The following is a 72,089-nucleotide window of genomic DNA, read 5'->3' as shown; positions in this document are numbered from 1 at the left end:
TGGTTTTCTCAAATAAGAAGTCTAAATCATGCATATCAGGTCAAAGTAAAATAATTGCTTTAGTAATTTTGAAGTATTTTGTTTTGACTTCAACTCTTAACTCTCAGTATCAGCTAAGTTATATTTTTTAAAATGTTATTTCTCATGAAAAAATGGACTCCCCATTTTGAGAGATCAAGATATGCTACTCTAAACTTTTCTCAAATCTTTGTTTTAAAAGTTAGAATTGACATAAATTGACCCTTTTCTGCAACAACCTTTTGGTTGTTTTATGAAGAAAGCATTTCTTCTGTGGACAAAAAGTCTGAATCTCTATCTGTAGGAACATCAGATCAAATGCTGGGACATCCAACACCTGCAAAACCAGCCCATGCATAGTGAATCTGAATGACAATCAAGTGAATTTTAAGCACCTTCTGTCTAAGATCTCAGATCTTGAAGGACAGAGCAACAGGAGGGCACTGATGGAGTGGGGAGCTACCCAGAAAACAGTTCTTGTGTTTCCAGGACTATTACACAAACATACCTGGAACAAAGCTCTTTTTTTTTTTCTTTTTTTTTTTCTTTCCTTCCCAATTTCCCTGCCTCTTCTTGAAGGTTTCTTCATCAGTGTAGTATGAATGATGACAATTTATCTTGCCACTCTTGACCAAAAGGCCCTCTTGGCTACACCTGTTATCTTCCTAAAGGAGTCCTAGAGGCCGGGATGTTGGACAGTCATTAGTGATAGATGACTTGATGATTAATGATTGTCCCTGTTGACATTAAAGAGGACAGCTGAAGGTGGATTTATCATTGATCAGCTTTTACATATAGGGTTGGAATTGAGGCAATAAGTAGTCCATAACTGGGATTGAGATGGAGGAATTAATTGCATTTCACACAGATTCCAGGTCCGGAGGGATTCCAGTATTTTTTTATTGGGCTCCCCCCTCCATGTAGATACATATAAATACAGGTGATCTGCTAGCTCAGTCTTGGCCCATCATAAGTCACAACGGTGAAATGTATAAGCCCACACAGACCTTGGTTTATAATATGAATGTCCACTGAACCCTAACCGCAGTCACATAAGAAAATCCCATAGAAATTTATTTTCTCAAATAATGATGAATCATGTTAAAGCTATTTGTCTTGGTTATGAAAGACTTACTATTGAACTAAATTAATATACTCTTTTGGCATCAAATTTTTAAATGCAGATACATGACAGTGACACTGATACATTCTTATTTTAATAACCATGAAAAGAATTGTTGACAGAAACTAAAAATATCAAGAAGCCAGTAAAAGCAAAACTAACATTCCTAATTTTCTAGTGTTGAACTTTAAGCCAAGAAATTAACCATGTCTCTGAAACAGTTTGTTGTACACATCAGAAGTGATACATCTCCTGTTCTAACCGGAGTCTCAAAAATTTGAGAGCGCTGGTGTATTTACAGAACTAATTGATAGGAGATGAATTGCTACCATTAACAACATGACTGACTAAAACATACTAGACTGCCTGACAAAAATATTTCTTCCTTTTCAATCTAAACCATATTCTTTTCTTTTGACTAGAGTTGGATTCACTATATTTGACCAAATATTTAATAAGTGACAGAAATTTAGCTGTTTATTCCCTTTAGACCTCATATTTATTCAAAGTAAATAATGAAAAGTATGTATTCTTTACAGTGAAGACATTCTTCTGTCAATTCTAGGCTTCTCATAAACAAAAAGTATCTGGTATCTAAAAACATTGGAATAAGTTGTGTTCTGAATATATGACACTCACCAACATTAGTATACATGAAATCATGTGGTGTATGGATGTCTGAAATATATAAAATATTTTTTCAGCATACCTGTGGAAAAAGTGTCTGATATAACCAACTCGTAGGTGAAAATTACTTGACCTTTGCAAAGTAACTTTTCCTTTCAGAATGCAAAAGTTACTTATTTAGTAGTACTTCTATTGTGATGAAAGTAACTTTAACAGGATGATTATGCACAATGATGCATCTTGATTTATGTATGAACCCAAAATATTCTGCAGTCACTATCTGAAAACTAGCATCTAAACAACCAAAAAGAACACATAACATGCCTGTAATGAGTCTTTAGACTCTCCTCAGGACATGCTGGATATCACAAAACTAATGGAAATGCTAACTGTGAATACAGTGTAGAACTTTCTGACTGCTATTAGCTATTAATGATTTCACTGCACTTTTTGCAGGAGTTGCAATGTATATGCTTCTGTTAGAGTCAGACTTTACATTGCCAACTCCATTTCACTCACCCCATTTTCAGTGTGGGTTAATGTCTGTGATATTCCTTATGTTCTTTACTTTTTTCCCCTTAACCATGTTGGAGATAATCTAAGTAGTAAAACATACATCTCTCTTTATTCTAGAAGTAGAGACTTATTGGTAATGGGTGAGGTTGTTTCCTTAGTACTTGTTTTATGCGTATCACAGCCCTGCAGGTTCCTCCTTGGAACTGTAAACGCACCAGTCTAAAAAGTCAAATCTGGCTTTGTGTTGCTTTTAATCTACTTTGCTCTAAATAAATTGAGGAAGTTGCAGCAGACTTGAGTGGAGCACAAGAACTTCCAATTTAGAATAAGAACCAGCGTATCCCTGGGTGGTCTTTCAGCTCCTTAAGATACATTTCAATCCTGCCTCAAAACAGCTGCAAGGCTGGACACATTGATGCAAAACTGGCAAACTTTAAGCATGGCTATAAAATGTTTATAGACTTTCCAAATCCTGTTATCATCCAAAATGTCCATAATACAGGCAATGTTAGCTCTGCCTTCCACATACTCAGCACAGCTGTAGCCCAGGAAAGACAGCAGGCTTTAGTACTGTGTTCTTGGTGATCACTGGCTATTTTCCACAGACCCTGCTCTGCAGAAGTCCTCTCCATTGGTCACAGACAGCTTAGGGCAGTTTTGCCCCCTTATTCTCCTTTTAATATTTATCAGAATAAATATGAACATTTTACCCTAGACTTTCCACAGCTTAGTCCTGAGCTTTCCAACCACGTGACACACATCTAATAGCAAAATTATGTTCCCTAACCCTGAAACCAGATGGTGGAGCATAGCTGAAGCCTAGCTGGTTAGACTTCCTTCTTCCAACAAACAGGCTGACTTCATCCATACCCTTCACTGACCCCCACATTGTCCTTCTGATCATGCCCCCAAACAATGTATGTTTGACTCAGGCCAAATCTGTTCTAGTGAACGTGCAAATAACTAAATGATACAGATGATCACGGGGCAGTGTTTGAGTCTGGCCCCGCTCAGTTTCTTTGTGAAGATATAGTCAGTAATTGCGCAAGCAGCAAACTCAGTTTACTAGTAAAAAAAGAAATCAGCCCCCCCCACACACACCCATGGTACCTTACTCATGAAAAAAAGTTTAGCTACTGCAGTCATGTTTGCTTTCTGAGCATAATTTAGGAGGAACTGCAATGTTACCATTACTGATACATTAAACAAAGCAGAAACACAACAGAGCAAAGAATCACTCATGGTCGTGGTACATGGATATCTAACCATGCAGAAACTGCACAAGAAATTATTCCAGTAGCACATTAATGTGAGACAGATAGTAAAGACCCTCAATTATTTACTCATTTCATAATCCAAATAGCTATTAATGTTGTTTAAAATAGTTGATTTAAAACACAGCTCTTAGTGATGAAGATTAATTTATAAAATTGGTTTCCATGTCTGTTTTTAATATAATAACCTTGATCCATTTTAGAAAGCAAATGCTCTAAGTGTATTGGCAAACATCCCCTCATTTTTTTTACTTGTAAATTTAACAGCAAATCCATTTTTTAAATTTGAGAAACCCAACTCTGCCAGCAGGCTGCTCCCTCCAGAAAGAATGGCACATAGGTCTGATGAATAAGGTCCATACTAGTGGGGCTTCTAGCGTAACATTATTTTGCTGGAGCCAAATGTATCAACCACTCATGACACTCCATTAGAACATAGTAAACTTTGACTATCAGTACTAATCTTTGCAAATATATGCTGTTTGGAATTGCTCATCCGTTGCTAATTACTAGATAGGAATGTCAAGTTGCTTGTTTTGACTAACACCATTGTTTGTCATAATTTGTTATTCTGGGAGAACATTTAGTAATAAAGTCACCTCCTGTTGTCTATCTATCTTGTGCTCTGTCCCGCAGCACGGCAAACATTTTGATTCTGATCCAACAGCTAAAAACACATAGATACTCATATTGAAGTTAGTTATGATAATTCAAATGTATATTACTAGGAGAAGGACAATGAATTTTCAAGATATCCATTCAGGCAGCCTTAGTGCAATCATGGAATCACAGGATGATCAGGGTTGGAAGGGACCTCTGGAGATCACCTAGTCCAGTCCCCTACTAAAGCAGGTTCACCTACAGCAGGTTGCAGAGTGGTGTCCAGGCAGGTTTGGAATATCTCCAGAGAAGAATCCACAGCCTCTCTGGGCAGCCTGTCCCAGTGCTCTGACCCTCAAAGTAAATAAGTTTTTCCTCATATTCAGAAGGAGCTGCCTGTGTTTCAGTTTGTGCCCATTGCCCCTTGTCCTGTCGCTGGGCACCACTGAAAAGAGCCTGGCCCCATCCTCATGACACTCGCCCTTAAGGATATTTGTAGACGTTGATACCCCAGTCTTTTCCCCAGGTTAAGCAGGCCCAGCTCTCTCTGCCTTTCTTCAACAGGAATATGCTCCAGTCCCCTGAACATCTTGGTAGCCCTCCACCTCTCCAGTACTTCCCTGTCTCCCTTGAACTGGGGAGCCCAGCACCAGACACAGCACTCCAGGTGCAGCCTCACCAGGGCAGAGCAGAGGGGGAGGACAACCTCCCTTCACCTGCTGGCCACAGTCCTCCCAAGGCCCCCCAGGGTCCCATTGGCCTCCTTGGCCACCAGGGCACACTGCTGGCTCATGGTCAGCTTGGTGTCCACCAGAACGCCCAGGTCCTTCTCCCCAGACCTGCCTCCCAGCAGGTCAGGCCCCCAGCCTGTGCTGGTCCACCCGGTTATTCCTCCCCTGGTGCAGGACCCTACACTTGCCTTTGTGGAACGTCATTAGGTTCCTGTCCACCCAACTCTCCAGCCTGCCCAGGTCTCTCTGAATGGCAGCGCAGCCTTCTGGTGTATCAGCCACTGCTCCCAGTTTTGTGGCATCAGCAAACCTGCTGAGGGCACGCTCTGTCCCTTCAGCCAGGCCACTGATGACTAAGCTGAACAGGACTGGACCCTGTCCTGAGCCTTAGGCAACACCACTAGCTACTGGCCTCCAGCTGGACTGTACACGGCTGATCACAGCCCTCTGAGCTCTGCCACTCAGCCAGTTCTCCGCCCACCTCACTGTCCTCTCACCTAACCCACGCTGCCTGAGCTTACCTGTGAGGGTGTTGTGGGAAAGTGTCAAAACCCTTGCTGAGGTCAATGTCCTCAATGAGATATTGCCTAAGGCCTTTCAGGACTCCCTTCACTAAAATAGTTTTTATGGAAAATGCATAAAAATATATTAAGCTTTCCAGTGTAGAGAATTAGTGATCTTTATGACTGCACAATTTCTACTTCTGGTCACAGTAAAATTACATTGTAATTTACTTTCAGCTCATGAAAATCAGAAAAATACTTGTATGTCGTTCTCCCACCCATCTTAATATCACATCCCCCAAGACCTCCATGAATTCAATTAAGTTTTCCCTACTAGTTAATTATAATTGCCATATGACATTATGGACCCTGAATTAAAACCCTTGCTGAAAGCTTACTTGCAGCCTCTAGTTATGTGCTTCTGCATGTGTATGTATGTATGATACAAGTGTCTCCATAAATGAGGTTATTTTTTTGGGTTTGTTTCTTTCTCAATATTGTAAATTAAAGGCCATGGTTAGAGGTAAGCATTTACAAACAAGGAAGCAGAAGGGTTCATGTTATAGCCTGCCCCTTCCCTTCACATCTCATTACAAAATCAAGTAGACAGGGTAAGTTTGGAGAAATCAACTGGAGATATTGGTCTTATCCCTTATTATAATATTGTCTAGCTAGATTAACTTAGCCACTTTGTCATTCTGTAATTTGGTGTCACCTCCTGTCCTGTCTGTGTAGATTGTCCTGTCAGTCAAATGGAATTCCCAAGCTACCAGTTTTTTTTCTAGGTAGGATAATGCAAGACATATTGCTCTTCATTCTAGTGTATTAAGAATATTTATAGTTCCTGAACTAGCTCAGTGTCTGTATTTTTCATTGCTTTTCAAAATGCATACATAAATTGATTCTGTCTTCCACAGTTCTGAGCACAGGCTGGCACAGAAGCCAAGCTTCTTGGGTGAAACACTCTTGCAAAATGAATAATCTCTGGGAGACACAAAGATCCTCCAAATGCAATGCCTTTAATTATTTCACTATTATTTAGTGTTATCTAGCAGATGCACTATGATCTTCACCCATCCTGAATGGATTTTATCTCATTTCCCCCCTACATTATTTATTTAAAAGATATTTCTATGGTGCTCATTGTTGCAGTACTAAACACTTCTACCTTCTCTACCAGAAATATTTGATTCACTCTAGATCTTGTTTTCAGTTCAACTATAGGCTATGTTGCTTGTGTTTTTGTAAATTACAGGTTACACAACTTCTCTGAATAACTGATCTCTTTCAGTGCTCTCGGTGAGTGGAATATTCTCTACAGTGCCCAATGAAGTACCGAAAGAAGAAGAAATTTTAAGAATAACTTTTTGAGGTTAAATATACTTAATCAAGTTTCTCATACTCCCAGAAGCACATTATTGTTTCTCATATGACTTCAGTCAAACCAAGTATTTATTATTAACTTAATAGAAATTAAAATAATAGGGCAAAAATGTATTTAGATAAATATTTCAATAAAATACTAAACCTTGTTCACAGGTTTTCTGTTTTATCCTAATAATTAAACCATAGAATTAAGTATGACAGTTCATATAGCAAATTTTACCTTATCATTATAGAGGAAGTTTATCACAAGCACAAATATATTTATTTGTGGGCTTGAATTGATTTCAGCACTTATGAACGATGTCTGAATTAGTATGCCAAAGAAACAAAACTGTAAAAGTAAAAGCAAAGTAATTGTTTCAATATCGCATGACATCATTTGCATAGCAAATAAACATTACTATGAATCTGGGAAGTAGATATTGGGTTTAAGAGCTGTGGTGGGTTGACCTTGGCTGAATGTCAGGTGCCCACCAAGCCCCTCTATAACTCCCCTCCACAGCAGAACAGTGTGAGAAGAAAATAAGATAGGGAAAAAAGTTTCTGGATTAAGAGAAAGGTGGTTTAATAAAGCAGAAGCAAAGGCTGTGTACAGAAGTGAAGAAAAACAAAAGATTTATTCTCTACATCCCATCAGCAGATGATGTCCAGCCACTTCCCAGGAAGCAGGGCTTCAGTACACATAACGGTCACTCTGGAAGACAAACATCATAATAACTACCTCTCCTACTTTCTCTTAGCTTTTATTGCTAAGCAGATGTCATATGGTATGGAGTATCCCTTCAGTCAGTTTGGGTCAGCTGTCCTGGCTGTGTCTCCTCCCAAGATCTTGCCCAATCCCCTGCCTAGTGGTGAAAGGGGAATTTTGGAGAAACAGTCTTGATACTGTGCTATCACTTCTCAGCAGCAGCTGAAATGCTGGTGTGTTATCAACACCTTCCTAGCTACCAATGCAAAGCACAGCACCATGAGGGCTGCTATGGAGAAAATTAACTCCGTCTCAGCCAGACCCAATACAATGTACTGTTACAGCTGCAAAAATCCATTATTCATACTCTGAGAAGTATTATGTGAGTATTTAACCTTCTTCTAAAAGAAGGATGTTCTAATATGACCTTAAATTTAAGCATATGCAAAAGCTGTCTAGACTTGAGTAAAAGATTGGATGTATGTTAACTGCTTTATAGAAATGAAGCTCCTGATTTCCCAACAAAACATGATCTAAGTCCTCACTGCCACAAGAAAATGAACCATGTTCATTGTTACACTGAAGAATGTCCATACTTGTTTCATAATTCAGTTGGACGGTTAGGTGGTTAGGCCAGTATTAATGTGGCTTTAATTAATGTAATTACATAAACTGAAGTAAAAGGGTACATTAATACTTCATGGATTAGCAAGGTAATTAAAAATTTTAACCTCACCAGTGAAGTTTCCTGACAACTGCAGGAAAAGACACCCCTTGCAATGAATGTAAAGTAGTGTCCTAGACACAGCTGAGTGCCCTAATCACTGGGCTACTGAGTCAGGCCTCAGCTTGCTCATTTCTTTCCCCTAAATAATGGATTTTGCTGAGCCAATGTACAGAAATGAATGTTCTGGTAAAAATAAAGAAGGGTGTCTCAATTTACCCAGTCACCTTTGAGCAGATCTTCCCATTTTATCCTGTGCCTGGGTGGCTAGTGCACACTTCCCAAACAGGTGAGTTCTAGATTTAAATTTCTATATTTCATTCCACTTCATCCATTTAGTGAAGTGGATGGAATTCAGGGTTATTATTTCCTAAGTGACTGATCTACGCAGATGTGATACTAAAGGTAGGTAACACCACCCACCTTCTCCTTGAAGACAGGCCTTTGCATAAAAGAAACTGAGATTGTCCACTTCTGTGCAGAAATGAGGTGGCTGAGGTGTGTTAGAATGCCTACTAAATCAGGAGCTCTGCCATTTTGGGTGATGCTTTGTTGAAATTCTGCATATAGTTGGTCAGCAATAGAATTTGGGTGGGAAATGGGTTATCAGACCTCTCAAAATGGGGTGTTTGTCTAGATTTAGACCTCTATATTTATGTATCTAGAGAATATAATGATCCAAAATGTTGATGCCAGCAGAGCATAAAGCTCTCAAGCATTTGGTAGCTGTATTGAAGGATTTTTCAGGATTGCAGTGGGCTCCTTTTCATTGAGTAAAATGCTTTTAGGGTTTACTGAAGATTCTTTGAATCTACACTTCCTTCGTGTTACATTGAATTGGAGGTGAAGTTTCCCAGCTTCAAATAGCTCCTGTGAAATTGAGTGCATTAGCAAGACCTTTAAGACCTATGGAAGGAGGAACCGTATGAAGTAATATTGCTATGGAGCTTGACAGGAAAGATTTGCTTCTGCCTATTAAGTAAAACCAATGACAAAACAAGGTTATCCTTCAAAGATAGGCAAAAGTGTTAAGACAAGTAACTTTTTATATTGGCCAAAAAAGTGATAACTTTTTGGTTTGCAAAGAAAAAAGTGAAGTACCCGTAAAAGATAAGACTTTTTTTTTTATTAAAAAAAAGTCTTTTAGCACTTAGAAATATTTTTTTTTTAAGTTAATTTGAAATCAGACTAAATTAATTATTCTGGATTAATAGAACCATGGATAGTAACTAGAATACAGCTAAATCATCTTCTTACCATATACAGTGAGCGGAATTCTGCTAGGAAATATTTTGTAATTTATATAAATTATGGGGGTTATCAGTGTACATTTTAAGCATTTGTGATTAAGAAGAAGCTTAAGCCTTTACTAATGCTGAAACAAAATTATTTAAATCAACCTTCTTAGTTTTCCTTGACATGATTTCCCAGTTACTGCACTCATAAACAATACAATAAAGACATGTTGAATATACTTAATACAACCAAACCCTCAAGTATTAATAAGCAAAGTACAGTGGTCAGAGGCAGCCAAGCCATGTATTCCAAACAGGTAATTTATGAAAGTGTGGGTAAAATATACCCTTTGTATTACTTACAGGAAGCTGCCTTGTATGTCCTGTATATTCAAAGACTATTACGATTCACAGATAATGAGTCTTTCCATTGATAACTTAATGTTCAAAAGCCATGAAAATTCAGATTTTTGAATAATGTAGGCACATTTAGAAAAATATTTATTTGTCATTATTAATAAGTCATTAGGAATTTGTCTTCTTGATATCTTTATTGTATACTGAATATTAAATGTATTTTTCTAGTGATTGAATTATTTGCATACTGTAAATTTTACTAATTTTTTGCAATTAATTTTATAAAATTATATAAATGTCTCTTGCTTTTTAGTCTGCTTAGTGCAGATTTGCACTGAACTTCAGGTTGGCAGTACAGCTAAATATATTCCCTTGCTGCCAGAAGTCATTAATTCTGTATCTTAACCTTCTATCTCCTAATCATCCAAACGTAATATTCCTTAGTATTCAGTTTGAAGGAGCAGCTACCTTTTCCATTATTTCCCTCAGGGAAGCTTTACTCAGGCAATTGTTCTTCCTATTTTTATTTTCTAGGTATGTTTTCACTCACAGCCTATTTTCTTAACCTTGGTTTCCTAACCTGTTTCCACTGTCCATATATGTAGGTATGTCAGTGACACTACCTAACAATTTTTGAAGCAGATGATTAATTCCAACTTATTTTGATATAAAGGAAAAGACTCTCAGATATTAAGTTCCAAGTAGGTTGAAAAAGAAAAATATATATATATACCCGATTAATGTTCTTACAGAGGGAAAGACAGGAGAGGAGTCACTCTCTACCTGTTCTATCTGGCAATACAAGCCTGGCCTTCTGAACATGTGCTTTGACTAAACAGCACAGTCTTAGCCCACAGCCAGGTATGGTATCCATTATCTTTTATCCAGTCAACAGGATTGACTATAATTGAAGTGGGAATACTGTAAAGGACATGGGTGGAGCTGGAGGCCAGATATGTCTCTAGGCATAGGGAAAGCTATTAAAGATAGCAAAATGGCCCTTGTCTAAATTCTTCATTTCCCTATGTTGATATTGTAGAAATTAAGGATAAATGCTGTTGATAAAGGAGGACCAATTTAAGGAGTGACAACTACTACTGGTGCACAGACAGCCTTTCCTTTGATTACATCAAGGGTAAGAGATATGATTATCCCCCTCCTTTTGTGCTGCATCGCTACAGCTTTCCCTTTCCTCTTTCTTTCCCATTGTTGCAATGTACCAGGGCCCATCCAAACAACAGCAAAACCCAGCACGGACTACTCTGCTGGAAAGATTTGGGCTAACTCAGTTAGGGGTTATGGCATTGTGAAGGACTGAGAAAGAAGGAAAATATTTTAATGTTGTGAATGTGTTACGAGGCATGAGTAGAACCTCAATAATTACATATTCAGGGAGCTGGGGAAGGGGTTATCTTTGCATCCCAGTGGAATTCTTCAGGAATAAATTGGAGACACAATTGTAACTCTTAAAGGAGAGTAGCATAAGACATTCTTATTGCTCTTGTTTTAATGACCACCATGAAATTTTGTTAGCCTTTATACCCTGTTGGCAAAGGACTATTTTTTTTAATGTTCTGTGCAGGATAAAAAGTTTAAAAATTTAGCCCACTAAAGGTATATTAAGATTTATTATACGAAAGTCACTTAATTGATTTTGAAAATGCTTCACAGGTTTAAATTAATATCCATTTCATTACTTATTACCTTCTTAAACTAAGTTCTAACATATTTGTCTTGATTTCAGCAACCAGGTGAGGTTGAGACATTGCTATTATTCATTTTCTCATGTCTGTTCCTGTGGAGGCTTACCTAAGCATGAATGAGTTTTCTTCATTTTACCATCACTTTCCATTACTTTTGATATTGTAACTCAGATCTGCAGCTTTGTAATAAGTGTATTTCCTCCATATATTGCTGTTCTTGACATCTCTGCCTAAGCAATCTGAAGGCTTGAGTTGTTGGCCAAATGAAAATGAATAAAACAATGCCAATTATTCCCATGTTTAGGGATGCTGTACATCCTAGAAGGTTACTTGTCAGTCCCAAAAGTATAAACCTCAATATAATGCAAGATACTATGAATCACATAGTTCGTTCTGGTTTCTTTAACTGAACAACCCATTTATAATAAAATCATTGAATAATTTATATTGGAAAGGAGTGCAAGAGATTATCTAGACCAGCCTCCTGCTCAAAACAGGTTCAGCTTCAGAGTTTGATAAAGTTTCTTGGAACTTCGTTCAGTCAAGCTTTTAATTTCTTCAGAAACAATCTTTCTGGGAAATCTGTTCCTAAGTCTTAACTATCCTATTTATGATTTTTCTTTTTGATTATTCCAGCTGGAAGTTCTTGTGCAGTAGTTTATGATCATTGTGTCCTGTCCTTTTGCTGTGCATGTTAGAGAAGAGACTCTCTTCCCTATAACAACCTTTTAGGCTTCTGAAGGCAAAAATTAAATGCCCCTTCCTTCTTGAGAAATATCTCAAGTTTTCCCCAGGCTAACAAATCCAGCTTTTTCAGTCATTTGCAATTTACATCATATGCTTCCATTTTTAATCACATTTGTGGCCTTCCATCAAACTCATTTGAGTTTGTAAATGTCGCTCTCGTACAACAGTACATGCAGCCTCATGGGCGCTGAAAAGGGAGGAATAATCATTTACCTTGGTCAGTTAGCTCTGACCATTTTTGCTAATGGAACCCAATATGTATTTTGTATAAATTGCTTCAAAGGGGTATTCCTGACTTATGTTCATTGTGTTGTCTACTGAGAAAACTATATTGATAGTAATATCTGGAGGTGAAAAAAACACTGAAGAATAAATAGTTACATTATAATTGAAACAGGTTAATGGCTTAATTATTAATTGCTGTCACCATGATCAGGGTTACATGGCAGAGGAAGTTCATTTTATCACAGCCATTAGAAATACAATGTCAAAACTGAAGGACTAAATTGTGAATCGCACTTCTAAGAGAACTGGAATATGGGCTGATCCTACAAAAGGCTCAGAATTAATGGTAACTAAAAATTTCAGCTCTCAGTGCATTCCTTCAGAAAAGAAGATTAACATGAGGTTCAAATGCATATTCTAGGTGTTAAACTTTTAAAAGGTGGTATTTTTCCTCTAAATAGCAACAGTGAAAGTTACTATCCTGTTTATGTGGCAGTGATAAAAGTTAAGAGTGGCCAGAAAAGAACTGTAACAATGCTGAATTTTCCTTTCAGCGAGAGTCAATGCTTTTCCAAGATGAGGTGAAGTGGTAAGTTCATCACCTGTAAGTATTTATATAGAGAAGATACCACTGAGAACAAATAAAAAAATATATAGAGAATTATTCTAGATCTGAAAAGTAAAGCTGAAGCTGAGAAAACTCAAACTAAAAATACAGTGTACCATTTTGGCACTAAGTGTGAAAGTTAACTGGGAATATGGTAGGGTGTTCAGTTATAGAATCTAAAAATCAAAAGCTATTCTCTTCCAAAGGAAAAATTGTCACTGTGAAGGTAGTTATGAACTTGACACAAGTAACCTGGTGAAGTTTTGCAATTGTTAGACAAGATGTCTGAATAGAAGAACTTCAGCTCCCTGTGCAGATTTGAGAGCCACGTCTTTCCTACCAGTAGTCCCCTCAGAATATTTTGCTTTTTTTAGGATAACCTTTTTCATTGCCTTATCTAAAATGAATTGTTTAGATAATATGTATTTAAACCACAGAATTATGAATTATTCAATGTGTGTTCAAAGAGGTGTGTCAGTTTTAGTAGTTTTCTTGGCTTAGTGCATTTTTATGCATAATAATTCACCCACTTGTAATCTTACTTATACCTTTATTTCATTAAAATTCAGAGCTGACTCTTACTTCATACTAGCTGGATGTAAACATCCCAATGATGAAGCTGTGCAATGGTGAGTTCTACTTTTTCATTTAAAGTAAACTTTTATGGTAAAAAATACCTCTGTCATCTAAGCCAAAGGGATGTTTCAGGCAATTATTAAATACAGACTTTAAGAGAAAATTCTTTGGAAGTTTAAAGGAAAAAACCCAAGAATGACTGGAAAAGAAGAAAAAGTGCAACCACATACATGTTTAATCTTTCTTTTTCTCCTTTTCTTCTCTGACACCAGTAAATCTGAGTTATTTTTATATGAATGGATGTAGTTTGTTGGGATTTTATGAGAGTTTTGATTTTGATGGTGTGTGTATGTATATATGATTAAATTTATGTATGTGAAAGATTGTGCACTTCATCATTACCCTTTCAAGATTGCTTAAGGCTAGATCACAGGGAAAAAGCCAAACATTTGTGTTACAGAATTGGTAGGAGGTCAATGCATTGCAGTTTTATTTATTGTTACTGTATTGCTTTGCTTTTAGGATTATTCACCAGGATGCATGGAGTTGTATTATGCTCTGTGATGAGTTCCTTGCTGGACCAACTCATTTTGTGTCTGTACACCAAAATACAGCAATATTTTCCTCCCGGTCTATGGCTTATTGGTGATCTGCCAGACAGATTTTGAATTATTTTTTGACCCACTGTTTTAAGAGATGGTATTGATAACTCAATTCAAATGAAATCAGAACTGTGTTTGAAATGTGTAGAGTACATCTACAGGTAGAGGAGAAGAATATAATACTTAATTTTTTCCATAGCCTTTAAAGCCTTTCAGTATCTTTGCCCCATGTAATTTTATTACTGTATTGAATTCAGTCTCGATCAGTGCTTAGCATTGTTTGAATGAGAGGGAAATGGACTGGAGGGTCCTGTCTTACAGGTATAATAATACTACTGGTTATGAGACTGACAGAAATACAAACACCCAGAAAGTTAGAAAGAGATCAAGCTGTTGTAAATATGAATGAAGGTCAACTACGGAGCATTGGTATCATTGGCTTAAATGCATTTATTTTGTCATTGGAGAAAATGCTGCACATCTGCTGTTTGAACTTAGCCTTTTGGCATGTTCTGTTAAAAAATGCTAATAAATCAAAAGGCACAGCTGCACTGAAAGTGTGTTACAAGGAACTTTCATTATGAATTCTTTCATCAAGATAGTTTCAAAATGAAAAAAGTTACCTCCAACTAAAAGTAAGGGTTGCTTACTTTTTCTTACAGAACAATATTAAATGTTTCAGAGCTGTAGCTTGTAAATAGTGTTACAACTACTACAGTAAATATCACTGGACTTTCACACCAGAACCTAAGAAGTGTCATCTCCTATGATTTTTCTTGGATTTCCTCTTCTGCTGTGAGCTAGAAACTTTCAAAGAACAATGGCTGCTACTGAGATTTCCCTAGCAACAGTTGTATGCAAAGTTATTTGCTGAGAAATCTGAATCAGAAGCACTTTAGTTTTCAACATCAGTGCAGAATCACAACAGAATTATTGGCAGTTATGAGGAACCTTCTTGGAGTGTTATGTCAAGTTTATTTTAAAATCATCCTTGCTGGTGCCAGTCTGTATATCTTGTCATTGACAACAGTTTGAATCAGTGCCATCGGTTTACCATCACTGGCCTTTACAAAGGCAATTGTGTAGAAATTAAAGAAAATTAATTCCTGCACAGTTTTAATTAAAATCTATGTATGTGTCTTTTTTTTTTTGAGAAATACATCTCATAAGATGAAGGATTTCTCTCAAGGATCCAAGTCAAACATCTAGAAGTACTTTCCATTACATTGTTTAAAATAAATTTTTAATGTTAGAAGTGTTCAGTTTATAAAGTGCAGCTAATGATCTATTAGATACTGCCCAATTGTATGACTATAGAGGAATGGTGGAAAATATTGTTTTTCACCTCCAAATGTTTATGATACAGCTTTCTAATTTCCTCTTGCTTTAGATTCAATGATCAGCTGACTTTAATCTTTTGCAACATAATTAGAAAAGACTTTGCTTAAAAATATTCATCCTGTTACATTTGAATGGTAACACAGGGGACCGATGTATATAAACTGTATAACTGAAGACAATATATCAATTCAAATTAATTTAGATTATTATTTATGCTGAAGATATAACAATGACTGTCTTTTCTGTATCCATAGGAATTTGATTTCTGGCAAGGTGTCATTTGCAGGGTAAATTGTTCCAGAAGTCTTTGTGTAAGAGATACAAAAATACTGTATAATAAGTCAAACTCATTAATAATACCTTCAGTATAGGTAGAGCAAGTTTCTCAATCTTTATTTTACTTTTGAAAGGCATAAAGGAATTCTTCATCTCCCATTTCTAGTTTTGAATTACTAGTAAGCATCCTGTATTAACAATTTAAAGTAAATAAAATTCAGGAATTTTTCAGTGATAAAAAACCCATTAAGATTTACTTTATCCAAATTACCATTTTGCATATTTTAATTTAATCCACTATCCATAGCTCATATCCAGTTCATCTATTTGAACTTTTAAATCAAGTATCAGAACGTATGATTAACTGAAGTCAATCCTTGACCTCCTATATGCATCTCCTAAAATGAAAGTCTAAGCCTGTAGATTACCTGTAAATTTTTATGAAGCCACCTAGCTTATCTGAGGATTGAAATTATAAAGTTTAATATCAAAGCTAATTATAAAGTCATTCTAAGGCAGAACAGAGACAACCAAACCAGATGGAATCCATTACCAATCATACTCCTGAGGCTGTCTGGCATTATTAAAGTTAATAATATTTCCATGTAGCGGTGTCTGTTTTAATCAGTTTCTGACTGCGTACCAACACTAGAGCTACTTCTATAAGCTTCTATGTAGAGGTCACCTCCACTCATTGCAGCCATAGGTCCTGTCATACTTGACTCTTTCATCTTAATTAAATGGATAAGTCTAAAAGGAATTTGGAGATTGTACGATGTTTAAATAGGGACAAACCCCCATAAAAATAGTACTTAAGATACTAAAATGAAAAGAAATATAAAAAGCATGTTAACAGCTGATGGGTGAGACAGTGTTACTTTGGATGAACTGAGAAAGAAATTGTTTTCTATTTGGAAGCCCCAAGAAAACTTGGAATAAAATACTGTTTCTTGTTAACACCCCTACACCCTCCCTTGCCCCTTTCATCTTAAGTAAGAGAAAGAATAGGGAAGGAGGGCAGTAAATGCCACTCACAGATTCTGGTAAACTTTCAAACTGCATTTGGGCAGACTGGAAGGTATGTCTCCATTTCTTATTCAGACCGATGTGTCCTTAAGCCACCTGCACTCCAAACTAGTCCACAGACATTATCATGTGAATTCAACCTAATACATCTTGCCTCCCATCATGGCTCATTAGTTGAACCCTAACTACTGATACAACACTTCAAGTCCAGAGCTGCTTTGGGTCCATGGGTCCTAGAGCTCATGGAGGGTGGCTGTTTATCTGCAAAAATCTGCATTGATGTAATAGCACAGGAACAGGTCTAGATCTTTGTGCAAAAGGAAAAATTAATCTGTATGAAATAACTTCTATTGTTTTGAAAAATTATCAACAACACATATGAAACTAGGCATAAAATTACAAGTCTGGTGGGAAACATAGCCAAAATGTTTACAGGGTTATTGATTATCCACATTTATTTTTTAAAATAACAGGGCTGGAGATGTGGAAAATGAGATTTATAATTTATAAACTAAGATAATAATGCCTTAAGTTTCCTGTCTCAACAACTCCCTATCATACATCACTCACTCTCTGTCTTACACACACATGCAAATACAACATGGGTATCAGCAAGCTGGGTTATAAACCTGCAATTTTAACATAATTGCTCTCATTCATTAAAAATTGTGAATGAAAATAGAAATTAGTGACTTTGACTCTTCTGTATTACAGTCAGCAAAACTACAATATATATGTAGGGATTTAAATGTAAAAAATCTCTACAACTTCTATGTGCATATGATCCTGTTTAAGTTTAGAGACACACAACAAGATACTACCATTAAATACTTCCTAACTCAATGTACACATTTGCTCTAATTTAAAGCAGATAGCAATGTAAAACATAAAATAAAATGAAATAAAATAATCAATATTATCTTCTGCTTATCATGCGTAGTTTGGATAATTCTTGCTTTGGGCAAGTCTCCTGGTTCCTTCTGTCATCTTAGAGAAAGTCAGAAGAACTTTGAGTTGCTCATTTTGATATATCGTCCATTTCATCCAAAATTCATACTATGTATGCTAGTTACACTTTCAAATAAGATCACTAGTTAAAGAAATTGATAAGAAATTTATCAAATATTGTAAAATAGCACAGTAAATGCATGGTGATTATCTGTTAAAAAAATCACTGGTAAAAGTGCATAAATGGCACTAGGAGCTGATCCCATTTAAGCAGAGAGTTTGAGGTTAGACCCTTTTCTTGAAGAGTAGGAACCGTGGACTGAAGATTCCTGAGGCTCATATAGGACTCAAAGGTAAAGTACCTGTTTCTGGGCAAGTCTTCTCACCATGCGGATCTGGTATAAAAAAATCTGCCTCCTGCTCTGTTGTGCAGTGACTGACCTCAGGGAAGGATTTAGAGTTTTGAACAAGTGGGGGGAGATGCTCACTGTGATGTTCTACCTTGAACGTTTAGACCCTGTCTGGTATTTTCTGCAAGCTAGCCTGAAGAAGCACTCTCTCCGGCTGTTGAGTTGCAGTGCAATAGGTTCAAGCCTTTGTGCGGGAAGAAAACGTGCTTCATTTAGGAGTCGTAATCCAAGGTGCACCTTCAAACCTGGATGATTCCCACTCCTGTGGGAACACTTCAGCAAAAAAAACCCCAAACACCAAATGCAACACCTGAAATCAGGGAAAACCAGCCTCCACTGTAAAATTTGTTTTTAAGGAGGAAAATTTCTAACAGGGTATGTTTCCAAAATTATATTTAGAAAAGTATGTTATAGCTGCCCGTAGGAAGTCTGCAACAGCACTCAGTTTGAGTTGTAAAGGTTCATGTTATCACTTGTCCAATGTCTTGGTCCTTCATTTATCCAAGCTGTGGACTAGCCAGAGTGTAATACTACCCAGGAATCCCATACTCCTGGGTTTCATTTGCTTTAAAGTAAGTCCTGCAGATGAGAAGAATCACCAGCTCAAGGTGCTTCTCTCCTCAGTGACTGTAGCAGGGATATAGATTACTAACTCTGACTAGAAATCTAACTCTTACATCATAAAGTCAGGCAAGATGAATCCTAACTTGACTGCTCAGAGGCATATCTAGATTTTTTTTCATGGATCTAACAGCCAATGACTGTATTAACACAGAGAGTGAGGAAAAAAATATCTTAACAATGAGTATTAATCAAGCTATGCTCTGTAAATCCTAAAATTATTCTTAAAAATAAGAATTCTTTCTGTGTTTTAACAAGAGAAAAATAATTATTTAGCTGAAATGGCATGAAAACTAGCTGGTTTCTTTAGTTGCCTATTATTGGATTTCTCACTTATGAGCTTTAAAATAAAAGTATTCAATAAAGCAGACTAACTAAGCAGAGTTCAACATGAAATATATGACAAGCAGATAGATCCCTTGCCCTTCTCATCGAACAGATGGAAGACAGGTAACACTAAAAATATACAAATAGGAGAGTCAAACTGATTAATATGGCAAAAATTCCTGCACTTGCAGCACTAATGTGTTTATTGGCAGAGATGCAAATATGCATGTAGCCTACTTTCATTTTCCCAGGGCACAACTGAATTAATGCTGTCCTGTTGCTCAGGGTAACAGACTCCTACCTAAGAGTCCTCCCACGCCACACAATCAGTGGGATCCTGGGAGCTACAGCAGAAAGAAATTAGAATGTGCACCAAGTTGTTGAGGCTGATAAAGAAAGCACACTTGCCCTTTATGTATTTTTAAAGAGGTCCCTTTTCATTATGACTTGTAAATGGCTCCTCGGTGAACTGCACAGGTAAAACTAAAACAGGCTCGTTTCCCCCCTGCTTTTGGAAGTCTGCATGGCTCCCATCCTGAGAATGTTAATATTTGAGGTTCATAGATTAAGCTAGCCTTCTTCCCTGCTTTGAGTCAAGGTCAAGTATAACTGAACAGCCCCTGACAGATATTTGTCTCGTACGTTATTCACAAACATGTTCAGCACAGAGATTCAACAGCTTCCCAAACTAGTCCATTCCCCTGTTTGACAATCCTTACAATTAGCAATGTTTTCTAATATCTCATCTTACTAACTGTTGAAGTAAATTTTAACTGATTTTTTTCTAGTCCTGTGCTCTGTAACTGTAGAATGTTACTCATTACTGTCCTCTGTAATAACATTTCATATATTTAAAACTTTTCCTGTTCCTTGCTCTGATTTCCTCCCTGACAGTTATCCTACTTTTTCCTCTTCAGCCTTAACCATTCCAGTCCTCTCAGGCTATACAGATTGTTTCCAAATTTCCTTTCTTACTGATCTTCTCTGAGTTCCCTCTAATTCATTTAAAAATGCTTGAAACTGATCTTTGTATACCAGAAAGGTCACAATAATTACTGTCTTAACCATAATACATCTGACAATGTCATCTGTCTTTAATGGAAAAGTGACTAAGTTAAAAACATATTTCCAGACATTGTATTTCACCACTTTACTTCTGTAGCGTTATGCTCAGTCAGTTTTCAATTTGTATTTATGCTTCTGATTTTCATTACTAACGGGTATCTCCACTTGATACTAAGAAAAATCATCTTAATGGTATCACTGTTTCTCCCATTTACCCACATAATTTTGAATTCAAATCTGATCCCTCAGTGTTTTTAACTTTTCCTAAGTGTCAATATTGTGCAGAGATTTTATAAGCATGTACCCTATTTTATCATCCAAACATCCCACCAGGTGCGTCCTTCTGATGTGACCAGAAACCATTGATAACTACATTGAGAATGCACATTTTCAACTGTTTGTGCACTGAATTAATAATTTTATTTTTTTCTGTCTTTCCCAGATTTCCCCAATGCAACACTGGGTGGAACCGTGTCCAGAGTTGGGATCAAGATACTGCAAACACATCTGTGGTATTCACAGACCAGTAATCCCATCAAAGGATTAGACAGATCTGACATTATCTGCTCTTGACAAATTCATGTTGGTGGGTTGTCATTAACTCTTAAGTGTATAAACATGTTTCAGTGCCATTTCAAGCACCAAAGTTAAATGAATTGTTCTAGAAATCCATCACTCTTGTGTTTGTCCATCACAAGGTTTATCTAACCTGAGCAAATATGTTCTTCTCCATCAGAGAGATGTACAGATATACTATGTATCGGATGTACCAGATGTACTGGTATAAACAATAATAACGGAATCAGGTCAAAACTGACCAGTTTTTTGTTAAGTGTCAAAGCAGAAAAAAGCATTGATAATATTTTCTGTCTCATTCATTGTATGTTCAGTCTCAGTTAAATAAACATTGTTTCTTCTTTTTAAAAAATACTTATTGCTTAAAACATTTTAAAATACCTTCTATGTCCCTTATTAACTGAAATTCTTTCTGAATGTCAGCCTTTTAGATTTTTTCTCACACTTAGGCTGTTTTCTGTATTCTTTCTTTTCATACGGTTCTTTTTTATTTGATTTTCAGTTCATGATGTAGTTATATCTCAACACCTTACTGAATAAATATAGAAAATTACTATATTAAATGGGGTTTTTATTCAAATAATTTTAATATTATTTAATTTTATTTTTTTTTAAAAAAAGTTATTCAAAGAAGTGTGGAAGTAACCCTTCACTCCGAAGCCTGAATGAAAGGACAGTGGGAGGACACCCCCTTAACTTGAAAAAAGGAAGAAAAAAATGCCATAATTTATTAATGTGCATAAGTTATTATGATAAAATATAAAAGCAAGTTATGTTTTCAAGTCAGAAATTAGTGGAATAAACCTTAATATTATTTTAGTTTCTGAATAAAAGTCAAAGAAACTCAAACCAAAAGAAGTATAATGTTTTAAAAAAGGTTGATAACATCTTGAGGAATTCCTTGAGGTTGAGGAATACCTTCTGTGAAAATCTTGCATGTATGGAGAGAAAATGAAGATCAGGTTATTATATATATTATTTATGCAACTTACCTTTTCTGGCTCATATGTCCATTACCTCAACTGGAAGACTGAATTCGCTTTCCAAGCAAACATTTTTGGTTTTGTTTTGTTTTGTTTTGTTTTTTTCCTGGAAAAATGTCTGATTTGACATTGAGAAGTTTTAAGACCTTTCCAATACTATAAAAGGGAAAGTAGCAGAAACACCAGAAGTTCCCATAGCAAGCAAAGGCCTAAAAAGGAGACAGTTTGAGGGGGCAGGAAGGTCTTGAAGAAATGGGCATCTCCACATTAATGCTGGTGGCCCCTGAGCCAGAACAAAAATGGAAATTACTCAAATAAAGTCCATGTTATAGAAAAGTCTCCATGCTATTACTGTCAGTTGAAAATATATGTCCTTCCCTTCCCTGGTCTGAAGGCAAGGTTTTTGTTATTGATGTGACAAACCAACAGACTTGCAACCAGTCAAGAGATACTTAAACATTAAATGAGTTCTCAGATTCCAGATAATGAGATCTGCACACACTAGTCACAAAAATGGGGAAAAATAAGAAGTTATAACTGCTTAGTAGACAAAATAGAGATTTCTAGATTAGGATGATATAAATCACTCTCTAGACTTCATTTACACTATTGACTAGACCTCCACTGACTAAAGGGAGGTATGAGGTACTTGGTTTATATGTAGAAATCTTTTCTTAGGTGTCTTAATCCACCACCTGAATTCCACACAGTTTCTGAATGTAGACAAATTAAGCAACACTTCTGCCCTCATAGGATGACTACCTACTAGTGATCTTCAAAGTAAACTGAAGATCTTAATTAACCCATTATTTGTTTTCCTTTTCATTTTTTATCCATACACCTATGTCACTTCACTGTTGTAAATTAGTTTTTCATGTGCTCTATGTTCTCCATTGCTTTTCATTAATCTTGCTGAAATAATGAGAGTAAGATTCAATTCTTATTATCTACTATTGTGAGAACCTAGGTACCTCTGGCAAAATTCCTGAAACTGTACTGATTCCCATCTCAACTTTGGGAATCAGAATCTGATGCCCCCTTAAAAAAAACACAAAACAGAACACAAAAACACTTAAGCCTGCAGCCACATGATGTTGGCATGAAAAACAGTCCCAAGATGGTCACTAACCTGTTCTCCTCATTCCCTGAGCCTGGCTTGAGACTCTGTCCACAGCCATACAGAAAAGGGACCATATAGTAACAACTTATGATAAAAAAGCCAATTTCTGTTGACTATTTACAGTAACAGTCCTCTAAGGCATTCACTGTGAAGAAGTCCAAATTAGTGTCACTTTCTCTAACTTCCTAATGCAGTGTTTGTTCCTGCAATCTTAATAATTCAACATAGTCTTATGTATATATGTGCACAACTGTGTATGCAATGATACTGCATCTAGAACTAGACTTTTGTCAACAGTTAAAAGGTAATGCCTCACATAAAAAAATATATTTTTAGTTTCTTAAAATTTTGCTCAAGTTTAATTTTTCAGACTGAAATTTTCCAAAATAACAATTTGAAACAGGCTCAATTGTATTATAAATTTTCCTCTAGAACATTTCAACGGTGCTAATACTAGACAATATGTACTCCTTTTAAACAAAATGTCATGATACATCCTGGTACCGACACACTTTGAAATGTAAAAATGAGGCACTCTAGAATTAGATACACTTTCCTAATGGTATACAAATTTATCTAAATATATAATTTATTCCAAAAAATATCTATGTTCGTGGTCAATCATGTGGCTAGTAGTCACCTCTATACACCAGGTGCTTATTCACTATGTTGAATTGCTACTGCTGAAGGCCTTTAATGGATGGGAAGAGTAAATTTGACTTTTTCCTCAGTCACTCATTCTTGCTGATAGAGAATGTTTTAGAAGGGGCTGATTTGGGGTCCTGCTTTTGCAGTGAGAACAGAAAAGTTTCTTTCTGTTCTTTCTCTAAGGCCCAGGGAGCAGGAGGAATGTAGTGTAGAGTAAGCATAAAAACTCCCAACCTTCTATGAATGCCAAAGCAAGTTAGATGAGACCTAAGGCAAGCCATTATGGCACAGATGACAGTACTTTGAAAGCACACAAAGCAAAAGGCAAGAACTTCCCAGCTTCTTTTCTTCTTCCCATTTCAAAGGTCCTGTGACCATGATTCTGTTTGTAAGTGGAATGGAAGTGATCCCTAAGGGCTTTGCACCAATTGGTTTTCATTCCCATGATACTGCCTTGCCTCTATTCTGCTAACCCTTTCTATGACCATTACTTCATTAGTGATTGCTGCCCGCTCTCTCTTGGAAGATTGTCTCTGTGGGCCATATGCTAATCACAAGTCTGTATTTTGCAGGAAATCAAGTTAATTACATCTTCAGTCTTTGTACAAGGTGGATCTTTGTCTTGTTAAAACAGGAGTGTATATAATTTCTTTCTCATTAACTCTGTTGGAAAAATATGTAATAAGTGATTACTTTCCTTCCTTCCCTCCCTTCGTATATGTGTGCAAAGACATGTTCCCTTGCACATACCTCTACATTTCTAAGTTGAGAACAAATCTGGAGTACACCTGTCTTCAAAACACTTAATTAAATTTTAAAGCCTAAAGAGTGAATTGGAAAATGTAACTTCAGTTCTCATCTAAACTATTTTGTTTACTACCATGGATTATTTCAAAGCACATCCATCCACAAGAGATTCTAAACAACTGTTCATTCAGACATAATGATAATGTTTCATGTGTTCCCATGGCTGTTTCTGTATTGTACTCCACTCTTCTGAATAATGAAAGTAACAAGACAGAATGGTACTCAGCAGAAGCCAAGGGAGGAAAGATAAGGGCACAATTTAGGAACAAAAAAAAATCTCTACTAGAGATTTGGGCAGATTTGATATAAAAGCAGGCTTAGTAGGAGAAACAGAAAACAGAAAATTACTTCTGCAGAAGTAACCTCGCCACAAGGGAAGACAGTGGTCCAGCTGCCTGGTTTTTGCCATAACCAAAGAGAATCATAAATTGATCAAGCTTTTAGATGTATTCAGGTAAAGGCCATTGCTAATTCTGTGATAATTTCTTTTCAGTTTTAATGTTCTACTGTGACATGCAGTGTTAATTATTTCTTGAAGTGTGAAGTTTTACTGAGAATAAGGTTTATGCAGACCAGAAAAATAGGCACCTGCTGTTCCCATCAAATCCTGACGTTATTTGTCAACTGTTTCTGCAAATAAATTCTATATGCAACAGAAATCACAACTGGAGAACAAAATAGCAGTCTAAAAAGAGAAACAAAAGTACCATTTTGACAGTCCAACAGCATTCATTTATTTCCCTTTTATGGTCACTTAGCTTGATTCTAAGTGTCTGGCAAAAGAAGCGAACCCAAACTGAGTCATGATTTAAAATCTTATCCCTATATGCATATATACATGTAGGAATGCATGTAGCATTTCTCTTCCTTTTCTGCTTCATCAACAGCAGCCACAGCAGCTTTTGCACTTTATGACTTCATTATGACATCACATAATAATTTTCATTAAGCCTACTTTTATTGACTCTCTCACAGTGTCAAAATGTTGTAAATGGACACATGAAGTCTGACAAAGATCTATCGTAGTTTTATATACTGTGGACAAAATTCTTCTAGTTCAGAACGATGAGATCATCAACATTATGAAGCAAATGTGATTAAATGGATTTATATATTTTCCCTAGAGTATTTATTTCAGCATGGGTGGCCTACAGTGAAAGAGAAAGTGCTATTTACTTATATAATTTTTATATTTCCACTGTAGAGCAGTTTAGACTGTACTGCAAACAACAGATGAGAATAAGGAACATCTACTGCAGAGTTTACAGCCTGATATTGTCTGTGCACTTAGTATAGAGAACACAAGCTGAACAGCATTTTGTAAATTGTCAATTATGTTACATAGGAAGGGATTTTATTAAAAATATTCTAAACTCTTAGTTAAGGTTTACCATGTGTGTTTACCCTGTTTGCATCTTATGGTGCCATCTTTTTTTCTTTCCTTTACTTTCCTTACTTTTTTTTTGAACATGCTATCTGGATGTCTCTGCTGTTCAGCGTTATACCCTTGTGTGTCATGTTTCTTGTGTACTACCAACACGGAGACTCTGCTGAACTCTAGTCTTCCTTTGGCTTAGTTCTCTTTCAGTTTTTCTCCTTTTTATTTTAGGGAATCTTTTGAAGATCCTTCTTACTCCCCCTGTATTTTCTGCAGCTGTTTTATGTGCCACTGGCCTTGAACCTATTGTCCTTGTTTCACATTCTTTCAGGTTAGTATCTCCAAATAAGAAGTATCTATGAGATCAACTAGTGGCTGAATTGTGTCCAAAAATATTTTGGCTGCCTTCTGGCATTATCTTATATAAATTGGTGTCAGCTGAAGCTCAACTTGACTAAAATCTCTCTTAATCTCTCCTAGATGAATCTTTCCTTCCTAACTTTCTCAAATGTGATGCCATCTTTCTGCTGACATTTAAAACTCTCCTTTGTCTCAGAGAGCTTTCTGGGTTTTCATGACTGGGATATGTCCTATTTCATCTTCTGTAAAACCTGTCAGTTTTCTCCAGCCCCATTCCTTCTGCGGTAGGCCTCTGGTGGTGCAGCTGTCCTTTCTCTGGACCCAGCAGTGCTTCATTCCCCTTCTTAGCTTTTTTCTCACCTTCAGAACAGAGATTGGCACTCCAGGCTGGCCAAGAAGTAGAATACAGATTTTCTATATAAGGAACAAATTTTATTGGCAGAAACGCAAGGAACTGTGAATTTGAACGTGAGATTTGAACACCTAACAGTTATCCAGCTGATTATTGTGATTGACTGCATGCGACTTGGTCAGATAGGCAATTCAGTGTTGAGCAACTGGGAAAAAATATATATAACGGTTTATATACTAACGAAATATGTGGTGGTCATTAAACAGTGGTAGTCCAAACTCTAGTCCCAGGAAACCTTTGTGACTCTGATTATCAGCTGTGTTTCCACTAACATTTTAGTTTCTGCTACCACTAATATTGTGGCCTACATGATGGCCTGGCCTAACAGGAGCAACACTCCACCGACAAGTTCTCAGAGCAGAAAGGTTTGGTGTTTTGTCTTTTTTTAATTCCCAGAGAAAATCCCACATGAAGTCCCCTTTAGAAGAACATGTTTAGTCAGTTTCAACTTCTGATCATTAAAAAGTAAGAATTACTGTGATCCATGATCCAGTGGGTTGATACCATGCTGTGGATTTCAAACATCATGCCAGGTATAAGATTCATTATTTCCTTTTCCATTAATCTTTAAAAATCTTCTTTTCTGTGATTCATTCCATCAACTTCAAAAACAAAGCAGCAGAACTGTTATGTCATGGAAGTGGGATTTGTCTTGTATAAATGTAAATATGTACCATGCAGACAAGTATACATGAGCTATAACGGTACTGGTTTTTTCAACAGAGAAATATAGACACTTCTAGACATGATTCACCTGAATTTTTTTATCCACCTGCTTTATATTCAACAAATTGTGCTGTGGGCAGTGAAGGCACTCTGTGGTACTGTCTCAGACAAAGGGCTCCTTTGCAGATACCTATAATAGGTCAAATGAATCCCATCCTTGGTACTCAGCACTAAAACCAGAGGATATCATTTTATCATTTGTTCTCTTGGATACCCTTAAGCTATTTGTTACCACTTGTTACCTTTTTTTAATGAATTATTAGCTTGTTTCATATGGAACAGTGCATTGCACCATGGGTTCTGCTTCCCAGCTTGGGCTACTTGTAGTAATGTTGTGCACTGTGGCACAATAATCAGTAAGCAGAGAGCAGGTTGAAGAGAATTTAAGATTTGTAAAAGGTTTTTCTCAGACTTTCCAAGTCTTGAGGAAAAGACAAAGAGCACTGGTTCTGATATCTGTGGAATCTAAGCACTTCTGCTCTTAACTTCCAGTATTTCAGGTTCCCTCATAGAGGGCTTGCTCCAGAGTTGTTCTAGTTACACATGGAGGCTGTGCAAGTGCAGTTTAATTGTCGGGAGCACTGTAAATTCATAAGTCACATTGTTAAATTCTCTTGCTCTGTGTTTGCTATGGAATCTGTTACAGAGAACTGTTCAGGGATGTGAGCATGAGCTTGTATAACTACATCATGCTAAACCACACTAGTCCTTTTACAAATGCAGCTCCAGAACTTTATTAATAGGCAATCCTTTTATGCTGACATTACCTCCTGCTGAATATCTTATACTGATACTATGATTAATTCCTAGCCATTTTTTTCAGGAGTTCTTTGTGTTTGTAATATCATGATAGATAAAGAAAACATAATTTTTAAAGCGCTTTCTCTTTTCACCATTTTTTCCACATTTACCAATGTGTCCTTTAGTGTACGGACATTATTAGCATAGGTAGTGTAAAGTTAACTAATAGGCTCAGCGAGCAACACACCTGTCCCAGGACAGAAGTGACTTGCCTTGAAACAGCAGTCAGATCATATGACTAAGATTCCTGGATGTCAAATGATAAGACCTCTTGGTCATACATTTTAAAGGATCTGACATATTTTTAAAGCAAGTCTACAAGATAAGAGATTATAGAAAGAGATTTTTTTTTTCATTTATTTATCAAGACTTGGATAGAAACCATCATAGCATGTTTCAGTCTAGTTGTCTGGAATAACACTAGGGTATTAGCAACTATTCTTGAAAAGAGTCTATTAATATAGTAAACATAAAAGCCAGCATTATAGTAAAAAACATACTTTTATTAAAATGCTGATATCCAATGTAACTGAACATGAAATTTTATCTAAAGATAAGGATCTTGATTTATTCAGACATTTATTCACAGAAACACAAAGTTTGTGTGTCTAGACTCATGTTTACTTATTCTGGAAAACTCGGACTAAATGTCTCAGAAGGACCAGGATATATCATTCCAGTTGATCATGTAAATGTTTTCTTATTTGACAGTCATGAGGCTGACTAAAATAAAATAATGATAAGAATGGATTTTCTGAAATAATTTTGTATGTTTACAATCATATTATAATCAACCCCATCAGTGACTAATACTGCTCATATGATTCTCAGTCCTATCCCCAATACACACAAGTTTTCACTCACAGTTTTATTTTCTAATGGAGTGACGATCTTCATCTGGAGCCAAAGAAACTGGGCAAGGGTTTCTTTTCCTGTGAGCCATTAAACTGCCTTTAATTAGTACCTGCCAAGACTATAAATTAATTTTCACCATACAGTGACTCATGTTAAAAAAAAAAAAAAAAAAGGCTAAAATAGGCCAAGGTAAAACAAACCTATCAAGCAAACATCCTACAGTGCAGGAAAGATGTTGAAAGACTCCTATCACAGAAAAACATCACAGAATTCTTTACCCAACTCATTTAATAAAGTTGTAGCAATAAAAAACAGAACAAAAGCAAAGAATCAACTTGACATACTGCTTCAAGCTATACCTGCCTCTTTAATATTGTAAAGTATATGTTTTTTCTGTACCAACTACATTTGTGAAGATGAAAATACTTGTAAGGGTATGAATAAACTACTTGCTTTTAGGTTGATGCTTAATTACTTTGATCAAAGTTTATTCAGCTTGAGCTCAAAACACCTGTAATTATTACCATTGCTTCAAACAGGCTAGGTCTGCTGAATAGCCTGTACCTATGTCATGACAGGAGCCAGCTCCTTGTAGCATCCATGCAAGATCCAGTTTTTTGTTCCATGTTGTCAGTGTAGCCATGGGGAAGCTCTCCAGTGTGTCAGTTTAGGAAGTGTTTCCGTGACACATTTTTCAGTGGCAATATTGAGACTGGCCTGGAAACTAATCCACCTTTAGAAGAATGCTGCATTTTTTTTTCCTCTGCCTTCCAGCCAGCTAAGTCTGAGTTCCACACCCAGCACTGAGTTCTGCTGACCCAGTCACACAAAATGCTACCGTGTGTGTCAAAACAAATAGCAGGAACCCAAAATCAGTGGAGGAGGATTTTTATTACAAAAGCCTGGCATTTTTTCAGTGTAACTTATGAAAATTTTCTGAATGTACTGATTGCAGTAGGATCTTGAATTAGGTAGGCTTGTAGTCATCTTTCTGCAGGAATTCAGGAGCAACCCCCTGAATATTTACTCCCCTTTCCATTAATATATGGGCCAGTACTACACATATTTTTCCCTTTTCTACATATAGGAAATCTGAATAAGGCAAATCTTGACCTCACATGGGACCATTCAGACTGCTCATGAGACACACTTTTCTAATGTGTTGATATGGCATACCTTTTCCCTTGGTCCTTTACCAGATTCAGCAGTGAATATTATAAATGTAACTACCTCAGACATCCCTACACCAAGCTGTCACCTATATCTTCTGTGAGTGATAAAACAAAATCCTGACATGCACCTCATTCCTTTTTTCATTTGCTACACTATATTCTTTAGTAAAAGCTTTTGGAAATCAGTAAATTCTATGATAAACCTTCTGTTGTTGCTGTACATTCAAGTATAATTCCCTCATGCTCTAATATTTCAAGAAAAGTCACAATAAATGGCTGTAATTGGCTTTATTTCCCCTTATTGTCCTTTATACTTACTCAGTGAAACCCTACCTGTAATTTAAATTTCTTCAAAGGCCTTTGAAGGTAATGTTCCTACCCTAGATAACAGAAAATACCAGAAATACAAATGAAAATTACAGTGTTCCCTCTTTCACCCAGGAGCCTTCTGGTTTGCTCCAGTCAAAAAAGGAACTGGCAAGAGAGTCTGTGTTTTCTGGTGCAATGTTATTAGGTGGAAAGAAATGGTTAATTAAGTAACTATACATCTCTTGGTCCATTTGTCACGTGAATGAGGGGAAGACTGACTCAGTTATTCTATCAATACTTTGTTGGTGAACACTAAGCAAAGTAATTGTTGAATGAACCTTGTTTTCAGCATACAATTCACTTTGAAGAAATCTTAGTCTTCCCACAAAACAAATTACAAGAGTCTTCATTTGCATGATCTTAAGAGTGCACTAAGAAGCATGCAGAAAACAAAAGCTAAGAATAATATAGCTTTTTGTTTGACATTTTGTTTGCTGAAATAGGATATTCCCTCAGGCCTATAACTTCAACATAACAAGGTAAAGGAAGTGATATCCTAGGGAAAAAGAAAAAAGAACTTATGATGAACTTCATCTGTAGCTATGTAAAGCACAAGTACTTACTAAATATGAGTTCTCTTAGTTTTCCTACAAAAATTCAGTGATTCCTTTCTGCTTGGAAAGGCTTCAAAATATGGCCTCAGAGCATTTTATGCCATAACCAGCTTCCACAATTTTTCATCCAGGCTCTGCATCCCATAAAGAAAATAGGTTTCATGCCCTTGCAGGGCTTCACTGAATGCATTCTAGTTTCACAGAAACATTCGTGTTTCACTGAAACAAACATTGAAGTTAGAACAAGGAATGGATGAGAATCTATTTGAGGAATCAAGTCATCAGTCCCTCAAGGTGACCACTACCTGAAAACTGAAGAATCAGGCCAGGATTTAGGCAAAGTAAGAATGATGGAGAAAATGCTTTGGAAATAGTCCTTCCTCCTGGCTTCTGAGGAACTGACTCTGAGCTACCTTTACTGATGGTTGTCTCACTGCTGTTTGCAACTTTTAAATCATAATGACTATTTTTTCCTACAGACTTTATAAAGTCAGGTCTAATTACCTTCAGCAACCACTTATGTGATGCTTCAGATATACTTCCAGAATAGCTCTAGTTTGCCTAAAATAATTACAAATATACTTAGCCTGTATAGTCAATTTTTTTAGAATGTAGGAGATGATTTTATCCCATACGTTTATTGTAGCATAAATACTGGTTTCAAGGAGCTTATTATGGACCAGCAGGTAGGATGTGTGTAGAGTACTGGTATCTGAATCTGTAAGGACCGTTCCAGTCATGGTGACTGCAACTGGGGCATTCTACCCTAAAACATGTTTCTAGACAGAAAAGACTTTGTATGTTCTAGAAGTTGTGAAGAGGTTATTGATCCTGGATGACTTCTGGATATCCCTTTCAATTGGAATTATTCTAGAATTCTGAATCTAATTTTTGCATGAAGCGGGACAGTAATGATTAATGTTCCCTGCAGGTTAAGCAGAAAGGGAATTCTCAGTTGTTTTCTGTGCACATTACAAAATAATATGCTATAAATATATATATAACTGAAATTCTATCAGTGGGATTTTTAAAAATATATCTATTGTTAAAAAAAAGTTCTGCATATAGAAAAAAACTTTTGTACACTGTTTCTTTGACTTTTATGTCTATCATTTGACTGGTATAGCAGAATATTTTTGTTTCCCCAGACTCATAGGTAGTTCAGATTGCATACTAGATAAAAGAAAAATGTTATATATTACGTGTATAAGCTTCTTTCAAAATTGCTTTTTGAGAACTTTGCTTTTAGAGAACAGCTCTTCTTGTTCCCCACTATGTGTGGTATATCAGTCCTTGAGAAACTCTTCAGCCACCATAGCACAAAGTTCTGATCTGTCTTTACTTCTAATCTGAGGCAGAACTTTTTGATTTTAGCTTATTATTAAGTGGTACTTAAATGCTCCACCCTTCAGTCTCAGAGAAAGGAACTCTTGTTCTCATTTCAATGATACTAAATGCAACTTACAGGATAAATCTTTACTAGCGGTTGAAGTTAAAAAGCGTCGGTGTAAAAGACATTATAGCCCATGTGATTTCAATGTTCTGGATTTGTTTAATCTTAGTATTCCTTATTTAAGATATTTCAGGAGAAGGTGAATCAAAGGTGTATCACTGTTCTGTGGTGTAGGTGATATTCCTCGTCTCACCATTGCCATACGTGACAGCCAGGTGCCTTTCCCTGTGCAGGCACAGTGTGTGAGCTTCCAGCGTGGCAGGTGACAGGAGTCACAGAACAACAGTGCAGAAGTGGCATTTCAGGTCAAACACACAAACCCAGGGGGGCACAGGTTAGAGGTTTCTTTCCACCTCAAGGTAGAAGGTACATGTGAGACAAGCTTTAGTGGCCAGAGAGTGTGACTACATTGCAACGAAGAGCCTCTAAGCACGGCAAAGAGTGATTTGATACTAAGCTATGTTAGAAACTAAGATGAGAAACATCTTCTAGGATTCTTCTAATGAGAAAACTAAGGCACTATCCTGGGGGTTAACTGAGGCTTTAACTATTTTATGTGTAAAGGGTGATAGTGTAACTTGCCATGAAAGGCATTTCCCTGGTGTCCTTCACCATAACCTGACTTGACCTGACCTGACCTGAATGTCCTGTAACTTCTGTAGCACCCTGGTGTCTGAGAGCAAATCACTTGCTCCATGACTGTTTTGGTGGGACAGGGAAATCTGAAACCTTACACTTCTCAGACTTCCTTTTTAAATGAAATATATCTTTATAAATTTCATATTTATGTGTTATACTATATAAAATAGTACATATTTCATTTCAACATTTGCTTCAGTCTGTATCTATTTAGAATCATCAACATTTGCTTCAATCTGTATCTATTTAGAACCCTCCACTCCCAAAGGAGAAGGCAACATAACAAAAACAGAAGGAAGAAAGCAATGCTTTTGTTAGCATTTCCTCACTCCAAGGAAGTGGTGCAGGAGTGAAGTCTTTTATGGCACTTTAAATAACCTGCCTGTCTTTCTCAGTAAGAAGATATTGACATGTCTTCAAAATTTGATACAAACCTATGTTGTTCAGCTGTTCCATCTTTAATTAACAGACAATTCACTTTCCAGGGCACAAGCAGAGTGCATTTTCCTCATCTTGACTTAGGCTTTTACTACAACATAGAAAATCTAACAGGGCTTGATACATCACCTGAGAAGAGGATTTCAAAGCAATATTTTTCCTGCCAAATCTGATCAGATTTTTACAGACTGTCACTGACAATTATGGCAATAAAAAACTTATGACAAGACTGATAAACAGAGCCTTGTACAAACTTAAAAGAAAAACCTCCATGATCACTTCATCTGACTCAAGGCCACATAACTGGAGAGATCTGTCTCAAAGTCTTATTTTAGGATGACCAATGAAAAGAAAACTACAAATGCAGCTCAACAGTCTGGGATGGTTTGCACATAAGGCCAAAAATGAAACATTTTGTTCAACTTTATTAAAAATAAATTAATGTTGCATATGGTCATTAAGATTTATTTAATATTAGCACAGAATTTAATGAGACACACAGGAAAAGTATTGAGTAAATAATCTCATTTTTAGCATTTTAACATTCAGCAGCATTTAAAATTATTACCTCTGACTTTTCCTAGATATGTAATACCAAAACCTCAAGCCCCTCAGGAAATACTTCACATTTTCATTTACTCTGTAAATAAATATGCAGTTTTCCTTTGTGCCCAGAAGACTGTATCATTCAGTAGTTTACTTCAGCTACTTAGGGCACCTACTCATCTGGAAACTTAAAACTTTGAAACTATTTTGTGAAAATAAACTTTTCAAACCAGAAAAATGGCAGTTTCAACCTGAAATGAAGATACAGTTTAGATATTAGGGCCTGTCTCCTGATAAATATCAACTAGAGAAATTCTCTGAATATTCCACATTACAAATCTGTGCTTCCTAGCTTGCAGTGTCATTAATGGATTGCACAGTAATACAAATTACTGGCTCTGACGTAAAGAAATTAAATAGCTATCAGAGATGGTATTCAAATGTGTTTTAACCCAGATGCCTCTGTAAGAACATTTTATTTTCTTATACTACTTTTTTCTCTAATGTTAAATAAGTAAGCCTAAGAACGACATGTATTTTTTTTCCAAAACTGAAAAGCATTCCTTTCAGTTTTTTCATGTTTCTCTTCTCTCTGTCCCCCAACACACACCCCCACACCCCTGATATGTTTACACTGCTTTTTACACTGCTGTCCCTATGTAATGGGGAGTATCACATTCTTTTCGCAAACTAACATACAAGAGAATACAATAATGGAGATATAGGTTGGTTACGGTTTTCCGGGCAGCACATGGTGTGGAGGTAGAGCTGTTGCCCTGAGACCCAGCAGTCAAGTAGGACTCTGAAGATCAGAGTCCCTGTCTTTCCAGCTGCACTTTTTAGGGAACAGTGACATAAAGACGCCTAAATTCAATGGCTTGTTTTTAAATACAATTCACTTCAACTGCAAGAAGATTGACTATTTAATATTTTCTGCATATTTTTGTAGCCTCCTTGTGAACATCAGGTTCTATTTCTACAAAATTCACGTTGTTGAGTTTTGTTCTATTTTGCTTTTCCCATAGGTTTGGTAGATTAATGGTTGTGTTTAATTGTAAGTGTTGGTAGAAGCATACAATTAGTGGAATATCTCCAATTCACACAGGCACAAAGTCTGTCCGGCTGACTGAAAAACAGAACTTTGCTGCAGAACTATGGACACAAATATAATAGGAGTGATACCATTACACAACTCACTTCAGAAGCTTTAGGGTAACATTGTGATCTAGGTCCTGTGTAGTTATCGGGGAAAGTAAAATTTTGTAATATCAGCATTTAAAATGTAGAAAATGTTTTATGGTTGAGAAGACAAAATAAATTACATTTTCCCCCCTTGCTTGTGGAGATTCTACTACACAGAAAGTTCTTACACCAGCGGAAATCTTTCCAGTCTCCAACAGGAGATAAAAAAAATCAGAAAAAAAATACCCTAGGCTCTTCAAAGAAAGAAAGAAAGAAAGAATCCCAATCCCTAAAGCCAATTGTGTTGAATGAAAACTAAGTTTTTAAACATTAATAGAATTTCTTTTGGTGTTTGGCATATATGGTAACTTTCTTTCTGACTTTTCTGTCAGGTCATCTGAAGCACCATTTTGGATCACAGCGACATTTTCATTCTGTTCTGTGTGTAAATGAGATGAATCATGAAGTATTTTGCTGCTCCATAATTTCCTTACTTTAGAAAAATGCCAGTTCCACATTAAAGTTAACTTCTCTGCCTTTTGCATTATTTCCAAAGCACAAAAGACAGGTGAGGGCAGGATAAAAAATAAGGGAAATGGGGTATCCAATAAGGTATAAACGAATAGGTTTTAAAAAGGACTACAATTTTTTTACCTTCATGTTAGACTTGTATTAGATCCTGAACTGCAGGTAAGAACTGCCCAGCCTGTGCAGGGGATGCGGAGTTGGTCCATTAGTTTCCTTCAGTGAAGAGAAGAACATGCTAACTTCTACAGCTCTTCTTTCTGTTTCTGTGCATCTCTAGAATTGCTTTATGCTTATTTCTAATCTTGTTCTTCTCTTCCCTGTTCACAGAAGCTTCTTCAGCCAGTCAGAATTTTGATGTTTGTTTTTAACCTTGCCTGTGAGGTACAGACTTCAGCTTGTGAAGCCAAAAGCTTCTTCAGTCTTCCCTGCTGTCAGAGTGGGTTTAGCCCTTGCACCTTAGATGCTGCATGTACATACCTGTCAACATTTGACATGTAAAAACACATAGCCTCCATGCTTCTGACTGGCCAAGATGATTGTGCACAATGTATGAAACCAACAAAGATGCTATGCAATCACTTCGCGCTTGCAAGTCCAATGTATATGGGATCTATCATGTCTGAATTACTCCTCTAATGCTCATGATGTGGAACAAGTCTGCTCTTTTTGACTAAATGAGACTTGCTACCCAAGTGTATCCAGCCCAGCTTGTCACACGGGCATGTCCATCACTTCACATTGCATGCAGTGGAGTGTAACTCTGTGCATGCACAACTGGCATGGTCTAGGATTCTTAGTTTTCTCTAGATTACTTGTTGGGGATACTGCTATTATGCTCACTAAAATGCCTGGACTGTAAATCCCATACAGATGGTCAAAAAAATCTTACAGTGGTAAATGATACCTTAGAAAATGTGCAGGTAGGGAGACTGCCTTGGAAACATGTTTGTGGCAGGCATCCCATCTGGATGGTAGGCATTTTCAGCTGTGGATTTACCATGCACTTTTGATCTACAGCCAATTTTCTTCAGCTCTTTATGCATCCCCTGTAGTGTACACTGCTGCATATATATTTTTACAAAGCCATGTCTTGACTAGAGTTACTGCCATTAAACAGTAGAACTCCTTCCAAATCACAGATGAAACTACAGTCTTGAGGAACAGTCAATTGTATCTCAAGGGAAATTAAAAAATCCCCCGGCCTTTTACTACCTACTTTTAACCTATTTTGTATGGGGGGTTTATGTCATTAAGTAGAGGGGAAATATTGCTGCAAATATTTCAGACCCTCAGGCTTCCATCAGAAATGGGCTGCTTCGAAAAGTGTATTCAACACTAAGTATTTAAACTGTATTCAGATCATTATATCAGTATCACAAATTTGGCTCTCAGTGGAAGTCTGAGATTTTTCTTCTGAAGAGGGAACCCCTCCACAGTTCATTACCTTCTTTTCTGTATCATGTTGCAGTAGACTAAACAAAATAAGCAAAAAGGCACTTAATTAATTCTAATTCTAAGGTTTCTGAAATGGGTTACGTAATATAAGGCTGCTGGTGCACAAAAGTTGTAAAATATATACATTTAATAAGCATGGAAAAGAAATTCTAATTATTTTGCTCAGCAGGCAGAAAGTCTTATATTTCAGAATTGTTTTTCACCGGTGGATAGCCTACTTTATAACGTTGGAGAAAAACATTTCTGAGCATTTCCTGACATCTTTAATCCCATGTTTGCAAGAAACGTTATGCTGAAATGTTACGTACCAGGGAGATTGACCCAAAAGGTATATCCACCATAGCTGTTGCCAGCACAAAACAGCTGGCAGTTTGAAATCCATCCTGTCCTCTTCTGCCACCCCTGGAAACCCACTCTCTTCAAAAGACTTCATGGTAGGAGGTGTGCAGAGCAGTTCCGTGCCTGATTAGCTGGCTGCAAAGCATTATCTGTTTGGTTATGAACTCACAAAGTGCTGAGGGCACAACAAAAATGTCCATGTTCAAGGCCTTGAGCCTGCTATTGCTACCCTTTTTGTGAGGGAAGGAGAGATGTATATAACATCACGCAGCTTATAAAAGATGCATGCTGACTTCACTTTTATAGTACTCCCTAAAACACGGGCCTGTTTCCTGCTAGCAGTGATAATTTGGTACCAATTTTGGCAATTAGATCACTTTTACATGCCTTAATAACAGCATTCAGTAGTGTGCATTAAGCTCCCATATGGACAACGTCATTAATGCTTTGACTTTTTCATCCTGAGGAAGCAGGAGGCTGGGTAGTAAAATTAGGAATTAGTCATGTTGCCAGGAAGTAAGAGTTTTATATATGCAGTATAATCTGTTCTGAATATGGACTGCAGTATCTAACTGCAAAGACTTCAAAAACAGAAGTTCTGAATGAAGAGTAAAAAGAATTTCTAAAGAAAACAACAACATTTTAACCTTGTTTAAAATTTCTAAATTATTTAATTAAAAAGAAATGCTATCTGTCTGCCAAAGTAGGTGCTGTATTTTCTTGGCATTAAAAAAAAAAATTACATAACATTACATCATATTACAAGCTATTAGTCTTACAACCATGTACTTTTGTTCTTTCTCCATCAGCAAAATTTCACATGTAAACATGTACGAAAATGGTGAGCCCCTGTGATTTAGACAAATATCAATCTGTTGCTGAAAAAGATATCACCAGAATCATATTTTAGCTATATTACATTACATATCTTCAATAAGTAGGCCTAAATATAAACCTTAGATCTGAACTTGAATTCAGGACCTATATGTCATCTTCCTTTTAATTGGTAGAACCCAAATACTCCATTCTAAACTCCTAAGCATATAGGTTTGGAGACTGAACTCACTGCAGTGGCTCAGAAACATTTTAAAATAGGTTCAGCCTGCAAACTGGGACTCTGCTCAGGGCTGTTTCTTCAAGAACTACTTAGTCTTCTTTTCCACTGCTTTCAAAGTATTTCTGTCATTTGTCACATGTGGCTATAAGATGGAGCTACTTGGATTGAACAGAAAGATCAGACAACCTGGTAATTTCTCCTGTGTTGAAGAAAACTGTCTAAAAGCACTATGTAGCAAAGGAAGAATGGGTTTGTTTTGAGCACTGGTCTCATAGTGAACCGTCATCCAGCAGAGGATTCAAACCCTAAGCAACTAGAAGAAGGCATCCTCATGAAATCCTTATTGATTATAAAATATAGAGTTGCAGACACTGCCCAAATTAATCTGAACCTCCTAAAATTATATTAAAGATATTTTGCAGGCCATCCTTCTTCTTGGGCCCCTAACTCACAGCAATTTTTTGGCCAATATATCCTTTTGCTGCTCCTATGGAATTGTTTCAAAAATTTTCAGCCAGTGCAAAATCTCCCTATGCCTGTTCTTAAAGGTGTGATAGTTTTTCACCATTCACCCCTAGTTGCACCCATACCTCCTTAGTCTATATTAAGAATTACAGATTTCATCTTAAGGAATCACTTCCCTTTTTTTAATAAATAAGTGATGTTTAAGGACACTGTAAGCTTCAAGGTTTTGTGACAGCTGGTTAAAAAGCCATTTCATATGAATGGTAAGCAAGCTGGCTTCCCTTTCGTTGGTTTGTATCACTTGTATGGATATCAAATAGACAAGAATGTAAAAGACAGCCTCTGATTTGTCTCTGTACTAAACAGAACTAAACAGAAGAAAGCTTCAGCAATTCAGATCAATTCTGTCAAAAGATTGCTATATACAGGTACTTATTCTGCTTCACTACTCATTTGCATATGAAATCCTGCTTGACAGATCTCTGAGTGCAGAGTAAATGAGAAAGTTAACCACTTATTATCCATTATTTATGTGCTGCATAGTCTAAAATTACAAAGTTTTCTTCATATGCACTGAACTAAGTTAGAAAATCAGTATAAAAACTAGATCCAGAACATATTTTTTTGTATTTGCTTAAAATGAGAACATAAAAGCAATGGTTTTCTTTTTAATTAACCAGTGGCATTTTAAAGTGTCAAGATGTATGCTGCAAATGGAGAGCTTTTGAGCCTACCCTAAAGAGAAAAGACAAATTATTATCTAAAAGTTAATGAACTGAGTTCTGTAATGGACTGGGTAAAGCTAATTGATATGAAGTCATAAGAAAACCTGGCAAAAGCTGAAAGGGAAAAATCTTCAAGCTGATGTGACGTGACCCCGGAGAACTAATGACAGAGGATAAGTAAGAGTAAGTAAGCAGCAGGGTCCGGTAAAGTTGTCACTAAATTAATTGTTGAAAAAAGTTGTATTGAAAGATTGTTGCATGAATTCCACAGTAGAAAGGAGGATTCCTGACAGGATAAGGCATCATCCTATCAGTCCATAGAAAAATCAAAGAAGGAAGAGTGAAATACATATATTTCAGTTTCAGGCACTGCTTTTCTAATTGGACACTGAATACATTAACTTTGAAAATAAGGCCCAGTAGACTACATTTGGGGCTTAATTTCAACAGTATACCTCTCCCTAACACTTTATTTGGCTGAAGTAAGTAGAACTTTCATATGGTCAGAACTGCCATCGCCTAGATAAGCATAGATATCATTGTGTCTATACTTTTTTTGAAGACTGTTACCTTCTCAGTTGTGTTTCCACATTGTAAATCCTTCACTTGAAGAGAAGAGATTTTTAAAGAAACTACTACTCCTTTCTGCCCAGAGTCATTTAATAATGATGTCCTCTCACTCATTCACAGAATTATAGAATCATAGAATCACTCACAGTCACAGAATAGTTTGGGTTGGAAGTGAATTCCAAGAGGCCCAACCCCCCTGCAATGAGCAGGGACATCTTCAGCTAGCTCAGGTTGCTCAGAGCCCCATCCAGCCTGACTTTCAAGGTTTCCAGGCAAGAGGTATCTACCACCTCTTTGGGCAACCTGTTTCAGTGTTTCACCACCCTCATCATAAAAAATGTCTTCCTTCTATCTAGTCTGAATCTACCCTCTTTTAATTTAAAACTATTACCCTTTGTCCTATTGCTATAGGCCCTGCTAAAAAGTCTCTCCCCGTCTTTCTTATAAGTCCCCTTTAAGCATTGAAAGGCTGTGCTAAGGTCTCCTTGGAGCCTTCTCTTCTCCAGGCTAAAGAACCTGAACTCACTCAGCCTTTCCTGATAGGAGGGGTGTTCCATCCTTCTGATCATTCTTGTGGCCATCCTCTAGACCACCTCCAATGGGTCCATGTCTTTCCTGTATTGAAGACCCCAGAGCTGGACGCAGTACTCCAAGAAGGGTCTCAACAGTAGCGGGGCAGAATCACCTCCCTCGACCTGCTGACCATGCCGCTTCTGATGCAGCTTAGGATCCTCAGCTGTGCCAGTGCAACTCCTTGCAAGGCCATGCAGTAAAAAGGACCAATGAAGTGGTCCAATTTAAAATAAAGCCTCTTCTCAAAAGGTGGTTCTTATATTTAACATGGATCATTAAACAGAACTGTCAGATGAATGACTGGACTAGCAGAGTATGGAGGACAGCACCCTCCAGTGAGAAACAGACAAAAGGGATCTGGAGAGGGATGAGATGGGAATACTTGGTATAGTGCCCTAAAGATGGGTGATGGAAAGAGGGTCAAGCAACTGAATGATGAGTGCTCTCCCATGAAATGAGGTATTTAGCCTGAAAATATCTAAATTACAGGTCTTACTTTCCATATTGGCATCCTAATTATCTGCATATAAACTATTCTGACAGACTGAGGTATATATATCACTGCTTGTTCTGCTGAAGACATCCTATAGTTCAGAAGCTTGCAGGGCCATTGAGCAAACAAGAGGAGTCAAATCTTTGTACCTCCGTGATTCAAGAAATTGTCTGGATGAAGGACATCCACCTTTCAAGGATTTCAAATGCATTTCACACTAAGCTTTACTGGAGGGAATCAATTACTGGCCTTAATGCACTATAAGGGGGTGGATCTGTGAATTTCAATATGACATATTTGTTTTATTGCACTTTACAGGTAAGTATTTAGGCATTCAGTAAGTACAGGATTTAAAACTCACTCTTATGTTCAAGATTTCCTCTTGGTCAAGTTTGGTAGTTCCCAATATGACACACTGACTGTTGTGATCTTGCGTGAAGTCCCATGTGTTTCCCCAGTTTAGAGGATTTGGTATTCACCACAGACTGCAGATTTGAGTCTCAGAGTATATGCTTCAAATTTAGGTGTTGTAATGCTGAGAAACACAGTGCATAAATCACTTTGTGAAAGTACTCCTGAATGCTTAGGGCTTTTAGTAGTAACAAAAATGTGAAACTGGATAATCAGATTTCTACACTTTATTGCTTCTAATATGTTGCCCAAATTCTGACATCAGATATGAGTAACTGATCCCAATAAAGTAAAAAAATAAATAAATCTGTATCTATGCTGTTTTAAGTGAAATGTCTAAACAGCATCTTTTTTTCTGAGGTGAGGATAAATATTTGATTTTCTAGGGTTGGAAAATTCCCCTATGTCTGAGTCATGTTTCTGGTACAAACTCACCACAATCTGGGAAATCTGCAAGAGTGCAAACAGAGTGGAATTTTCCATAAACTGGTGCCACCATAATGTGCCCTGTGTAATGTTCAGTTTACAAACATTTAGAAAAAAAAAAAATAGCAGAACTCTGTAACTGGATGAGATCTTCAAAATGTTTCTAAAGAAGCTTTTGGCAAAGTAGAAAATTAGATATTCAGTCATGGATTATAACTTTTGCAAAATCTCTTGGTTAAATAAAGTCATACTGATTTCTAGCAATAAAGGCCTTATACAAGAAAGAACTTGCCAGTTTCTCAAAAAAGTTGTTTGATAATGTAAGATTATCCTATACATTGAATAATATTGATTTTTATTATTAATTTTATTTCAGGAGATGCAATTCATGGAAGTTGATAGAATTTGAAATAAGTTTTGTGAAATTGTTTACAGAGACACATGGAAGACATGGATAACATTACGGTGATGAACTCACTCAGGTGGTGTAGAAAAGCTAAACAGTTTCTTCTGATGACAAGATAAAATGAACTTTATAAAATAAGAGCCTGATGATGGAAGGCATTTTGATGCTGAAACATGTAAATAGGTGCATAGTGAGATTTCATAAACACGAAATACAAAACCCACCTAAGGTGTTTAGCTGACTCACATTGATTTCAAAGAGGGTAGAACTTTATTATCATCACTGACAGGAAGAATATCAAACAAGTAATGTTTGATATACACAAGATGTGCATATACATGCATACAGTGTGTGTCACAGCATGTATAGGTATCACAATGATGACAAAAAATAGGGTACTAATTATTTTTTCCCTTGATTATTTAGGTCTCTGAAATTCAGGTATGTATTTTCAGAATGGTGATAAGACATGAAATGGGTCATTTATCCTAGGCACACTTGTGCATAGGCAAGCTTTAGCATTAGGGAAAAGGGTTACAAAGAGCCTACTTCTTCCCAAGTCTGCTCCTCCAAGACAGTAAGACCCATCCTACCATGAGCTAGTTGCCTGTGGGTGTCTGAGCTCTAGAAGAAAACAAAGCTTCATACCTCTAATGCTCTAATGAACCTTTTCCAGCAGCCACCTGGCCCTGCATGCTAAGAGCTGAGATCAAGGCTTTGTGAGCAGCAGTCTAGTTCACAAAACAAAAATGACAAGTTCAGACTTTGTCCTAGAGCAGTAACCAGTGCATGTATGTAATGTAGTCTCAAAACTCAAGTTACACAGCACAAGAGTATATGTCAACATGGAGAGTCAGGAATTGAAATTTAAGCATAAATTTTGTAGGCTAACCCAATCCACTGGTGAAAGTGGAGAGTAATATAGACCTTTCAGAATATAATCCTAACAATTTTGATTGCAAAAATGAAACTGCATTGAATTTATAGTTGAACAGGGCATAATAGTAGTCTGATATCAAACAGAACCATAACTAAGTAACAAATTCAGACCAGTCCTCGAATGAAGATGAATTGTTCCAAACTTAACAAGTGTTCAAAACACTCCCTTGTGTTGGGTTCCTTATTTTGACTTCCAAAGCAAGTCATAACAAAGCAGATACATGAGCTCAGTCTACTCAGATGAGAGCATCTACTAGTCTAAGACAAAACTGTTCTCTGCTGCCTTTGAATTAGAACCAACAGGAGCTTAAAGTCATACATATGTATGAGCTGACTGATGATTTGAAGTCAAATTCCATCATTTAACAAGAAGACCTGCATGGTTTTAATTATAACTTTAAATATAACTTAAAGTAGCAGATTACTTCTCATTGTTTGGTGACACACAGAAAAGCAGCCAAAAATAGCATAAATGTACTTGTGATTTGCATAAAAATCATACTAAGAAAGAATGTGCTATGGTCAGAAAGACAAAAACAACAAGCCAATGAGAGCAGTCAAAAATAATATAATTCCTGTGTAAATTGTTTCTGGTTTCAGACACTAGATATATTAAAGAAAAGTTGAATGTGCTTCTGAACAATTTTAAGTATGTAATGTTCAAAAACTGGTGAAATATTGCTGTTTAAAATTTGAGTTATAAGCAACATAAAGACTTTGCCAAAGTAGGTATTGACAAAGAAGAGCTGAGGGATTGCTTAAAAAAAAAGGAACAGAAACAAATCAGTCATTCCAAACAATCTGCATTTTAAGGGCAACAGGAAATAAACTCACACAAACCCCTGGCAGTGTAGTTTTTAAAATTCATGACAACTGAAGAGATACAGGAATATGGCAGAAAGAAAAATATGGTATTAACTTTGCCACCAAGATTTTAGGCAAACATTTCATACTATTGTTCTCCTAGCTTAATCCCTACTTCTTCCATTAATGGATACAATGTTCTCAGCTGTATGCTTATATACCATATTACAGATCATCAGCTATCCACAAACAGCTCGTAACTCTCTTTATGCAATACTTTGTAGAAAGGATAAAGTTGAAGGGTTCAACCTATTACTTATTTTTTTGGACCATTTTAATATTGATTTTTGCTGTTGTGTATACAAACACTTTGTCTTGTTTCTTTGCCAGCTTACGGCTTACCATGCAAACAGCATGTAATGCTCATTACTATGTGTAGCTCATTCAGTACTGTGATAATTCATAGTACAGTGGGAACTCAAAGCAATAGGTATTCAGGGCTTGATCCTGAAAGATGCAGATTAGTCTGGCTCTTACCCAGTAAAGCACTTAAGGACATATTTACAGTTAGAGTAATGGATTTTTTGTCAAGAGATGTATTGAAATGAAGCACATGATTAAAGTCTTTGCTGAGGGAACTCCAGAGTGCTTGGGACCACCTATTTCGATAAAGCCACAGGTTTGCTGGCGAAGTTGTTTGCAGGATCACGCCTGCTTCATCCACTTTTTACTTTCATTTTATCCTATCATAACTGACAAAGCTTCTTTACTGTTTTTTTTAAGCATGGTATCTGTGGTTGATGTAGTGTCAATGTTCTCCTTCCTTACTCCCAAGATGCTGATAGATGTGAGGCCCCATATCCTTATGTCTTCTATCATTATTCTATCTCTTTTTCCATATTGTCTTCCAGTTTTCTTCCTGAGTTGTTACTGATGTGAAAATCTTTTTCTAGTCCAGTGAAACTATTATTCACTAGGCAAAGAAAAAGATTTACTACCCTAATTGAAAGTGCTGTGCCTGAACGCTTTCACTGGTGAGAAACTAGAATGAAGTAGCATACATCTAATAGTCTCTTTAAACTAAAAATCACAAAGAATTAAAAAAAAAACAAAACACCACACCCACAACTATAATAGAATATCTGGTTTTTGACAACTTAACAGACTTATTTTTGAAGGTAGATCTGTATTGGTGACGATTAAATGTAAAAATGTATATTCTGTATGGACCTATTTGTAGAACAGCTCATATTACAAAACCATGTTACATTCACCTGTTCCTAGATAACTAAAAGCAAGCAAGAAAAATAAACATAATTCCACTTAAGAAACATCATGTCCATTGTCATCTCTTCTGATGCAAGTTTGCTCCCTCACGTCCCCAGCCTGTCCTGAACTAGACGATATCAACAGAGGCTGTTAGATATCTAAAATATTGCTTGGAATGTCTTCTTTTTATTGTCTTCAGTAAGAACACCATGAAGGGGATTTAATAATAGTGAGGAATAACAGTAAGGAAACACAAAGGCACTTATTAAAACTTACTCTTGCTGTCCAACTTAAGCCCTGCTACAGAGGACCCCACTCAGCCCAGTGACTTGTGAAAAGGATGGTCCAGCTGGCCACAGAGGAAGCTTTCTGAGAATGGGCTTGGGCTTGTTGTACCATTGTCAGGTGTATGTGGGCCAATAGGAAGGACAGCCACCATATTTCCATGGGGACTTTTGGTGGTTTGACCCTGGCTGAATGCCAGGTGTTCACCAAACCAGTTCTATCACTCCCCTCCTCAACCAGACAAGATGAAGATAAGGATAGGGAGATCACTCAGAAGTTACCATCATGGATTAAACAGACTCAGATTGGGGAAATCAGGTAATTTATTACCATTCAAATGAGTAAAAGACCACCTTCCCACCACCACTCCCTTCTTCCTGGACTTAATTCCTGATTTCTCTACCTTCTCCCTCTGAATAGTGTAGGGGAATGGGGGTTATGGTCAGTTCATCACACGTTTCTGCAGCTCTTTTCTCCAGTGTGGGGACCCTCCTATGGGAGACAGTTCTCCATGAACTTCTCCAAGGTGAGTACTTCCCAAGGGCTGCAGTTCTTCATAACCTGTTCCAGCATGGGTCCCTTCCACAGGGTGCAGTCTTTCAGGAACCGACTGTTCCAGCATGGGTCCCTCATGGGTCCACAAGTCATGCCAGCAAACCTGTTCCAGTGTGGGCTTCCCGTGGGTCATAGCCTCCTTTGGGTATCCACTTGCTGCAGCATGGGGTCCTCCACAGGCTGCAGTGGATATCTGCTCCACTGTAGACCTCCATGGGCTGCAGAGGCACAGCCTGCCTCACCATGGTCTTCACCACGGGCTGCAGGGGCATCTCTGCTCCAGTGCATGGAGCACTTCCTCCCCCTCCTTCCTCACTGACTTCTACAGAGTTTTTGCTCTCACATAGTCTCATTCCTCTCTTCCGCTGGCACAGATTTTTTTTTTTTTTGTCTTAATATGCCAACACAGAGGCACTACCGCTGTTGCTGATGGGCTCTGCCTTGGCCAGCAGCGGGTCCATCTTGGAGCCAGCTGGCATTGGTTCTATTGGACATGGGGGAAGCTTCTGACATCTTCTCACAGAAGCAACCCCTGTAGCCCCCCTGCTACTGAAACCTTGACATGCAAACCTGCTACAGGACTTCACAATATTAAAGAGCCTGGACAGCTGAGAGAAGCTATTTAGTTCAAACAAACTTTATGTGCCATTTGCCTATTCTCCTCATGTCTCACCCAAAGATTTCTACCTCTGTGAACAATAACAGGAAGGAATCTCACAGGGAAGAATGGGAAGTAAATGGGTAGGTTGATAAGTAAGGATGTGTAAGATGTAAGGATGGCAGAGGAAGGATGTGTAAATTTTGCCCTGGAGATTGAAACGCTTCCAGCCATCCTGAAGTATATGCTGAAAGATATTAGGGAGGATCCCAGATTTCTCCTCTGAGCTGAAAATGCAATGTGGAGGCATCCTGCCTAACTTTGCTTGACCTCATTCTCACAATGGATTAACCTGTCATGATGCCATGTGAGTCTTTATTGGTGACAGGACCTCAAACTTATTCTCATGGGCATAAGGCATAATAGTAATAATAATAAGGCATAAGGCATAGTGCTAAGTAAAAACTGGTTGGATGCTTTGCCCCTTAATAGCAGTGGCAAAATTAACCAATGCATAATTAAGGACAGAAAAGAATGGCTTCAACGATATGATTGTCTGTGCAAATTTCAACATGTTTTTAGTTTGAATTATTTTCATAGGAGAACATGTGTATTCCAGATGTTCTATTTTGTAAGGGAACAGATGTGCCTACAGGTATTCAGTAAGAATTCACAGTATGGAATAATTCACTTTGGGCTTATAAAAATGTGGAAGACTGAAAAATAGACAAATTCATTTTTTCTGCTGTCTTCTCTGTCAGTTTATTTGGATCATTTCTGATTTCAAATCATTTAACATTTAGAGGACTCTCTGCAGTTCTGACATGAATTCTGCAAAGCACCAATCAGATTTTTCTGTTGATTGCATTTCACAATTAAGCTCTAAGACTGATAGCAGTTTTTAATAACTAGTGAAAATCACTCACCAAAGTTATGGGGAAAAATAAATAAATATCTATATTGCTTAGAATAGCTGTGCTTTTGTTCACAACACTGTACGTAAGTAGCATTGTTGTCAATAAATCTGACAATGTTGGAGAAAATAGCCCTCTAAATAGAAATACTTCAATGCCTTTTGGACATGAAGAAATACGGTTAGTGGAGTTGTTGCATGGATGAGTGAGAAAAAGGCTACAACGTATGAGAAAGAGCTGATTCAGCTGATTTTAATTCAAAAGCTTCCATTGTAAGGCTTAGCTCACAGAAAAGGAACAAAAAGCCGCATATATTTTGCTGTATTTGAGACTAGGTATAGACATGGCTATTGAAAAGGTTATGAGGCATTGTAAAGAAAAATAAAACCTGAGTAGTTCCTCTAGATTTGGACAATGAATTCTCTTTGCTGAGGGAACATTTATCACTTGGGCTTATGTGCTCATGTGCGCATAGATGTTTCATGTTTTCACTCTGTTATGTATCGGATGCTCACCAGGTGAGCTAGCTAAATGAGCTGCTGTAGTCTATGGATGTCTAGCCAATACAGCCAGGGGAACCCAGAGGGCAATACCTGAGCAGCCAGGGATGCCTTATTCAGGGAGAACTGAATGACAGTCTACTGTCTTGGAGTAGGATTCAGCTGCCTAAATAGATTCATCTGGTGGCATTGCAGGTACTGTGGGATGTATTATGTCCTGTCCAAGCTGTTTCACAAGTGTGCAGATTTCCTGTAAGCCCTGCTTTGTATCGGGTAGCTCTGTGGCTTGGATTCTCCTGCCATCTCAAATGGCATTAACACCTGTGTTTAGGGAACCCAAGCCTTCCCCAAATCTGCCTTGACTGAAGCTTGGACACATAGCTCACTGGATTTATCACTAGCCCATATGTACATGCACTCAGGTAACTTGTTCTGGAGCCAAAGTCATCACAAGTATCCGTAAATTGTTAGCTACATCACAGGACAGGTGGAAAAGGCAGAAATAGGACTAGGATACTGTGTTGTCTTGCTTTCCCATGTGTCCTGAGCACAGACAGTTGTAAAGGAAGTGACAGTCAGATTTGACTAGTATCATAACACTGTTCAAGGAAAAAAAATTAAGTCCAGGTACAGAATGGGGGTAGGCTAAATAAGCCCAAAAATTTGGCAGAAAGCAGAATCCTGATTTCACTGTCAGAATTATCCAAAAAGTCATCTAATAGCAGTAATCAAAAAGTAAATATGAAAGAATACAACTCTAAGAGGCCCCAAATGGTGTGTCTGCTTGTGGCAGTCTAGTCTTGAGGCTGTGTAATATGTTTAAGATGATTTACAGCTATTTAGTTGTCAAAGTTGGATTCAAGTATGTGGTTAAAGAATCACAGAATAGTTTGGATTGGAAGGGACCTTTAAAGATCATCTAGTCCAATAGCCCTGTCACAGGCAGGCACATCTTCTAGTAGATCAACTTGTCCAGAGCCCTGTCATACCTGACCTTGTACACTTCTAATGTTCAAAAAAAGTAAGACAGATTGATTTCTCATACTTCCTCCAGTGATAGAGCCACATGGCACAAAAATATGCCTACTTATTTGTTTCCAGCATTTCCCATTCAGGTGATACTGAATTTAGCCAATACTTCAGCATAAAAAATAGAAATTATATCACTAAACCTCTGGCCATGTAAGTACTTATTCCTTTGCCTAAACTAGTTTCTACGTTCCTTAAGTTGTCAATGCAAAGTGATTCATCCTGTTCTAAAGGGTCAAACACAATTACAATTAGGGGAAAAGCCTCTCCCTGTAAGTTTCATTGAGGAGGTCCTCATACCTTCATGTCTCCCAATATTCACTTTTCAATACTTGGAGAAGAGCATCTTTAAATTTTCAGTAACTGTGATGACAGTGTGCTTAGGGCTTGACTCTATGCATGGCATGCAGATTCCCCTTGGGCACAGCAGCCAGGGGATTTGTGTGTTGTGCCAGCTGCTGATCCCTGGGAGCTAGCTGTGGCAATCTCTTTACCAGGACCCAACATACAACCCAGGCTTGCTGTGAAGGTTTCATCTGCTGGTGCGTGGATCCAGATCTGCACTTTGTAGTCATCCTGGTAGAGAGGAAACTAATTGTTGTTATCTCATGATGCAGTTACAAATCTTTCTACACTAATCTTTTGCACAGCATATGAGTAACTTTTGTACTCAATAAACATAACAATATCATTTAAACAGCCCCTGCTAGGCTGAGTGATGCTAAGCACATGAGATACAGTTTGTCTGTCTAGACATTTTATAGAAGGCTGACTTAATAGGTCAATGGTAAATGTAATGGAAATATTTTTAGAAGAAATTACTTCAATTTCTTAAAAAAAAAAAAAAAAAAAAAGAAGCCTGTTTTGGCAATGAATAAACAGTCATTTCAGTCTTGCAGCTATTTTCTTGCCTACAAAAGACCTTTATCTTTGAGAAAGCATAAAGAAATGTGCAGTGAGCCTGGACTTAGAGGACTCTGAGGCTGGGATCAATATTCAGGTTCTAAAAATCAAGTGACTGTTCAAAACTGCTCTACTGATCAGTCTGTTCTGCTGCATGGCAATTGTCTTAGTAATGGAAAAAACATCATTATGGCTAAGAGGACAAGGAGAAAGATAACTGTCTAGAAGGCAGGAGGGACCAAGCTAGATTTTGAGGTCATGAGAAGATGGTTCTCCTAAGCTGCATATGAAGTGCTTCCCAAAATGGTTACAGCTGGCAGCTGAACTCCTGTCCTTTCCATTTTAGGACTTATGCTTACAGTGCCAGAAATCAGATATTGCCAAGTACCACAGAAACCATGCACTCTTTTTTTTTTTCCCTCTTTTTTTTCTTTTCTTTTTCTGCTTGAACTCTTACCTCTTTCTTGAAAGGACTACCACATTCTGGCACCAGCCAAACAAGGAATTCAGTGAGTGCATGGGTCTGCCTTCAGTGGGACTATACATTGCTAAGTCACACATTGGAGCTGAAGTGTTGTGCTAGATTTGATCTAAAACACTCACCATCTTTGACTCTGACAGCAAAGCATTTAAACTTGTGCATGATCCTAAGCTTTTACTTCCCCTGATCTGAGACGTTAATCTCAGAAGGTATGAACATGGTAAAAAGCATTTACAATTAAGCATGAGCATCACTGTTTTGCTGGGTGAAGGCCCAAATGCCTTCTCTTAAACTATTTATAATAGGCCCTAACCCTGTACACATGCAGCCCATGAGGGATTCAGTTGCATTCCTTTCCATACCCAAATGCCTTTCAAAGTTCAGTTCTACTCTCTGAGCTAAAATGAATGCTTGTAAGAATACGGTAATTAAACACAAAAAGATGTGCACGTTCCATGCTGAAAAACCACAGGCCCCTTTCCAACAACCACTTTGTTCTTTCCTCATGATCTGTGATTTTCCTGACTTCTTATTTATGCTCCTGAGTTATCAAACTGGGTTTGAGTGACCCTGGTAAATTCTTGGTAATTTTGTGGCTGTTGCAGATGCCCACTACACTTCTCTGAAGTGTAAAAAATAATAAACCCATCAAGGTGAGAAGATGCGGTAATCTGTGGAATCACAGCTGTGAATCACAGTTTCCATTGGCTTTGCCAGCTTTTACTCAGGTCAGTGTTTATAAAACAGCCCAAGCAGCCCCAAAAATATGTGACTTGACCTAACTGCTCCTGGTCCATAATGAAATTGGTGATGGATTTGTGGGGATAGTCTTATGAAGTAAAGGTCACATTTGGCAGGTTAATATTGGGAGATGCTGGCCTCTAGAGCAGTTGTGCTTCAAATGTCATAAACACTAATATTTTCTAAAAGGTTTGTGAAATATGTCTGTATTCTTTGTAATGATCTTCACTGTCAAACGTGCAAGTCAGTAGACTAGATGTGGTGTTTTTTTACCAAAATATAATATTTTCATGTCAAATCTTTAAATGCCATCTGGCAGAATTATTGTCAAAATGCACAAGATTATGATCTTATATTATCTATTACATTAGCTCTTTTTACCTGTTGAAGCGGCACCAAGTTCTAGATGTCTTAGTAGCCATGCAAACAGAAGATAAAGGTAATGAACACTAGCTGGTAGGTATCAAATATGAACATGTAACAGTCTAAATCTTGTTATTCACTTCAGAACCCTGAAATATTTATTGGAAACAGCAGTCATGTTGAAAAAACTTCCACTACTATTGTTAAATTAGCAAGTTAATTAGTGGCTAGAAAGGTGCAAAAATACTTTGCCAACTCCTTTGTAACAGTACCACACTATAATTTTCAACTGCTCTGAAGTTTGACTTGTTTATCCCAGGTAAAAATTGAGCTCTGATGCATGTGTCTAAGTCTTCAAATGAAGTCTGTCATGATCTGGGGACTATTCATATTATAGCATAGTATGAATATATAGAATAATATATTTTTACAACGTATACAGTGTATATAGAATAATATATTATTCATATTATATATTCAAGATAAGGGAGTAATGTGTTGTATGAGAAGCAATCTAGTTTTCTCAGGCTCCAAAAATAGCCAATGGATAGACAGGCTTCTCTAAAGAGAGATTCAGAGCATTCAGATGGGTTTCAACACTGAAGCATCCTCTCAAGGAGTCTTTTCCCCTCATTGGTTTTACAGACAGCCCAGAGAGACAGCAAAAAAGCAAAATAAGATGCATGACATTATGTGATGAAACCATCCTCTGCCAGTCCTAATTGTAACCCACTTGGGCTCAGGAGAATATTGTACATCACAGTGGTGTGAGGGAGAATATAGGAATAAATGCTCACAGGCATCTATGAACTGCTTGTCAAAAAAACAGGAGGGAGGGAAAAGGGGAGAAAGGCACCAATTCTTTCTTCCATTAATGGGAGTTTTGTGAAATGTATTGTTTGGCAAAGATTTGATAACATTATTTCTTTGATTTTGTTTCTCTTGGGCTCATTGTCAACTGTGGTAGGCTTTTGTGCTTTTTTGTTTTTGTTTTTGTTTTTGTTTTGGCATATTATTTTTTGGTAATAATATCCTAATTCAACCAGCAAATCTCACTATTAACTAGATCTCATGACCTCACACTTAGTTTTACTCGTGTTGGCCCCAAATGGGAAAAGTACTTTATAACAGATCACGACTGTGGTGCATAGTACTGTTTGGGACAGGCTGCCACTTGCTGATCACTGACTAGTGTCCAAGTCTAGAAGTACAGATGTGCATACCAAGCATGGTTAGAGAAATCAGAACCAGAAGAGAAAGGAAAAAGGAAATAAAAATGAAACTTATCAACAAGAAAGAGAAGGAAAGCATACTACACACCTTCATGGGGTATCAGAAATTCCTAACCTTTTAAGATTACATTAGATTTGAATACATTACTGCTATTTCTGCATTCCAGAAGTTTTAGGGCTTGCCCTTGCTTTTTTATCCTGTATAAGAGAACGTGTGGCTGCATAGTTTGTATACTTGCACCTGGCTTTATACTGGAGTGTACTGTAACTAATTTTCACAAGCCAAACATCCTGTGAAGTGGCAACAGATTTTAAAAACTGAATTAATGATAACGCTCAATTGCCTCTTGTCATCTATCAAGTTGTTGATAGATACTGTATGTTAACATATATGCAAATATTGCTAAAGTACTTTTGGAAAACAAAAACTGATCTGGAACTACATGAAAAAGAACAAAATCTATTTATTTATAGGTCTAAGTTGATTATGACAAAATATTTAAATCATAGTACAGAAGGGAAATTTCCAGAGAAGCTCCTCAGCAAATCAGGTATTTGGGTATTGCCTCTGGCTTTGAATCACATCCTAAGAATTTTGCCTCCCCTGCTCACATGATGTTCCAGCAAAAGATTTACTAAAACCAGCAGGATGACTCATGAATTAAAGACTTTCTCAGTATGAGTAAAAGTAGCTCTTGATCTTTGCTTCAACTGTTTTTGTGGATACCCAGATGGACCATTATTTCCTTAGTCTTCAATTAGCATTGATTAGTCTAGCAAAACTTCTGTGTGCGAATGAATTAAGTTTAAATCATCTCTAATACATGATCTTGTACATACTTTCATTTAATTTAAATATACAAGTAGTCCTACTGACTTCAGTGGAACTACTCACAGAAGGTTGTGAGTGTTTGTATGTCCCTAGAAAGAAGGTCTAATTGTAGGAGATTTAAAAGAGAAAAATCTAAAAATTGACTGTGAATGAAATTATATCTAAACTTATGTTTCCATCTGGTTAGAACCATTAATTAAAAGAAAGAAAGAGAAAAGTTTTTCCCATAGAGACTCAGCATAAACACTGTGATCCTCCAGAAATTCAAAGACAGTTAAGATTCCAAAAATCAAAATGTCAACAATAACTTACTTGCCAAATTCATTGTACCACAACATCTCTTCATCAAGAAGAAACTCTTCTCTATGGCCTGCTCTCAGAGACGGTGATAACAAACAGCAAGACCTTAAAGCTTATTACACACAGTCATTATATTAATAAATACACCTAACTTCACAATGTATTGAAATGTAACAAAAATATATTTTGTCTTTCTAAAAGATTTTACATACACTATTTTAAATAAAATCATTCTTTTGTTGTTACAGACTTTTCAAAATCAAGTTTTTATCCCCAAAGGTTTTTGTTGGGCTTTTTTTTATTCTTCAAGTTAAATTAATAAAATCCAAAATCATAAGTTTCTTCAAATGCTCAGCACCGAAATTTAGTTGTAGAACAAGCTGGTGTCAGCAGTTCCCATTTCCTTAAGGTGAGCCCTTGTCCAGGCTCTGGTGAATGCAATGAGAACATTTCAGTAACTTAAGCAGCCATTGAAGTAGACAATGTCAACAGAGTAAAAGCAAATATATGTTTATACATCATTTGGAGTTGCCTCAACATTAGAGTGTTTCCCAACTGCATACAGTTGCTCTCAGGCAATGAATCACAGTACAAAAAATGAAATATAGTGTTGAGTTGACCTGAGCCATTTTTTTTGTGTGTGTGTCTGTTAAACAAACTGAAATACAGCAATTTGGAAATCAAATAACTTTTTGTCAAGAGTACCAATGTGAATGCTATCATGATTTTTCAAAACCTTCTCAAAAACAATTACTATTTCAGCTTTTTTTTCTAACTTTGAATGAAAACAAATAACAAGATTTCATTCATGGCAGGAATAATAAATTTCACTAAATTGTAGTAAAATTATAACAGAGTGTGTTATAATGACAGTATGTGATAACATCACTAAATATGTAAAAGGTAGCATAGCTAAGTGATAAAACCCCTTTGGAATTTGAAATCAAAGTGTTGAATAAGAAGCATACCCCCATTGTTTACTCTTCAATCACTTTTTCATAAGCTATGAGTTGTTTAAACATTGAGTATCCTTAGAATTTAGAATATTTCACAATTTGCACTAAAATTGTTACAATCTATTTATTTAGTTATTTGGGAAAATATAATAAAAACTAGAATTTAGGATGTCAAAATGATAAATAATGAATAATAATGAAAAATAGTTGTAATGAAAGGTACACTCTAAAGACAGAGGAGTGAACTATGTGATTCATGCCTAATACAGTAAGTAGAAAGAAAAGATCCAATAGCCCTAGTCTTTTTTTAAAAAAAACCACACACCCAAATTATTCCTACAAAAGGTGATCACTTTGATTGGTGGACCTTTATTCTGTGATGTTTCTGAAGTATTTTGTTCATAGTTCTTGTCTTACAATCATGATCATCATGACTACTATAACATCATCGTATAAAATATCTAATTAAATATCAATATTGGGTTTGCATATGTTTTATAACTTTACTGGAATCCCAATTTTCTTCTAAAATCTCAGCCTTTATTCTAAAATACCACTTTTTTTTTTTTTTTTTCACAGCATACCGTAACTAAGTCCAGCACTGTTATACACATATGCGTTACAATTAACCCACTCAAATATATAGAATGACAAGGACAGAGAAGAGTGGTTGGAAGAACATGGGAAAAAAAAACCCAAAGTTTTTCTTGTTATGACAAACCTGAGCTGGCCATATGAATATATTATTTCATGTTCTGTTCTGGTAAAAAAATCACTTTATGCATTTTTAAAACACAAAATAAGGATAACATTTTATTTTTCCTCTTTCATTTAATTCATCCTGTTCTACTTAATTCCAGTGAGGAAAGTCTGCACATGATGGTCCACTCCAGGAACTTGCAAACCTTTAAGAGCAGGATACCACACTGTAATTTTGTTTTTTTAAATAAGAGCTTATGTGTACTTTCATTTGCATAAGAACCAACAGATGCTGCCACTCTGTGGTATCTACCCCCAGTATGAGGCTGAAGCACCTCCAGTTTGTGATTCTGTGCTAGACCTGCTACATGCCTGTTTGTCTGTACTAGTGTTGTCGAAAACACTCATTTTCTAAGCAGTAACTTAGTAAAGTCCTGTGTCATGTGCAGGAGTTCTTGCTTGAGGGCATATGCATTCTGTCTCAAAGCAAATATGTAACCTTATAGCATAATAAAAAAGGTATGAGTAGATAGTCTTCCCTATTTAAAATATGATATAATGTATAACAGAGTAAATAAACTTTTTTATGCTCTATTTTCTGTCAATATTAATACTTTAAAATGCTTTATAAATTTTATTCCAATGTAATGGAGGAGCCTTGAAACCATTATTTCCAATATTCCTCTATGCTTTCTGATCCAATAACCAGTATAACCCTGGTGCAGAATCACCCATGTGCTGTATAGGTATTGTCAGAAGCTTTTGTGATGGGACTTTGAGTCAGTCAAATCTTTGAGCTGAAATTCTTCAAATCTTGATTTTGAAGTGAGTGCTTTAAACTGAAACTATATAATACCATATAAGAAATAATACCATTATCACCAGTCTTGCTTTCCTCCACTCTTGCTTTCCAAGTCATTGACTTTCCAGCAGCTTTCAGTTGAAGTGAACTGTACACAGTCCCTTTTCATTCCTTTGCAATATCTCCTTCTTCCCTTTCAGTATTTAAGGTTCTGCCCTTGTTCCTCCTTCTCTTCCCGACACCCTTGCTTCAAGTTATCTGCCTTACTCAGACAAGGTAGATGTGCTGCCTTCTGCTCTGCTGCCAGCCACTGTGGTTTAAAAACTTATATACTGTATTCACGATATAGGACTTTAGACAACAAATAAAAGTTATACTATCCATCACACTCTAGACTGAGGTAAATTTTGCCTTTTTCTAGGGAAATCTGATACAGACAAATTTTCAGACAGAAAATACAGCCTTCTGCTCCATTTTTTTTTTCAGTGAGTATTTTAGCATAAGATAAAGTAAAAGCAGAAACTTTCAACTAGTATTTGAGAGAAAAAAATCTTTTGTTGCCCACACCAGCAGCAGGAGAAAAGGTGGCAGTAACTTCGCTTATTGCTAACCAACCTGTTTAAATCAGTGAGTTCCAAGATATGCTGGAGGAAATTACTCTCTAGATGCCAGTTAGGTGGGGTTCCACTGTACTTGCAAAATAGAAGTTAAGGTCTTGGAACAGTATTTTTATCTTTGATCAACTTCTGCATGAAAATATACATGAACAATATTTTTAATTTCTAGCAACCATGTGTCTCAGTGACACGCTTTCCTCTTTGCTGTGTTCATGAGAAACCAGAGGTGCATTTTAGCTATAGAAGGATGAAAACACTCTACGATTTAAAATAGCATCAAGATATTCTTGGCAGAGCTGGTAATTCTGAGAACAAAAAACCATTTCCTATTATTCTATTAAATGCAAACTGTGCTTTGCATTTTATATCAAGAAAGATAAAGGAACACATTCAACCATTAAAGGTTTACTGCCATGAAAAGCTATTTAGTGTACTGTTCTCTCTGTGACAGAAAACAAGCACCAGTATATAAGACCATAATGCATTGGTTGGTTGAAACATTGTTGTGTCACAGCACAAAGGTTTTATCAGAACAGAAATTACACAACAAAATAGTTCAGGTAGTCAGTAAGTACTGAGAAACCTGCGTATTTTTTCTAAGAATAAAATGTATTGAATCCTCAGTCAAGATAGGTAAGCAGTGAAAATGTTCCTGGCAGTATTCAAATGACAATTCTAATGAATAGTCTGGTTATATTACACTGGGTTGGGTCTTTTTCTGTCAGTGAACCTTCTGTCACAAACAAAAGTGATGTTCAAATTACAGCAATGATTCCTATGTGAACAAAAGTGTTTAGCACATATAAATACTGAGCTAAGACTTTGTTTGCACAGTTATCCAAGTGTTGGAGAAAATAAATGCTATAGACATTCTCTAAGCAACCAACACACCCTCAATTGTAAATAAGTAGAATAAATAAGAGCAGTGTAAAAGATTTGCAAATGAATTTATCAATAATTTTAAACATTACTAATCTGGATAAGCAAACAATCTGAGAGCACTATCTATAAGCATATCAGGGAGCTAAACTCATCAAACCACTCCTTTGGTAGGCATCATTTATTTATTGGTATTCTAAAGCTAAAATTGTGATTGAGTTCTCAAGTAGTTAAACCACTGAAGGACATTTACCATCTGAGTGCTCACAATGCCAGATTCAGTAACAGCCTTTCAGCACCCTGCTGATTTAAGTCTCTCCCCCTCTCTCTGGCTGTTAAAGGAGGGTCTTCTGAGAGGGAAACACCTAACTTTGACTTGCCTGCACCCACTGATTATAGAGAAGCACAAAGGAGAGCAGCTTCCTATTTCAAATGCCTATAGTTATTCAATAGTAGATGCATCGATGCTACTGTACTGCAGCAAGGAAGGACTTTTCCTCTGATTTGGAAGAGTGTGAGATTTGTCCCGTTACACTGAGAATACTAGAGTTCTCAGGATATATTCAAGCAGGAAAACTTTTGATCCTAAAACGTTACTGGGAGGGCTTTATCAGCTAAATTTGACAAAATCTCAGCGACTCAAAGACATTCCTGCCAGACATGAAATCTAATGTCACTGATCAGATTTTGATAAAACATTCCATGTCCTGCCCTGCTGAGGAATGGGCTTGTGCTCATACTCTAAAGATACAAGCATCATAGTTACTATCAGCGATGAATTGTAGCAGACATTTGCCTTAAGCCTTTATTCTTTAGTTTCCTAAAATATCTGTATTGTAATTTCCCATTTATGGTATCTATCTTCACAGAATTATGGTTTTTTTTCCAGTTTTCTGTCAGAACCTACAGCATGGATTTAGGAAACTTTAATAAGTTGCACAGCAAAATGAACATACCTGTTCTGTAATTGATGGTCTGTCTTGGCATCAAGCCATGACTATTCAAAGGTTTTATTACAAGCAGACACTGAACTAGATGTCTGCGCAAATTGCTAGAATTTATGCTTCATCTAAGTACGCAAAAATCTAAATAGCTTGCTGAACTAGAAGAGTTTCACTAGGGAAAGCAAAATATGTGTACTATGTTTATTTTAAAGTGATTTAATTGTTCATCCTTAATTTTAAAAAAGAATACATACAGAAGTATTAGTCAGAGGATAACATTCTCTCAATATAAGGCTCTGGGCAAGATTTCAAAGTTAATGATTACAGACTACTCAAAAAAAAAAAAGTCTACTTTTATGAATTAGAGTGTTCAGCATTTTCTGAAGATTATTTTGAGGTGTTTCAAGTCAGCTCCTTAATTGTTTTTGAAACCATTACTTCTTAGGACTAGGAAAGCATCCATTGAAATTAAATGGTATGTTACAACTGCTTAATACAGGTTATCAGTTTTTAAGCATCCTTTACAAAACACAACTTTGAACACCTGGATGGTATTAGTATATAATTTCCTTTGTAGTATCAAAATGATAACTGAAACAACTATGCAAGAATCCCTTGAAGTTGTAAATGTTCAGTATGAAGAAGGAAGCAACTGAGTACATGGAAACTGTAATTGTTGCCATTTTCCCTGAGTCCAGAATCTCACAGAAAAATATCAAACTAAATGAGCTATTGTAAAGATCTTTTACAGTAGGTTTGAAACAGATTTTCAAAAATTCAAATTTGTTGAAACAAATTTGGACTTTGTCATATTCCATGTTTCAGAAACGTGTACTTCACTGACCTGCAATGCAGATTTTACAGATATATTTAGTTTAGAATTTAGTGATGACAAAATTAAATGAACAGATCTATTAATTGATGCAGCTGAGCAAAACTTTCCTAACAACATTCTCAACTTCATTACGGAAGTGGGTCTCTGAAGGGGATCAAACTGATGTGATTCACCACAGATGGCGTTAGGCTCATCAGCTCTTCTGTATCACCCAGTTCTTTAATGAAGTCCGTCCTCCAGCAGGACTTGATTCCTTAGCACTACATAACTGGCTTCATTAAATGTTCCCAAATCCAATGTTTTGAGTTTTCAGAGTAACATTGCAACAGAGCTCTCCTACTTCCTTCCTGCACATCTAGTGGGATATAGCTTTTTTTTTTTTTTCATATGGAAATCCTCTTGAAACAGTTCTTATAAGACTAAATAAAATGGCTTTTTCCTTACTTTACAGGTTGATATTGAAAAAGTGCTGTAAGTTTTCCTGGGTTGTTGCTGAAATACTTGTTTCTAAAGAAAATTTTAGACATCAGGAAGAATTTGTTGGTGATAAGAACAGATTAACCAATAAGAAAGGAAAAAGATTAATAGATAGCCTCATAATAATATTTAGATTTGAACAGCAAAATAACTCTAGGTCTTTACATTTTTATTTGACTGGTAGATATGTCCTAGAAGAAAAAATAAGAGAAGACAAAATTAAATTGACATGTAGCCATCACCATTCTGAACCTTTACTTGTCTGTCCCTTTATCTATTTAAGCTGTTTATAGATTTTAAGAATTTGAGGAGATTTATGTCTTACCAAGGTTTTGCAGCAACCAGGAGACAGAAACATAAATCCTTGTATGGTTCTGTGGATACTATCTCAATAGAATCCATAATGCAGCCGTGTTATTTGAAGAGTTCTACAAACAACAATCTCATTTCCTGTAATACTGTCTTATCTTGATTATTAAGTAATTGCCTTCTTCCACAAATCTGTTTCCTATCACAGGAATGGAACATGATCCATAATTAGAAAAATTAATGAGCTAAAAATGTAAAAAACTAATAGAAATCTCTTTTCTCAGTCCAAAAATCAACCAATGTATGTTACAATTTTTAACCGGACAAATATAAAGCTGGATATTCTGTCTGAAGCCTCATGAACAATAGACTAGACAACCTTGATGTCAAACCTAACCTGCCTTTACCTCTATCTTGCTTAAAAATATATACATAGAGAAACAGATGGAGCAGAAAAACTTTTTTTTTTTAATTTTCTTTTTCATGAAAATTACTGGGAAAAATCTTTCAGTTTGAAGTCCTTCTAATATTGGTCAAACAAGAGGCTAAACTCACAGAATAGGAGCAGAGCTGATCAGTCCTTAATGACATTCACAGTTCTGAAATCTCAGTTCTACATGAGGACACTGGAGTCCAAGCCCAGTATTTCTTAACCAATGGATAAATGCATTTCTGGATGGGTCTGTCTCAGTCTTGCTTAACATTCAGAGGTTTATTGAACAGACAGGAGCACATGTTGCCTTACCTTCCTTATAATGGTTCTGAAAACTAAGAGAAATATTCTCTGTGGATCCATGCAAAGAGGAACAGCTCTGGCAGAAGACAGTGAGAATGAATATTTTTTCTGAAATGTCAGAGGCTGAGCTGGGTCTCCTCGGTGGTGAATGAGGTCCCTTGGAAGGGACCTACTAGTTGAATGAAGACTGCCTCCTCCTGTAGGAGTTTTGTGGATATTGAAACATTTACTTACTTGCATGTGTAGGGGCCAAGGAGGGAAGCGCATAAGTGAACAATTACATTCTACTGAATTTTGCTACAAATTTCAGATCTACTTGCCAAGAGGAAAAAAGTACTCTACTACAATTTCACAATACCAACCACAGACAGATTCTGGGGCATAAATGTGTTGCACTTACAGTCTGCTTCATGATATTCATTACATACCATCTCTCTTTTTCAAAATGTAACATATCTTTATATTAATGCTTTATTAAAGGAGGTACAGTCTCTTCCAAAATAAACTTTTAACCACTGAAAATGGGTGCCTTTGGGTAAGGAATAATGCAGATGACTATATGCCAATATTGATTTTAGAAAGAAATGTGAATGATATTTGATTTAAAATACAGAGAAATATCTAAGCCAGCAAGAATGCAATTATGGCAACTTACAATTTACTGTGGTTAACAGTGTTCCTGCTCATTTGAAAAAGGGTGTGGTCTTCTTAATGATTACAAATAACCAGGGCTATGGCTTTATATTCCAGCTGCGAAACAGCATTTCCAGCAGGGAATGTTGTCTTTTGCCATGCTGGAATAGTTTTTTATCAGCAGTTTCATAGAGATAAGGATGAAACCTGATGAATCTTTAACACTTTCAACATTTTTTCTGGGCATGAAAATAGTGGGGAAGGACTCCTTATTAATCTTCCAACCAATATTTGGAAAATTCTGTTAAAGATCTGATGAAACTTCAGCCTTACATAGTTTAACAGTATTACACGACAAGATTAAATATCAAATAATTATATTAAGTGTGCCTGGCATGTCTAACTTTAATTTTGATAATGCATCTGGTATAAAGCTGTAATAAAATGCAAGGCTTATCCAACAAAATACAAGCTATTAATTCTTTTTCAATAACACTATGATGTAAAGAAAATGTAAGACCTGAATTCTTTTCTTCATTCACATTATTTTAACCTTATTAAACAACTAAAAATCAAATCCTTTGGGTTTTATTAAACGTTTAGTCTCTTTTTATTTTCATGAAACTTTAATCAACACATTCTCACCATGGAGGAGGACGAGGATATTTCTGATCATTGTACTTGGGGCAATTTAAAATTTGTTCTTTTGTAACACTGGCTGAAAAACAACTGCAGTTCTTTGTCCATTTTAACAGGCTTTACATATTGTTTCATATCACTTCAAGCTTCAAATGAACACTACTTTCCTTTGCTATCTGCTACTTTAACATCACCAAAAAAGTGTTGGCACCAAAATGCTTTTTGCTGTAAAACAGTTTTTTACTTTGCTGTTCAAAGAAAATGAGGCAGCCAAAATCCATATGCAGGCCAGGATGGTGACCATATCTACTGATTTTTAGTACTTAAAGACAGATGGATTTTATTGTAAGAATGTGTCTGTTTTTCCAAGTTAATAAAGGCATCTAATTCTGACAAGTCACAACAGAGTAAAGCATGACCTTATTAATTCTTGGTTTAAGGAAAGTAAATCTTTCAGCTTTATAAATCAGAGGCATATTTTAGTTGTGGTCCTGTGAAGACCGCCATTTAAAATATACCACAGTTATAAGAATAAAATACTACAGTCTTCCAGGAGACTACATATTCAGCTTATGATGTTGATGTGATTGCATGTCAAATTCAGCAAAAACAGTAGATTGCCACAGTATACCAGATACCAGCAGGACAGAAAACTATAATGTACTGTAAATCAGAACTTGTAATCAGGACATAGCTTTGTGACACAAATTAAAATATAGCTATCAGTAAAGACAAGACATATCTTTATTTATATCAGCTAATATCTGCCATTTTGTTCTATCAAAATTTATTATGTACTGATTAGAATAATTTCTGGGTGGAATTTTTAAGATCCACTAGGACCAAAATGATGGTTAGATTTGTATGGACTTTATTAAAAGCAAAATAGGAAACTGAACACCTTTTAGAATGATGGATACCACCTAGTTGCATGCCCAGATGATCTTAGGTATCAGTGATACCTGTCCTTTTAACACTGTTGGAGAAGTGTGGGTGGTGTATAGGGACAGCAGAATATCACTGCCCTTATTCCACTTCAAACACTGCTGATATTCAGTCTTCAGAGTTACAAAGTGAGAGCCTCTTGCCCAAAAAGTAGTGAAGGCCTTAATATGTTTCAGAGAGCAAAAAGACATTCTTATTGCCCTTCTTGCCTGCCTGTTCCAGAGCTAGATGTGCTTAGGTGTAGTGTGACAGGTAGTTGAACTGATTCCACCCAAGATCAGTAAGGATTTCTCAATGACTGGACTTTAAAACTCTCATTAGTTTTCCAAAAAAATACTACCTTGTATATCCAGGCTTCCCAGACCTGTAGCCAGTCTTGAATGTTTCCATGTGTATGCTGGTTTATATAAATGCCATAGCATAACATAGCCTCTAGCATGTTATAACACTCATTACTTACTAAAGAGAAAAAAACATATCCATAGTCACAAAAGGAGAGAAAAGAGGTTAATAGTAAGGCTATTTATAAATAAGACTGTTGCTCAAAGGTATCACAGTAAAAAAATCAGTTCAAATCCCTCAGTAACAGAAAGAAAAAAAAAATAACCCGCCCAGAAGAAATTTCTTGTTGAACTCCTTCAGTAACAGAGAAAACTACGCAGAAGAAATTTCTTAAGAAGGTCATAATGCTGAAATCTTCAAAAATCTGACATTTGTCAAATATTAGCATGCAACTGCTACATCTTCTTTTCAAAAGAGCAGACCAAAACCAGACCTCTACATACCCCCCAAAAAAATCCCAAGTACAATCGTTTTTCAGCCACTAGTAATTCCTGACTTTTTAACACTGGTCAGGAATTCTTCAGGTTTTATTCTGATGAAGATACATTTACTGAAGTACCCAGTAGCTAGGTCTCATGGAAAACTTTGACATGCACATTTTGGACACTACTGTGCCAAGCTTTCAAGAGTGTGGCTCATAGCAGGATCAAAACCCCACATGGTAATTGTGTGTGTGTGTATCTGCCTCAGACAGTCCCCTATTCCCTTCAGCCAAGCCCTGAGCGCTGCAAAGTGTATAACCTCTGACACAGCATCGTGCAAACCCTGCTAACTAGCTTATTCAACGGTTCTGCTTTCTGTCTCGCCAACATAATGGGAGAGCATGGCCTACTGCTTGCACTTGTTAATGAGGACACCTCTCATATGCCACATCTGAGAAGTGTTTGGCCCCTCATGTTGGAATAGTCCCAGTCACCATGATAGTTAAGAGACAACAGAAACTGTGCCTGAACTCAGCACAATTCCAGTACCTAATTAAGACAGAGGTAAATATTTCCATGCCATGCAATTTTAGAATCCATAATCTGTTCCTGAAGGTAAAGACACATGATATGTGAGATACATAAGCAGTATTCACGATTTTCTTTTTATAAAGTTAGTTCTGTGTTCGTAAATTTCAGAGCATCCCTTAATTTTTGGTCTTCTAACTATTCTCTCTACATAATTATCTGACAGAAGTGGTTCTCTTTGAAATTCTTGTCATCTGAAGTATCTGATTTCTTCTAACAGTTCTGCAGATAGAAATTTCCTATTCAAGTTTGCCTAAATACACATGAGGAAAGATAAATATAAAATTTATTTTTTTTATTTTGTGTAGGCTTACTATGTCTCTCATTAAAATAATTTCAACATTCATTTATTCTTCCTCCCAGCATCCTTATATGGTAGACAAGTATTATAATCCTTTTTATAGATGAAAAACTTTGCTGCTGTCAAACAAGTTAGTCACTCACCCAAAAAGTTTTACAGACATACGAATAGATTCTGGCCATCCTGCCTTGCAGCCAGGGTTTTCACTTAAATACTATCTTCTTTTTCCTAGTGTCAAAAAAAAAGAGAAATCTAGAAAGAATATATATGAATGCCTGACAATATTTCCTCAGCTGTATTACATATTGCTGATTAAGAAAGTAAATCAGTGGGTAAAGTAAAACAGAAGTCTTTCTATCAAGTTGTAGGGGAGGTCCAGATGATCTCTCATTGTTTCTGTCTTCAATGGGAAACATTAGGAACATATCTGCAGATATCACCAAAGGGTGTTGAGGACCTCATGTTCATGCTGTATGTATTTCAGGATGTTTTGCTTTGATCTGTTTCTAGTCTGGTCCCAGGCAGTGGCTGCCCCCAGCAGCTGGAGCGCTTTAGATGTAATTTGGGAATATACCTTTTGGCTTGTTTTACCCAAATGAAATACAGCTTAGTCTCCTATGAGTTCTCCATGCAGTTAGAACCAAAGCCCAGCAAATGGGTCAGCCAGGATATTTGCTTTAGTGTGCCCCAGATTCAAGTAAAAACACTAAAGCGGACATATCCATTGTATTTGGTTTTACCAGTTAGGCACTAAATCTGGTTTGCTTTGTAGTAGTCTGACCTTGGAATTGGAAGAGATTTTGGGAATTCCCTCTCTCCTTTCCACTATTCATGAGAATGACAGCTCTGAAATTTTGAACAGCAAACTGTATGCCTCTCTCCTCACTCTGCACTGGTATCTCTGAATTCTACCAGACCTGCATCCTAATTCCTCTTCTCCAGGAGGAAGAGAAGCAGCAACTTGGCCTTGAGCTGACTGTATCTGGAAGGAGCTATATAGGCAGCTACCATTTTTTAAACATTTACATCTTGTCCTGTTAAGGAAAAAGCTGATGTGATCAGCGAATAATCCCACAGTTCTAAAGTCTGTATTGTTTGACAATAGAGCCACTGAAAAAAAGAAAATTAGAAGAATCACCACAATGTCGAAATGCATGATGATTGTCAGGATGCCCAAAAGGGGACAGTGATATGAAGGATTCCTGCTCTGAACATCCTCTGTAGCAGCCTGCAGAGGTGCACCCACACGCAGCGGTGGTTGCTGTAGCCCACAGATGAATGCCATCACTGCTTTCTTCCACTTCACACCAAGTTGGTGCTGGAAGTCTTTATGTGGCACCCGTTATGAAGAGCTGTGCCTTTCTGAGACAATAAAAAAATGAGTGGCACCACTAACCTGTTGAAATCATGGCTCCAAAGGAAACTGGCCAATTCTTGTGATTCTGTTAGATCAGTGTGCTATGTGAAATGACTTTTGTTATGACATCTTACGTTGTCACAGACATCACAGATAAAAGAATGCAGGAATTCAGGATGCCTCACAGGAAGCCACACAAAAAATAGCTTTTAGTCAATAGAAGAAAAAAAAATCACACCAAAAAAAAACCAAACCAAAAACCCTGCAGGCTGTTTACATAAGTTATAATAAGAAAAGGGAAATATTTCTGCTAGAAACGAACAAAGAAGTCTATGAAAACATTGTGAAACAGCAAAGCACTGTTCTGAGAAGAATATGCATAGTAACAGCTGAGTGCAGCTCTATGCACACATTTAAAAGACAGACAAAACACCTCTACTCCTTCAGTTCAATGATTAGGGAATTGTGGGAACTGTGAGTTTTAATCCCTCATGTGGAGAACAGTTCGGAGTCTGGCTGGCTACCTCCTAAGAATGCACATGGTCACACAGTATGAGGTCCTGGAGTATGAGGAGCATGAGGTTTCCCCCAGCCATATTTCTCACTCCTGGTCCCAACCAGACACTCACACATGGACTGGTATGATAAAGGGACAAAGTGGGGCATTTTTGGTTACCATGTGATAGAGAATAAGACAGTGGCATACTCATTCAGTACTTTCATTTCTGCTAGAACAGCTAAGGGACAAACAATACAGGAATTTTCTGCTGTAAAAAGAAGAGAGATCCCCCAGATTTTATTTATTTATTTATTTATTTATTTTGCATAGGTGAACAGTGCTGCTTTGTCCCTGTTTAAGAAGGCAAAGAAACTATAAACTGAGTAAGAACCTACAATCCAACTCTTCCCGATACTTTTTCTTTTGCTCACTTGGTAAAAAATTGCAGAAGGAATGCAATGCTCATCTTCTCTAGATCTGGGGTGGGGGGCTGTTCACTCTGATCAGCTAATGGTAATGGGCTACAATTTTCTTTAATTTTTGTACTGGGTAGTAAAGTCTTTCTAAAACCTTTTTGAAAAAGTAAAGATACTGAAGGTGACACAATCCAGTGAAACAATGATCTAACCAAGTTGAATAGGAAAGATAACAGCAAAGCACGAAGTATCACAAAATAAATCAATAACCTCAGTATTGGTCTTACAGTATTAACTGTATATGTATATGTATAGAGGCTAAGTTAGGCACTAAGTCTGAGAAGGCCTGTGCTGTTAATTTTTCCAAGAACTTGCCCAAAGTCTGTCCTACCTACTTTCAGCTACAGAAAGCTCTGCTCTTTGGGGGTAGGCTTAGGAGTGGTAAAAGAAAACGGACAATCATAACTATTATTTATATAGCTCTTTAAGTTTATTCAGGACTGTACAGTATGCTGTTATGAGAGCCCCTGGCCAGGAAATCTTACAGTTAAACAGCATGAGCCTGAAACAATATGTTCAATTATGCAAATAAACAGAGAGTGTCTCAAAGGGCCAGATGGTGTGAATCAGCCAAGTCTTACACACTTAAGTGGTACTCAGGCAATTTACAGCAGTTGAGAATCTGCCCCAAGATCCCTACAGATGGGAGGCTTTGCAGAACATCTGAGTTTGCAGCTGTTTTGTGAGAAAAGGATGAGAAGTCATTGGGAGAATGCTGTCCAGCCACACAAGAAAGAACAAAAGAAATTATTAAAAAAAGAGGACGCAAACAGAGTTTACACAGTGGAGAGGAAGAACACATGTAGTGTGATTTGGGACACAGTTACAGTCACACTTAGTAACTTTAGATGAGCTAATACATCACTGCTTCCTTGCCAAGTGGTAATCTATTTCAGAATCTTTTAGAAGTCTGCCATTCGAAGGAAAAAAATCATAAATTGTCGTATTTTCTACAGTTGATTCTGTTTGATTTTGTTTTACTGGAATGCATGCAAACTTGTATGTTTAAATGTTTTACAACTGACACACTGCAGGGAAAAATAATAATAAAATGAGCAAGTGACCTTTCGTAAAAAGAAAAAAAATAAAACATCCTCTTGGACATGTGGGTGCTCTGGCTTTTTCTATACAGAGACACTCCCTACTATCCACTAATGCACATGCCAGCCAGAAAGCTCCCATGAGTTCACATATGCACACCCCCAGTGTGGGTCTCTTATTGTCACACCTGTTTTTTGGTCAACTGGCTGGAATGCTGCTCCTGGTGTCCAGCCGGGAGGAAGCCCTCTGTGGCTCAGACAGGTTGAAATGGTGGTGGGGCCAATTTGAGTAGCACCAGATTTTGACTACTATTGTTGCCACTGCAAGGTCTCACTTCACTACTAAAAAGTGCTGGACTTCCTTTTTAGCTCCTTTTCAAGCTGACTTTCTTGTTTCAAAAGTCTCTTGGTAATCCCCTGGTTATTTTTTAATCTGGTTGATGGTTGTATTGCTTTTCAGTGTAATCTGTTTTAGGAAAATGCCCCTTCAGGCAGTTTTGGATATTCCATTCACACACACTGACATTACCGTGTTAGCAGGCATCATTCTTCCAAGCATGGGCTATGCAAGTATCCCCACAGACTCTGTTCAGGAAAATATCTTGGGATGGTTCATAGTCATCTGAACAGGAGCTCCCAATGCAAGGCAGGAGCAAAAGGGCTCAGCTAAACTCAGATTTTATAGGCAGTTACTATGGAACAATAGAGAAGCTATTATGCTTTTAGATCAGTGCAGAAATCTGTGTTCAGCTCTACCCTGCATCCCAAATTCAAGAAAAGTAGTGGAAAAGCTATTGGTTTTTCTGACCTTAGCACAAGAATGGAATTTGTGTTGAAATGCATGACATAAAGGGAGAGATCTGGAGTCAGTCTGCTTAGAAAAGGCTGATCTCGGAGTTTAAATATGTGTACAGACAAAAAAGAAAGTCTAGGAAATAAAGACAATTTCAGCAGCCAGAAGTTAGACAAACTTAGATTAGAGAAAAGGTAAATGTTTCAGGTGAGACTCACAATCCTTTCTCTTTAAATAGCTCTATTCTGAATAACTGGCTTTGTCTTTTACAATCCATATTTACCCATCAAAGTAAACCAATATCCCAAGAAATAAGCAATTTTTTTAAAAACTTAAACCCCTGTATATAAATTTGCATTCCACATTGTTTTTCACATCATAAAATATACTTGGTAGCATATATCTAGGTTTTCCATGGTACAAATATATGGACATAGTAGCTTAGGTCACAGAAATAAAATTATTATCTTGTGTAAGTGTCTGCAAGTCCAGATGTTACAGTTACTAGAGCTGGAAATAAAGTCTACACTGATAACATATTACAAAAAGAAACCAAAAACAACTCATAAAACCCCTGTTTTTAATGTAATAAGCAAATGCATTTCCCCATCTTAAATTTGGTACTATTTTTGTACTATTTGGTACTATAACTAAGTCACAATTTTAGTGACTCCTTGTTCTTATTAAATGTGAAAGTTATTATACTCAGCAGCATGTCATCCATAGAACTTAGCGAAAGGAATCATTGCTAATTAGGAATATAGCTGGTGAATACAAGTGTAATTATTTTAAGCCTCCTACAAAAATTCTCTTAACTGAAAAATCTTAGACTGAAAAAGTTAGAAACTCAAAAGAAAATTTAAAGAATTGATAAATAATTGACATATGGGCTGATTTCATGAAAAATATAGTAACATTAAAGAACTGGAGTGACTAGATGAATATCACTAAATAGAGAGCAAATGGAGGAGGCACTAAATACTTGTAGGTAGCAAAAAAGTAGTGGGAGGAAGACAAATGCTTGCTTTTTATTCCAAAATCAGCTCACTGAAGAAGCTGGGTATAGGCATGGCTGCTATACAACCTACATACTTCTTCAGAATCAAGAAAGATTAGTCACCTCTCGTTCTGAAAAGTAAAAATTTCAGAGGCGGGGAGGTGGTTTTTTTGGTAATTTTAATTAGTACGTCAATGAGTCTTCCACTTATTTTTCTCAATTAACTCACAAATTTATCTTCTAAATTATTTTCATATGTGAAAATTTAGTTCTAATGGGTGAATGAAGTGAATAGGGAATGCTGGGGCTCCTTAAGTAAAGAGCGGTTATGGGAAGCAGACTGTAAAACGAGCAATCATCGTTTAACTCTGCTCACTAAAGGACATGATGCCACTGAATGCAGCCATGGGAATTCTACTTGTTAAAAATAGTAAGTATATGTTTTCCCAGACCCTTCACCCTTTGGACTTTTAAGTTCTTATTTTCACAACACAGGCATTTAAACTTTTACTCCACCATTCCACATCAGGAAGAAAAATAGTGAAATATCTGCTATGATAAAAATCAGTCATTTCCCAGCCAACTTTGTACTAGCATTAACAAAAAAACCCTACCTTTGTCCTTAGCATGAGCAGGGAAGCAGATTAAAAATAATTTAAAAAACACACCGAATCTGAAATTTCAAAAGTAGAGCTAAAAACCAGCATGTAACTTAATAATGGTTGTATTCATTTTTTAGTCAATAATTAGGTATCAATAAAGGGCAATGACAGATTCTTGGTCAGTACTTCTAGAACAGCATCTGTTTGGCCATGAAGTGGAAGGAAGAGGTATAAGAAGGCATTTCGACTGCACAAAAGCCTAAGTCCTCTGTGCTGGCCACACCAGTAGTCAGCTTTATCTCAGAAGTCATAAGAACCTGGAGAAGAACCTCTGCTCCAGTCTTTTTTTTTTTTTTTTTTTTTTTATTTTATTATTTTCAGGAACCTGCTTCAATGCTGTCTTCTAATTAATATGTTCCCAGAAAACTGCGATCTTCAGCTTATGAGAAGTTCTCCCTGATAGATGGGTTACTCTCACAGAATTTTCAGTCTGTGCAACAAGAAGTTGTGTATTGTGAGAAAGCTACCATAAAATCACTTGGAGGCTGGGAACAGTGACAAACACTACCAGCTCTAAAGTAATACCTTTAAGACTCACTTTTTGTGTGCAAACCCAGACCTTGTTTCAGAACATCACGGTTTATCTGTTCCGTTCTTTTCTAATAGGAGAAATTCTTTTCTGCTTTTTGACACAGGTACAAATTTGTTCATAAGTGGTCATAAAAATAAGTCA

The sequence above is a fragment of the Falco biarmicus genome, chromosome 5, assembly GCF_023638135.1.
Source record: "Falco biarmicus isolate bFalBia1 chromosome 5, bFalBia1.pri, whole genome shotgun sequence".
NCBI lineage: Eukaryota > Metazoa > Chordata > Aves > Falconiformes > Falconidae > Falco > Falco biarmicus.
Note: the sequence above shows the minus strand (reverse complement) of the source record.